The sequence below is a fragment of the Podarcis cretensis genome (assembly GCF_951804945.1).
Source record: "Podarcis cretensis genome assembly, chromosome: 9".
Classification (NCBI taxonomy): domain Eukaryota; kingdom Metazoa; phylum Chordata; class Lepidosauria; order Squamata; family Lacertidae; genus Podarcis; species Podarcis cretensis.
Window position 1 is genome coordinate 54,089,360 of NC_137178.1, and position 72,089 is coordinate 54,161,448.

The 72,089-nt window shown below is 41.8% G+C and overlaps 1 long non-coding RNA gene across 1 annotated transcript; it reads right to left on the reverse strand.

The window, feature by feature from the left end:
* Positions 1 to 254: 254 nt before the first annotated feature.
* LOC307223774 lies at positions 255 to 54,950 on the reverse strand. Its single transcript, XR_013842267.1, has 3 exons — positions 54,383 to 54,950; positions 26,043 to 26,214; positions 255 to 425 (listed from the first exon to the last, which is right to left on the reverse strand). It is a non-coding gene; the product is annotated as an uncharacterized lncRNA (long non-coding RNA).
* Positions 54,951 to 72,089: the final 17,139 nt, after the last annotated feature.

Here is a 72,089-nt window from a genome sequence, read left to right on the forward strand (position 1 = left end):
ACAAGCAAAGAGGAGAGATGGACATGACTACAGATGAGAGAGGTTGAAGTTTCTATATGGTTTTGTAATAACAGCCACATTTTTGGCTTCAGGCTTGCGGTATTTATGCATTGTATGATAATACAATCTGACAATAAAACAGTGTTGTAGCCCAGCAGGGATGATAACTCTGGAATTACAGCTACTGTCTCGAAATGGCATAATTCATGGAGGAGGGGGACCACTTTGAAGACATATTTGCAACGGAGGCGTCATTGTTAAAGTAGGTTTATGAGATTTTTATATATATATAAAATACTTCTCTGCCTCTTTCTTTCAGGAGAATCTGCTCTCTTTTTTTCTCTTTCCATAACTGCATTGTCAGAAGAAAGACAGCAATTGTCGCTTCTCCATTTTTCATACCTGGCTGGCTGGCATAATTGTAGCTGAAAAGGAGAATGAAGTTTGAAAAAGAAGAAGAAAAACTAGTATAGTCAAACGATCAGCAGTTTGATATTGTCTTATTTGAAGGGTGCTTGCTTTTCAGTAGAAATAATCTCTTGGCAAACTACCTAAATAAAACTTCAGAAATGTAGCAAAGCGTCTTGTGCTACTTTAAAGACTAAGGACAAATTCAACATAGTGCTAAAGTTATTGCTGCATGAGTGCAAGCATTTCTGTGATAGAACAATCTCCCTTTCCTCATCTGAATGCTCTTCTGGTGTTATCCTCAACACCACCCAAACTGATTTGAGGGGCCCAGGGGCACACAGGAGGAGAAGAGGGGGTGAAAACCCAATTGCACTAGTTGAACCCAGTCCTAACCTATTTATTATGGCATAACCTTCCTTTGAGCACTGTCCTTTTCATCAGATGTATAATGTGTTGTTCTCGTATATATACAAATGGTGTATGTGTGTGTGAGAGAGAGCTCTCAGGTCAGAGGGAAATGAAGTGTAGAAAGTACATACAGTGATATCATCATCATCAATGCTTTTTTCTAAAAAAATGTTTAGGGGTACTCTCATTTTGACTCAAGAAAATCACTATTTTATAGTTCAAATTGGGAAAAATAAATACAGTAAATGGGCAAAAGTAGAAAGATTCACGAAATGTTTAGGGTATGTGTACCCCTGCGTCCCCCCAGAAAAAAAGCACTGATGATGATGATGCTAATGATGATGATGATGATAATGATAATAGTAGTAGTAGTAGTAGTAATAATAATGATAAAGTTATTAATGATAATAATATAGTTATTTATACCCCACCCAGCTGGCTGTACCTCCCCAGCCACTCTGGGCGGCTCCCAACAGAATATTAAAAACACAATTCCAACATATCATTCTAACACTTCTTGCATTAGCACAGATATCCTGCCATTGGTAAGCCAAATAAAAAATACAGTGGTACCTCAGGTTACATACGCTTCAGGTTACAGACTCCGCTACCCCAGAAATAGTACCTTGGGTTAAGAACTTTGCTTCAGGATGAGAACAGAAATCGTGCTCCGGCAGTGTGGTAGCAGCAGGAGGCCCCATTAGCTAAAGTGGTGCTTCAGATTAAGAACAGTTTCAGGTTAAGAATGGACCTCTGGAACAAATTAAGTACTTAACCTGAGGTACCACTGCAATATGTAATGTGCCACCCCAGATTCCTTTGAGAGGAAGGGTGGGATACAAATTTAATGAATTATTCATCGTCATCGTCATCCTGAAACTTTGTTCAGCCCACTAGAGATCCTCTTGATGTATTGTTATTCAATGGATTTATGGTGCATGCAGTTTCCCATTGAATTTCCTAGGTCTGGAAATGTATAGCAAGTCTTCACTTTTATGTAAAGCTGCTTTACCTTACATATCTCCAGTGACCCCCTTGTTTAATGGTACTTTTTTATAGTGTGGCAGAACTCAATTATATGTTGTCATGAGAGAGCAAGCAGGGACTTGCACTCCTAATGACAATGTGGCATCTAATGTCACACAAGTAGAACAGGGTAGTATATCTTTCCTCCAGTAGCTTTTGAAGAAGCCATACAAACAGTTATTCCCAAGCTGTTTGCCAAGTCACACTTGAATGCTGTAAGATGAGTTGAAGTGTGCCCTGGAGAATGAAGTCATATTACTGAACACATACTGTATTACAGGAGGAGCCAATGTGCTGCTCTACAGACATTATTGGGCTACAATTCCCCATCACCCCTGACTATTGGCCATGCAGGCTGGAGCTGATGGGAGTCCAACAATGGTTGAAGGACCCCAAATTGGTTGGCCTTGCTCTATTCTATGACTGCAGTCTCTGAGCTGCACTGAGCTTTATTTTCTTTCCCAGTATATGAACCATGGCATCCTCCTGAGAGGGGATGCTGTAGGATCCCCTGAGCCTGCCAGATACCTGGGAAACTCAGAAGCATCCCTTTGATGAAGTTTGCAAGCTTTGGGTGTCTTGTAGTTAAGACAGAAAAGGCAAGATATAATAAAAGAATGTACAATTACAAAACATGCAGTCAAAAAGTAGGGTGGCAAAATTCCACAGTGGTGTACAAATCAATAAAAGCATGCAATATATAAGCAGCAGAAAATTCAAATTCAAAACCTGCTTGATAAAAAGAAAAGAAAAGTATTAGGGTGATCCTGATCCATGTATATAAGGTTCACATTGGTGTGGATGTGCATTGATGCATATGTAGGTTCCCTTCTCATGCTCCTCAAACATACAGCAAGGTCAGTGCCTGCATTGACAATGAGGTGATGTGGAAGTTTCAGCAGCTCTGTGGTGCTATATCAGAAAGTGACCCATTCACACATGCAAACCATTACTTTGCATTATAATTACTGAATAGTGAGCCTTTACAAACCATCCCCAGGAATACAGTAAATCAGCTGTCAAAACATTTAGGGATGTATGTGTTTGTGTGAACCAGTCCCCTAGTCCCCTTCTAAAGGCGTAAGGCAGAGTCAAGTTAGGAATGACTGTTTGTTCAATATATATTGTGGCCAAAAACAAATAGCCATTAGCAAATGGGACAGTTTTTGACTTGTAGCCATGAAAACACCTTTGGCTATCACCGAAAATTTCATTCCTCACGCAGATTACTATCTAGAAAGAGCAGGGGATGAAGTACAATAACGATAACATTGTACCAATTTATAATGTTTATCAAATAAGTATTGAGTTTTCCTTCCAAATGCTGGGATTGATTTTTAACCTCCTCCCCTTTCCACTTTTACAGCTAGGGCAACTATAAATAAGTTGCAGGAAAATTACTTCTCCACTGTTTCACAATGCTTTTCTTATCTAACAGGCACAGCTGTCACAAACCTAAATGCTTTTATTTACAATATCTATTGCTGAAAAATGGTAGAGACGGTGTCCTTTAATCAAGGGAGTTAGCATTATCAAAAGTACTTTATGAATTTTAACTAACTTGCCAATTTGGAACTTATTACAGTGCCCTGTGCCTGTTTATCTTATCCAACTCAAAATATTTCATCTTTCCCCCCTTTCTTGGCATAGTAGTTTTCTGGTGGCTGTATCAGGACTAAGCAACTGAAGTGTTAAGTCTCTCATTTCTGTCTATATTAAAGGTCAACTTCTATCTCTGGTTCTTCACCTTTAACAAAAACTGGACCAGGGAAAGCCAAAATGAAGTGTAAAGTGGTGCTAAGTAAATATGCTCTGTGAAGCCCACAGCTGTACAGGGTTTGGAAGAACTAAAAAGGAAAAAGTCATTCCGAAAAGAAGCAGCAAAAATTACCTTTCGCAATTTGTCTTCCTTATTGATATTTGCATTGAATCCAGATAAAGCCTGACACCAGTGAAGTTCATTCAGTTTATGATTATTATAAGTAAATTTGCTCTGCAATGTCTGGTTCACGCATAGTGTGATCTAGAACAAGGGAAATGCTTTTTAAGTCCCATTGATTTCAGTGTGAGAGATGTTTCTTTCAAGTTTAGTTTCAGTGCTAGGAAGGGCTCTATGGGCACCAGGAAAGGGAATGTGACAACTCCTGGTGACATGCAATTATTCTGCGGTATAAAAATGGCAACCACAAAAAGGCTCTTCAAGTACACTGACCGCAATGCAGCACAGAGTTCAGAATGACTAAATCTATTGAAATAAATAGGTCTGCACATGCCTAACTTTGTGTTGATTGATTCCACTGCTTTTTTGCAGTTGAATATTAAATGTATCCAAAAGAGCAAGTGAGCGCACACACACACACACACAAAATGGCTATCCCATCCCATTGATTGCTATAGGTTTCATTCTATTGTAGCCAATGGAATAGGTGTGGGTGGGTGTGGGAGAGAGAGAGAGAGAGAGAGAGAGAGAGAGAGAGAGAGAGAAAGAGAGAGAAAGAAAGAAAGAGAAAGAGGTCCACGAGTTTCTTCTCTTTACAAAAATGCCCATGAGCCAAAAAGAGATTGGCAAACCCAGATTTGTGTATCTAGTACCCAGGCCTACATAATCCTTTATAACAAAGTTCACTACATGGATAGAACTAGTGTGTCTGTCAGAAAGACCGAGGATAAATGCAAGTTCTGTCATGCTGGCTCTGTGATGGCTCCAATTCCAACATCTCTGAACCTTCAGGTTCCTTTAATGGTAATGTTTTCAAATGCTCTGTGAACATCATTATTCTATCTCTTGTTATAGTTCAGTACCAGGGCAATATTTTCTAGTGTCCAGGCCATCAGATTTCCTCCCCCCATGTTCTTGCGAATTCATGAGAGTGGCCACACCTTACAAATTGGATGGGGTACTATTCTCTGATGGCTATGCCATCAAATTCCATTATCTGTCCAAATCCATTACCCTGCTTCCTGTATGTGGAGGGAGACAGTTGAATGGCACTGTGACAAAAAGCCTGAAAGGCAGGATTTTAAAAAGGGATTTCCTGATTCATAGTCCTTGATTCTATCCTACACAAAATAATCACTTGTATATGGTACCCATGGGCATATCAGCTTAAACAAAACAGATGACATACTATAGGTAGATTCCATCAGTAGTCTTTACAAATGAGATTTTAAAAGCAAGTAAAAAAATACAGGGTTGTATCCAATGGTGTCCATGCACAGGACCCTCTAGAGCAGATTTGGGTCCACAAAAGCGGGTCTTCCTGTTAATAACGGGGGGGGGGGGGAACCGGCTGTGTATATTTATTCTCATACCTATCCTGCCTTCTCTCGCATCATAGAACTCAGGTTTCGTGTACACATGTCTCCAAAGTGATATCCCATCCAGGCAGTTAACCAGACTCAGACCTGCTTAGATTCAGCAAGGTGATGGCCCCATGTGCCTTCAGGCCACTCACTGGTGTGAAAGTTAGATTATCCATCTGTAGATGTGAAAATGTATTAGCTACTGGTAATAGAAAGGGATTTGGAATGGTAAAAGAATCGCCAGCTAAAAACAAAAAATTCTTGCTACATTTGGGAAGCATACATGGTGCAAATGCTCTGACAGAAGCACTGATGTTTCAGCATGCTAACCTGCACACTACCTCACCCCTCTGCTTCCCAGTATTCAACAGTGACCCACCTGCCAGGAAGCTAGAATAATGGCTTTCCCCAACCCAACAAGCCACTTCTGATGAGGCTAATTTTAGGAGGAAAAAATATAATCCCTGTGACCCACACATGTGGGGTAAAAAAACAAAAGAATTGGCTGGGTACCTGGGTTCAAACTATGGGGCTAAGCTCACTCTCCAGCAGGAGAGAGCCACCAGTAACAGAGTTTAAACTCAAAAAAGTCAAGCAGCAGTATAGTGTTAGGTATATAAGTTGTTGGAACCCTTTATCCCATTTAGTCCACTTGCAAACAGTACTCCTCTTTCTACCTCTCTTGCAATGATCTGACCTCCCACTGTTAAGTAAGTTTAAAATGCTTTACTTACAAAATGTTACAAAGGTCAAATAGATGCATTTATCCAAGCAGTAGCAAGGAGAACACAGGCATTTTCATAGAAAATACAGAAAGATAGCTTCAAACATGTGCTCTAAGTTTTGAGTTTTCTTAGGCACACCTTCCTTGGTCAGTTATATGTCACAAAGAGAGTGAGAAAGAGAATGCTTCACTTCCTCCCCCATCAGAGAAGAAGGAGCACAACCAAGGTAAGTCTAGGGATGTAACTCTGTGGTTTTAACCCCTCATGCACTAACTAGGAATCTCACACAGTTATGTTTGACTACTTTTCCCCACAAGTACAACAAACAGTAGACCCATGTCGCATTTCTCATTCTCTATGGCTATGTGAGTTCACCTTTCCCCCTGACCTGATGCCATTACTGCGCATGTTTTTGTGTCCTGCTCATAGTATTGGTTGCTGCTTACAGGGGTGGGGGTGTACTCAATTTAATGTCACCAGGATCTGAGGTACAGTGAACTCACAGCTACAGAGAGGAAGGGGGAAATCAATATGAGGCTGCTTTTCTGCAGCACCAGGCAAATAGTTTTGTAATGTCTTGCTCTGCTCTCAGCTTTTGAAAGAATGAGATTATACATTTTTAAAAGAATGAGTTTATTTGACCAATTAAAGTTTTATGAATTATCATAAGAATTTGTGATCCTTCTCAATGTTCCATTTATTGCTCCCTTAACATGAAAGAAGCATGTGTGTGTTTGTGTGTGTGTGAGAGAGAGAGAGAATGCAAGTGCTACAGACTCCTATCATAATTCATACTGCAGATCAAGCATTCAGAACTCACCTGAAAAAAACATGAAATAGAAAATGGCACATCGTTAAACCGTTCTCATAACAAAATCTCTCAAGAGCTTGCAGGAAACATCACATTAAAAAAGGAATGCTCCTACACTCTCATTTAACCCGCCTCCTAGTAATTCAATACCACAACATGTTGGGCAGAAATGATCACAGGACTTTATTTACAATACCTAATGCATAGCCAGGGTGGTGGTAAGCAATAATTCTGCAGAATGCACTTGACTTGCAGGAAAACCACCATAGCAATTATAGGAAAGCGGCCTTTTCATAAAGGAGGATTGCATCTCACTGAAAAGCTGGGCCTCCTACACAGTGCACAATGGATACATTTCATTTCATCCATATTGTAACACGACAGTTCCGCAGATGTAATGGAGATAAAAACATACACAAATCCATCATTTAACCTACTTATGCTAGAGATTTCCAAAGGCCTGATTTCCAAAGTCAGTGCAATTGTCACCTGAGCAAAAAAGAATTAAATATAAAATCTTCTCAGCCAGTGTAATTCTCAGTTGGAATTGCCATACCATTGTTACTGGACCATTAAGCAGCTCCAGTGCAGTGTGGTGTGCTACCCAGGCCCAAAGGAGTTGGTAGAACTGATGCTTTCTGCAACTTTTTTGCAAAGCATTCGGAGGATAATATTGCTTGCATCTGCTGAGACCTTGACTCCACTGTTACAGCAGATGAATTTTGAGAGGTGTCCAGAACACTGTGTAAAACTGTTGTGCTGGATGAATTTCAGTAAGCAGGGCCTCAGTATATGGACAAGATGCTTGGATTGGCCCATGCACCTGCCTGTGTCCTTGCTCTCTGGCTGGGCCAGGGAGGTAATTGATGCCTCCTTGTAAGAAGGCGTGGTTCCTGCCTGCTTGAAGGAGGCAGTGGAAAAACTACTCCTCAAGAAAAGCTTACTGGAGAGTTGTCAATCTCCCCTTCTTGGGAAAAGTTCTGGAGTGAATGGTTACAGACCAAATCCAGGCGTTCTTGGAGGAAACTGATTTTCTCAATTCAAATCAGGGTTTAGGCCTGGTTTTAGCACAGAAACTGCTTTGTTGGGAGGGAAACAGGAGAAATGTGTCCCTGTTAATCAGTGCTTTTGTTGGAGGGGACATAGGGGTACGCATACCCCTAAATATCTTGTGAATCTAAGTTTGGCCTCACTGAGGGGCAGTATCTCAATATGAGTAGGAAAATGAGAGTATCCCTAAACTTTTTTTTTTTTTTTGAAAAAATGTTTTGACCTCTCATTGGCTTTTAATACCATGGTATCCTGTTGTCTGAGTTAGGGATGGGTGGCCCTGCTTTGCGGTGGTTCTGCTTAAACTGGGATGGTTGTTTTCAGAGGCTGATGGTTGGAGGGTGTTCTTCATCCCCATGCAGCCTTCAGTGTGCACTTCCTCAGAGTTAAATTTTACTCCCCATGCTGTTTAACATCTACATGAAATTGCTGAGTAGGGTCATCCAGAGTTTTGGAGCACATTGTCAGTAATATGCTGGTGCCACATAGCTCTAGTTCTCCTTTACATCTGCAGGTGTGGCAGTGGATGTGCTGGACCAAAGTACTGCTTCAGTAATGACTGGATGAGAGCCAATAAATTGAAGCTCAAGCCAGATAAGACTGAAGCACTATCCCTACACCAGATGAATGGGAGGTGGCCTATCTGGACAGGGGTAGCATAACTTCTGTTGTCTGTACTCTGGTAACCTCTAGGTTAGATTACAGCAATACATTAAATGTGGTGCTATTTCTGAAGATGGTTTGGAAACTTCAGCTGGTGCAAAATTCAGTGGCCAGGTTGCCACTGGGGCAGGACAGTTTGAGCATATAATGCCAATGCTGGCCCCACTGCACTGGCTGCCAAATAAAAGTGCTGGTTTTGACCTATAAAGACATAAAGGCTCAGGACTACAATACCTCAAGGAAGGACCACCTCTCCCCTTATGAAGTGCTCCAAGCCCTGCAATCATAATCAGAGGTACAAGAGGTCCGGAGGGCGCCAACATGGGAACAGACCTTTTCTGTGGTGGCTCCCCATTTGTGGAATGCTTTCCCTAGGGAGACTTGCTTCGCACCATCATTATCTATCTTGAGATGCCAAGCCTTTAACTATCTGTGGCCTTTTAGAAGTTGATGAGGTGTTTTTAATGTATTTCTTTCCCCCCTTCTTTTTAATGTATCTCTGTGTGGGTTTTTTTTGCCTGTTCTGTCTTATATTTGTTATTTATATGCCACCCTTCTGACTGGGTTGCCCCAGCCACTATGGGCAGCTTCCAACAAAATATTAAGAACACAATAAAACACCAAACATAAAAAACTTCCCTATACAGGGCTTCCTTCAGATGTCTTCTTACAGTCAAATAGTTGTTTATTTCCTTGATATCTAATGGGATGTCTGCTTGTTTGTAACAACAACAACAACAACAAAAATTTTATTTTTTGTACTCTGCCCATCTGACTGGTTTGTCTGGACAGCGTTGGGTCACTTTAGGTTGCCCTGGGCAAGATGAAGCAACTAACAAGTTTAATCAACAACAACAACTTATTCACCCTATGGACACAAGCACTTCAGTCTACTCCATTTAAAGCACAGTGAGAGGGTGGCAATAGATGGTCATAGTAGATACTGGACATTTTCTAATGAGCAGGAATAATTTTATGAGCCATCCCTCAGTTGGGGAATCATGTTCTCTGCTATCAAATTGGATGGGCTGGCTTCCATTCCAGAAACAGCAGTAAATGTTGTTCATTAATGTGCTGTAATGCATTTTCATTCAATTAGTCAGTGTTAATTGATATTTTGTTGGTAAGCATTGTTGTCTTTACAAGGTACTGGGAGAGTTCCACCAGCGTATTTGTCATGGTGGAGGTGTACCTGCTGTTACGCTGGCATAGCTTGCTTCTGTCAGATCCTAAATCCCTCAAGTCATTGCAGGAAGGGTGCCTAATGGACACATTCCCTTCCAGGGGCAACATGCCAATAGTGGGCGAGACCAGAGGCAAACATAGGCAGGGCAACAAATATAAATATTACCTTTGTACAGTAGGCTAGCTTCTTCATACTCATACTTCCACCTCTGTGCACCATCCAGAGAAGCAAGAGGCATTATCAGATTTGAAGGACACATTTCAGTAATGCAAAAGCACATGAGGATGTTGTGCAGTTCTGGAGAGGGGTGTGGCCTGGGGAGAGTCCCAAGGGCCAGATAGAAAGGCCTAGGGGCCACATTTGTCCACTGTGCTTCAGGTTCCCCATTATAGAATAGCACCTTAAACTAGAATACCATATTTCAAAAAGTAAAAACTAAAACTGGGACACCCCAAAAATTGTCGAGCTTTTTTTAAAAAAACAAAAAATCGTGACAAAGTGCCACCTTTTGGAATTTCCCCCCAGACGTCAGTTCCGCCTTTGAAATTCTGGTAATGTCCAGGGAAATCTGGATGTATGGAAGCCCTACCTTAAACGATCAGACTGCTAGTCACACAACCAGAAGCCGCTGCATTCCTCTCCAGCCCTCAGCCTCTATCAATTAAAAGCATATCAATTAAACTGAATCAAATGTGTCTTTTTCTCTCTTTGCATTTAAATTCTCACCTTTTGCTCCCAGCATTGCTTCTTTATCTGTTGTTATGGCTTCTTTTTCCATTTGTTTAAAATAACATAGGGCTCATTGCAACATGATAAAGAAAACAGAAAGGAAAGAATCCATTCAACAGCTGAAAGCAATCTCTAAAAATTCAAAACAGGTAGCTGCCAAAATGCAAAGCTGTGACTCTCTAAAGATGCAAGTTTAGTCTGTCTTCTTTGTTCATCTTGCTGATGTTGTATGTTGGGAAGATTTGTCTGTGATTAGCCCAACTAGGAGGCTCTTGTGGGGCTTTTCTTTTCTTTTTCTTTCTTTTTTTAAATCTACTACATACACACCAAAGCAGAAGGATGGGCATATGTACTACAGATGTGTGCAGTATCTATGTCAGGATTGAGAAATCCATGGCCCTCCAGATTTCTTACTATTGACTATGCTGGCTGGGGCTGACAAGAGTTGCAGTTCAACAACCTCTGGAAAGGCAGTGGTTTGGGGCCAAGGAGAGATAAAGATGTATCTCATCTCCATAAATAAACTTTAACTCCCTCTTGCTATTCTGAATGAGGAGAATTCAAAGCCAATGTTTTGCGCCAAAATAGGCCCTTGGTGCAGCACAACAGGCCCATTAGAATGTTTGAGGCACACAAATATTTTTACAGATTCAAACCTCTTTGTCACTGTTGTATGAAGAAAAGTGCTATGTAAGCTTGGTGGCTAATGAATATAAATGTCTGTGTGAGCCAATCAGATAACAACAACACCAGACATGTATGAGTTGTTGTTCTTGTTGTTATATTTACATCCCACCTTTCCTCCAAAGATCTCATCTTCCCCTCTTGGCAGTATCCTTGCAAGAACCCTGTGAGGTGGGTTAGGCTGAAAGTTCGTGACTTACACAATATCACCCAGGGAGCCTCATAGCTGAATGGAGACTGGAACTCTGGTCTCTCAGATCCCTAGTCTGTTTTGATGTGCAAAACTCTATGGAAAGCTGAGCCAAGCTGTCAGCTGTGGAATGGAAATAGGATCTGAAGATACTAAAATCTCAAAAGGAGCCTCCATCTATCCCCATTCTTCACATAGAGGATGGCACCAGACTCTAGCACTGGATTTATTGCTGATTTCATTTATTGCTTCAGGAACAATCTTTATATCATATCTAAATTTATTTCATATTTATGTATTTAATTTTGTTTTATTATTATTTCTTACAAAAGTCCATGTTCTGTGTACAAGGCTTCCATAAAACTCACGATGCGTTTAAAGTATAGATTCAATCAAAGAAGTATTAAGAGTTTTCTTAAGCTTTCAAATCAGCCTGCCCCACTGGCACCTGAATGTGCAAGGAAGTTTTCTACATAACATGTTTATTAGCCATGCCAAGAGACTGCTGGCATTTGGCCAAAGCCAAAGAAAAGGTGGGCAGGTGTCATAAATGCCAAGAATAACCAGCAAACAGCATTAGGAGACACTGACGAACCTCAGTTTTAGGGCAGAACAATAGCAGAAAGTCACTTTGTTTCAATATAAAGCAAAGCGGATGGAAACAAGACCTTGAAGCACTAAAGATCCATATTCAGGAACTTTGTAAGATATTTCCACATGCCTTAATATTTGAAACAATACATTTCAGAATTCTCTCTAATGCTCCTCTTAAGCCAGGCCCTACTCAGGATACAGATGGCACATCATTACAGCCAACTGCTAACAAGATTTCTATATTTTATAGCTCTCAGTTTTATATTTTCTCTGTTTACAGCCCCATCTGTGAACTACTCCACTGGCACGGAAGCATTTAAGATAGGATGCGACCATCACTGACGCACCACAGCCTGGTATCCTCAGACAATGGAGGGAATAAAATTCACACAGAAGTGCAAATTAGTAGCAATAGCAGCACAACATTGTGGTGGCATCGAAAACTGGGTGTGGAGGGTGGGACTAGGAATTTGGAATCAGGACTGGAGATGGAACTAGGGATGACTGAAAGTCCATCTTACATACCACCAAGACAGCTGTCGTGGAACAACTCCTATTCACCTCATTCAGGAGTGGGGAACCTCAAGCCCAGGGTCAGATGCATCCCTCCAAGCATGTCTGTCTACCTGACCAACATTTTGGCCGGAATGTGTCCTTGTACTGTAATAAAACCCATTGCTTGTCTGGATAAAGAATGGACAGAAGAGTGTGTGTTTGTGGAACTCACTGTCTTGTGTGGATGGAATGTACTCTACAGTAGAAAGGTAAATGCTGCATTCATGTTCTGGAAACCCTCTGTCAGGCTTCAGGAAATCCAGTCGCTCCCACTGTGGCAGCCAAGAAGCAGATAAACAAGAAGAGTTCTTACCAAGTCTTTTATTCAATATTCACAGAGAGGCGTAGAAATGCCATCACTCTTGAATAATGGCGTTGCTCAGAGTAAAGTCCCACCCCCCCGTCTCTCCTATTATACGGCATTCCTGCATCAGCTGATCTGTGCTTTCTGCCTCTGAGCTGTCTGTTCTACTACTCTCAATGCACACTGGGTCCTGGGAAAAGGGGGGGGGTGAGGAATGCTTTCTGAAGACACTGAGTCTGTCAGCTGTCTCCCACCCCCCGTGCTTATTCTTCCTGCTGCTCCTCTCCCAATATTTCCCAGCTTCTCCCCTCTGCAGCCTCTGTACTATGACCTTCTGCAAACCACTGTTGTAAATCTATACTGTCCTCCTCTTCTTGGGAAGGTTCAGGAGTGGGGATGGTCCCCACCATTCCTCCTCAGTCCAGTCCCTGACACCCTCCCTCCTTGCTCCACCCAACAATGGAAAGTAGCACCAAGAAGGCTATCCTTGAGGGAAAGATTTTCACTTGGCATCACAAGGACAAATAGGGCACCAGGCAAAACCATTGTTTAATAAGCAAACTTAATTGCCAAGGATGAGAGATAATAATTTATTATTATTATTATTATTATTATTATCATCATCATCATCATCATCATTATTATTATTATTATTACCCTGCCCATCTGGCTGGGTTTCCCCAGCCACTCTAGGTGGCTCCCAATAGAATATTAAAAACACGATAAAACACTAGAAACTTCCCAAAACAGGGCTGCCTTCAGATGTTTTCTAAACGTCAGGTAGTTGTTTATTTCCTTGACATTTGATGGGAGGGCGTTCCACAGGGCGGTTGCCACTAATGTCTTTCTGAGACCCATTTGCATGTGTGTTGTGGCTGCTGAGGTTGGTGGCAGAATGCCAGGCCCTGCAACTGCTTCCCACCCGGGAAAGGTGCAAGCAACCATTTCTGGCTCAAAACTCACACACTCCAGCTCCTTGTTCCTCTACAAGAAAGTATTGTGTGTATAGTTTTATAACATGGCTTACGATTGTTAGGGAATTAGGCAAATATTCCACATCATTTTATGAAAACAAATGGAAGAATTTGATTTTATATCCTTGTGTCAGGCACCTAGCCCTCACAATAAGTCTGAGCAGAAATAAAATAGAAGCTTAGCCATTTTCCTGCTGTTGTCAATATGTCAGACACTTAAATGGGTGATTTACCCATTATTTCTATTCGTTCTATTTCCACATACACTATTCTTATCTTGCAATGGAAAGATAGAATGGAAAGATAGGGTTATTGCTGCTAAATCGACATGAAAGAACTAATTTAAGCTATGTATGGGAAGAAAAATGTCTTTAGCATATCTTGAAAAGCACCTTAAAGGTACTAAAAATATGACAATATGCACACTGGAATGTTCTGGATGGTCCAAATATATTGTTAAGATTCTAAATCATAGCACATAATATAAATTACAATCTTAACTCAATAATAGTGTGCCAATGGAACAGCTAGAATTCTTTTTCACCTTTGTAACAGTTATACTGTGTTACTGACTGAATATTTTCAGTGACGTTTTTCAATGGCAATTGTAAAAAAAAAGGCCACTTTGGCAGTTCAGCTTGTGTGGTTGTCTAATAAGTACTCAGTTTTTCATTGGGATGACCAGAAATTAGGTTCTGGTCCAGCTAAAAATAAAAGATGGGTTAAAAATTTAAGCTCCTTTTTATCTATAGATAGGGCAGTCACAAAACTGCATCATAATGAGCAGTCTAGGCAGCCAGTAGCAAGATGCATGTAGGGACCATAGTTTCTCAAATCCTGACACACAAGCTTCCAAACAGACCTTTCAACACAAACCAGAGCTTTTCAAACTGATGTTTTAATGTGTTTTTAATCTCCTGTTGGAAGCCGCCCAGAGTGGCTGGGGAAATCAGATGGGCAGGGTATAAGTAATAAATTATTATTATTATTATTATTATTATTAGTCTCGCGACACGTTAGTGTGTCGGCTGCATTGTGTAGGTGTGTCACACAAATGCTCCCCACGATCCTCCTGGGGCTGGAAAGGGGTTAGTTGAACCTCAGAGTGGCTGAGCAGACTCAGCTAGATGGACGAGGTATAAATAATAAATAATAAATAATAAATATTATTATTATTATTATTATTATTATTATTATTATTATTATTTTAGTAATTACTGTGTCTCGAAGTGATGCATGTCTAAAAAGTGTGTCACCACAATATAGACTTAAACCTCTGGGAGAAACTTTGGAAAAATGATTTGAATTTTACTGCATGCTACACATTGAAAGAGAATTATATGAAAAGGATTCACATGTGGCATTTAACTTTGAGTAGGTTGGCTAAGATGTATAGAGCAGAATCAGATATGTGTTGGAAATGTAAAGAAATGGAGTAAACATTTTTTTCATATGTGGTGGATGTGTGACAAGGTAAAAGAATATTGGGAAATGAACTACAATGAGTTGGAAAAATGTTTAAAATAACCTTCCCCAAAAGACTGGAGTCCTTCCTGTTGGGAATATTTCAGACAGAAATTCCTAGGTGTCAGAAAAAATTATTTATGTATGCAACAACGGCGGTTCGAGTTTTCTTAGCCGCCAAATAGAAAGTAATGGAGGTCCCAGGCAGGGAAGATTGGCAGCTTAAGATGTTTGAATATACAGAACTAGCAGGTTTAACACATAGAATAAGAGAGAAGAAGAACATGTATTCAAAGAAGAGTGGAAAATATTTATTAAGTATATGGAGAATAATTGTATACAGTTGAAAATGCTGGCAGCATTAAGATAAATTCAACAGTGTAGTTAATATTTGAGTAATGTAAAAGTGGAGAATCATTAAAATGGTTAAAGTAAAATATGCAGGAATGATAGAAAAGCAAAAAGGAACCATGGAAGGAGAAGAAGGGAAGTCATTGGATATATAATATTATGTAAAATATTTTATTTGAGATGCTAAATTGAAAATTCATACATATATATACAGAGAGAGAGCGCATGCATGTCACCAACATGAAAATTTAAGAAAGCCCTGACACAAACACTGAACATGTGGAGGAGAGGAGCAGGATCACACCTCTTTCTGCTCCACAGATTCATCTGAAGGTGTAAATTATAGATTTATTCAGATGAATACATAACAACTGGGGGAATTATATGAGGTCTTGCTCCTCTACACCCGCATTCAGGGATTTCTGTGTGAACAGTTTATTCAGAAGAAAAATGTAGTGCTTTGCGAGGTGGAGTCACTGTAGAAGCTGGGAGGACCTCATAATCCTGGATACTTTTTCATCTGCAGTCCTAAGTAATTCACCACAAGAGGGACTAAAGCACAGAGCTAGATAGTCCTGGTTCCTGTTTTCCCAGATGCGATCTACTGTCATAGTCTCTCCAACAGGTCAGTTAGTAGAGCATGAGACTCTTAATCTCAATGTTGTGGGACTGAACCTGATGTTGGGCAAAAGATTCCTTCATTTCGGAAGGTTAGACTAGATGACTCTTGTGGGCCTTTACAATTCTGTGATTCTAAGGCATTGCCTTAACTCATAAGGATATTTACTAAAGCAGTTGACTAAGCCAATCAGTTTGCTAAATCAATTAGTAAATGTCTGGTAGCATTTATAGGAATCTGAGCATGACAAGGCCGAAAGCTTTGCAAGTTTGTCTGCTTTCAGCTTCGATACCTCTCCTTTCGAGCAAATATTCAAGGCAGCTTACAAAACAATGATAAAAATGGGGAACTTATTAGTAAAACAACAGAACAATCTAAATAAGGCTAATGAGGGAAGGGAGGGGTCCTAAAAGGCAGTAGCAGCATAAATGAAAACTTTAAGATAGTACTTTGCAAAAGTTAACTTTCATAGTCATACTGGGGAGAAAGCTTAAAATTGAACATACTTTGGGTTGATCAAACTATTTTGTACATACACAAGTAAAAACACATAATGTTAAACTATCTCAACATGGTATTAATTACTAACCTATTTATATAAGGTGTCCCACCCCTGAAACCTGAATTCTGCTGCCATTGGAACATCTATTTTCTAATTTTGCTTTCTATGGGGAAGAAAAGAAGCTTGTAGTATGTCACTCTAATTACCCTAATTTAGCAACATAACTGTAACATAAATTTAACAGAAGGAAGAGGGAGGGAGAATGTTTTCTATGATCCAACTTGGCTGTCACCTCATAAGCAAACAATCTTGGCACTGGAAGCTGCAATATAAAATATGTGTGTTCATTGATGTAGGGGGACAACTTGTGGCTGCTTTTTTTGAAGATCTGCTAGATGTGTTTTATGTTTGAGATATTAACTGGTTTTTGCAAGCCTTCCTAGTATGTTGCTTCTGGGTCAAAATTCACAAAAAGTGAATTAATTATCAATATACTTCACACAATTCCCCCCTCCCTCTCATTGTTCATCAATTTACAGGGGAAATTACAAAAAAGGTTTTATGGATGCATAATCAGGACCAGCATTGAATAGAAAATCTTCCAGCTTTATCTTCTGTCTTGGAATGAAAAGGCAGTCAGAGTGGAAATGTGTGCTTGGGAAAGTGGTGCAGATCATGGGTGCTGGTCCTGTCATAACTTCAAATCATTGGTTATAATTTCTGCACAGGGGGACTACATACATTCTCCCCAAGATCTGAAGCCTTTGAATGCATGAGCTGTACTTTCCATTGTTGCAGGGTACTGATCACACAGGCCAAGCCTACACAACTACCCTACACAACCAAAAGACAATTACTGCCATTCACAGGGGTCAGTGTTATACATCCTTATATAGTTATACCTCGGGTTACAGACACTTCAGGTTGCGGTTTTTTTGGGTTGCAGACTGCCGAAACCCGAAAGTACCGGAACGAGTTACTTCCGGGTTTTGGTGGTCATGCATGTGCAGAAGCGCCGAATCGCAATCCGCACATGCACAGACGCAGGTTCCAAACACTGCGGGTTGTGAACGTGCATCCCACATGGATCATGTTTGCAACCTGAGTGTCCATTGTACCTTGGGACTTACACGAAAGTCTTGGGCCACTTCTTGGTATCCAGTTGTAAGGATCCTGTTCAGGCCCCCTAGACACCTTGCTTTCTCTGTGCTTTAAGTGTGTTTTCTTGTAACATGTAAGGTTAATAAATACGCATTGCCATAGACATTCTGAAGCAGGGCTGAGGGACCTTGGACCTGGGGGATAAATGAGTCATTCAAGGCCTCTCTGTCTCTCTAAAACATTATCCTTTCCAGGCTTCAGGCCTCACCAACCCTGATTAATACCTTCTGTGAGTGATTCTGCCTATCTGGAAAGTTTCCTTCAACTGTAGTTATGCCTCACATTTGCCTGGATAGAGGATGAAAGTGTGTGTGTGTGTGTGTGTTGAAACATCTGACTTTTTCTTCTGACAGACCACTGTCATGTGGACTCTGGAAGTCTGCCCATGAAAGGGTGTGGCCCTTGAATTGAAAAAGATACACTACACATCTATGAAGAATCAGTGCCACATTTGCCACTGCAATGCAAAAAAGTAAATCTATTACAGCCCTCTGTTTTGACCCTGTGGTGACCAAAACGCCAGGCTGTTGTGAGAAAATGAAATCAGTGTGGAAGTGCTTAATGTAAGCTCTGCTGAACTTTTCAACTAACACAATTATATTTCTTCTGACCCATTTTACTCTATACTTACTCTCATATTGCTTTGTGACCTTTATTGTCATGCCAATTCATTGAAAATGGCAGCATGAAATGTGTTGGGCTGCTGCAGAAACTTCAGACCAAGCACATAACAGATTTCATCATTTTGTTCTTGTTTTCCTTTTTTTTTTTTAATAAAATTTTTTATTGGGTTTTTACATTTTATAAAGACACACACACATAAAAAGACAAAGACAACACATATACATTTTCATACCCTTACTTTCTTTACCCTCTTTCCCGGACTTCCCCCCACCCCCTCTTCATACATCCCAATTCCAATAATTAGTTCAGCAAGTTCTTGTCTATCATCTTAAACATACTGTTATTATTTTTAAAACTTAGCTCTTTTTAGTTGTCCACATTTAACTTATCCAATTCTCTTATAAACATTAAATCCTTTTTCTAAGGTCGACCTAACTTCCCTTCCATGAATTTCTCCCATTCTTATACTAATTATAGATCACAATAGCCAAATACAAAAATCATAAAATTTTGAAATTCAATTCTCCCCTCCCTCCCTACCCCGGTCTCCGTCCCTTCCCAAGCAAATGTCCACAAAAACAGTTCCTAGCCCGGACTCCTCACATCCGAGGCCCTCAACTCTCTGTTAGTCTCTCTCTGCCGATTTTGTTGGTAATCCTTTTTGCTGGTCCTCAGGTCTCGAAGGAGTTCTGTCACAGTCACAACAAATTTTCTTCCATCCGAAATATTTAGATGCAGTTGCTGCAAAAGGTCAGCTGCTCTCCCATACTCAAAAAGGAAGTCCCAATCATGTTTCTTTATTCTTTTAAATTCCAGTGTTCCAAGTACTCCAGGGACTTGTTTTCCAAAACAAATCTATATGGCATTGCTGTCATCCCAGTGCAATGAAAATGAAATCAGAGCTCGAGTGTTCAAAAGCTATAGAAATATAAGAAATAAGACAAGCATACCAGTGCATGAAAGGAAATGAGAGTGTTATGATTTATTATCCATATAAATTATAAATAAACAAAAGCAGCATTTGTAGTTTTTGTGATCAATGGTGCTCATGGCTGTCTTAGGTTCTGGGATATTATCCCAGTGTGGAAAAAGCTTCAATGTGCATATTGATGTATGTATGTAGAGCTACTCCATGCAAGGATTAAACCAAGTCCCCTCCTAGTATGGAGGATCTCTATGTGCTTTCAGCACTGTGTGCATGGAACCATTTCTCACACTATCTGCATGCATGGGCAATGGGGCAGCATTTCTGCTGTGGGTGTTGGGGACATGACCATAGCATGCACTGACTGCAGGTGGAAGGTTAGTATTCATGACCCCATGACCCCAACCTCTTTCCTTGTGTTAGAGATGGGGGTCATGTGAACCTCTGCCAATATCACTGATGATGTCATGACAATAGTATTGTTTCCATCAATGGTGATAGGAGTTGTCCAAAATAACTGATGAGCACATTGTTCGGGAAGGCTGATCTAGTCCACTCTGTTACAAGCAGCAGCAGCAGCAGCAGCAATAATAACAACAATTTTATTATTTATACACCACCCACCAGGCTAGGTTGCCCCAACTACTCACAATGGCCAGCAAGACACTGTTGGAAGCTTGCCATAAGGACAATGAAGGTATTGACCATCCCTTGCTGTTCAGCCCAGGGTTCTGGTGCTTGAAAGCATTACTCTTATTTCTTATTTTAATTAATCAATTTTGTTGTGCATTCTCTTGATTCAGCAAGTCCTAGGGCAGTGTTGGCCATCTTGGCCCTCCAGCTGTTTTGGGACTACAATCCCCATCATCCCTGGCCACTGGTCCTGTTAACTAGGAATGATGGGAGTTGTAGTCACAAAACAGCTGGAGGGACGAGTTTGGCCACCACTGTCCCAGGGCAATACATATTAAGCATGGATTGGAGCCTTGCAGCAATTCTAGAGAATTCTGCCACCATTGTTACATACCATGGGCTAGTAGTCTAGTAATCCATCTATAGTCCAGGGTCTAGAATCCTTTTCTAGACAATCAAATACTCTGTGTTGTTTTTGGAGTAGCTATTTGTGCCAATTTCTATAAAGAGATGTGGGAGATGACCGGAGGTGAATGCCTTGGTAATGAGAGTCAATCATAATAATGAAGTGAGGCAATCGGTGCAGGTTTGTGGTTTTGAGAGAGGCAAGTAGCTACAGCATCCTTGAACCACATTACTTGCGCCCATCACCAAATGACTTGCTCCTACCCAGAGGGTAAAGCGCCTTTTACATCAGGATGCGTGTTAAATGGAGCAAGAGGAAATCCAAATCTTTGAATTTGGCAAATTAAGCTAAACTGATGCTGTATTAAAAACTCATTTAAGTAATTTGTTATTTGAGAACAGAAAAAGTAGCTATTAGATAATCCTTATACTTTCTTTTCTCAGTCTGCAATTCACAGTGGACTAATTAATAAGCACAAAGATGTGAATTGCTCAGATTTAATAAAAGTCGGAACATTCTCATTGTTTCCAGAATAATGATTTGTGTGTGCCTTTGATGACTTGTTGTAACCTGGTTACCACATTCTTCAGAAAAATCTTCTGAACTTTGTGGATACTAATCCATATAATGACATTACTATTGGGAGACTTGTGACTGAAGATAATTTGCAGGGTTTTTTTCTGAGTAATTTGCTAATCACACATATTTTAAAATAGCTTTCCAGAACAGAATGACATGCTTCTTCTTCTTTCCTTTTAAGATGTTCTGTGATTTAAAATAATGGTTTAGGTTGGATTTTAATTTCCACACAATAGCAAATTGTCTAGTTAATAATATTCTTATGATCAGGGCTTTTTTTCTTTTAAAAAAAGTTTAGGGGTACTCTCATTCCATCTGAGCCTCAGGAAACATTGTGACAGGAAATGAGGCCGCCATCAGCGGTAGCAACAGAACTAACAGTTCACCATGCTAGAGAATAAATTATCTTTTTTAAAAAAATTCTCAGTTTCTTCTCCCGTTAGGTTCACAAAATGTTTAGGAGTATGTGTACCCCTTCATCCCCCCCCAGAAAAAAGCACTACTTATGATGCAGAAGAATGAGAGCCACAAAGCTACTTTGGATACAGGAGAGGCCATGTCTCAGTGTCAGTGACCATGCTCTGAATACTGTATAGAAGATTCAGTCTCTGGCATCTCCTTGTGGGGTGAGAAATACCCCTGTCTGAGACCCTAGACAAACACTGTTAATCACTGTAGAAAAAACTAAGCCAGTGGGGACCACATGAGGCAACTTCTTATGTACATTCAGTCTTCTATAATCTGGGGCTCTGCAGGTGCATTCGGACATGCATGTCCATCTCTGAATGATTGCTCAAATCTTGCACATGCATTAAGCCCTCAAATCCCAGATTCAATTGCATGCGTACACCCTGGGGGCTGCTTTGAATGCACAGTCCTGGCCAGATAATCAGTGATAGAAGTAACAACACTGCACACACAAAAGGCCAAAGAAATGAAAGTTTTGATTATTCAAGTTAATTGTCCCTGCCCCCGGTACTGTTCTAATTAGGTATCATTATACATATACTAAAGGAGACTTCCACACATGCAATCCTAGCTGGATGCAATGTTGTGCACATAATTCCCCTGACCAGTCTAATAGCTCTACCACCCCATAATGGCGTTCCACATGCTTAGCCCTATAAAGATATGTGATATCCTTCCAATCAGTTACTTGGGAGGTGTGTCATGACTAGATTCAGTCTCCTCATCACTTCCTTTCCCCACCAACATCTCCGTGGTATGGTTCTGTCTTCCCCTAAAGCAGGCATGGCCAAACTTGGCCCTCCAGCTGTTTTGGGACTACAATTCCCATCATCCCTGACCACTGGTCCTGTTAGCTAGGGATGATGGGAGTTGTAGTCCCAAAACAGCTGAAGGGCGAAGTTTGGCTATGCCTGCCCTAAAGTGTTGCCCACACATAGCCTAGCCGCTACAGTCACATGTTCTTGGACCACAACTTTGCATCATTATAGGGTTACCACCTTTGGTTGGGCAAAATATGGGACCGGTCAGGGAGGAATTGGGGGGCTAAAAATTACTTTACCTGGTGCAGAAATGTGTATTTAAAAACATTGCCACATTGGAAAAGAAACTATTGCGCCCCACATAAATCTCATTTTCTAAAATAGATGTCATAAATACAATCAGAGAGCTCTCCTCCTTCCATCAGGCCTACCCTCTGCCCGCACAGTTTTGAGGAGGAAGAAAAGGATGAGCTTGAATATGTGAAAAAGGGCATCTGTTTGAAGTCCAAACAGAAAAGGGAACATTTTTCTCCAAAAAAAAGAATGGTCACGTGGCAACCCTAATACATTGAACCCATGCTGTTGAGCACTGCAGTCACCATAGTTTGTCCACATAATGCCCTGAAAAGTGTATGGACAACATCGGATGACATGAGCTTTGTGTTCTAAATTTGTCTCTTATTTGCACTCTACAATTGTTCCAGAGTGTTGCAATTAAGCAAATGGTTTGAGCAACAATTAAGCAAATGGTTTGATATACCCAGCACCACATGGCTATGCTGACACTTAACAGTCTAGCTAAGCTGGTGAGGAGGTTTAGTCCATCAAAATCATCACGGCAGTTGTGCATTTTGAAGGCCTGTTTCCAGGCATCTGTTTGTTTGGCCTTAGAATCTCTGGCCAAAGCCATGCAAGCCCATGCGTGTAGCTAATGTGCCACATTGTATCATGTTTCTTTTAGATCTCTTTCCCCTGAACCCCATGTCTCAAGAGCACATCATATTTAATAGCTCAAATGCATGCAGGAGAGTAATACCAGATGACTTTCTTTTTATTTAAAGTTGAGGTTGCTGGGCAATTAGAGTGTTTTGCCTTCCCCTCCTTGCTCAGTTTTGATGGAGCCTGGTGACCCTGTGCTTGGCAATGTGTCGGATGGAGTGAACAGCCTATAACAAATTGAGAGGCACTCTCCCATCTGCTAGGCTCATAAACAAGCAGATAGAAAAGAATTCTTTCCACGCCTCCTCTGAGGAACCAGCTTGACCGTGACAGGAAGATGGGCAGTAACCAGAGCTATGAAATGCCAGTGGGGAGGTGGGATGAGAATTGACCATTTTCTACACACAACCATTGATTAAATGGCTGTGGCTGAAATGCTAAGAGTCCCAGGATGGCCAGCTGGACAGCTGTCATGTCTATGGGAGTATGGGAGGAATATTTTTTTCCATCATTGTTCTTAACAGCTATAGAATGGGAATGTGCCCAAGACATCATTTCCTAGCTTACATATCGGCCTGCTTCTGTGGGAGGCAGCATTCACTCATTATTATTTTTAGTAGTTCTGGATGCTCTGAGGATTAAAATGGTCCAAAAGCTCTGGGACTAAAGATAATTGAAGATAACTGAAGAAACGGAGTAATTTTCAGGCAGGGATGGGAGAAGATTGTGAAGTAATAAGTAGGATTTGGATGCTAAATCAGGTGGATATTTATCATTTGAAGTATGGGGGGGGGGGGAATCCAATTCATTGAATATATGGGCCTTCCTTATCCAAGCAATTGCCTGCTTGCAAATCCTCTCATTAGAATATGCCTTTTTATCAATTGGAGTCAACAGAGGTGGTGTTTGTCATTGTGTTCTATTTTCGTTTTTGGTTGTTGTTTTTTGCTACTACATGCATTTTTCTTATATATTTCTTTTCTCTTATTTTGGTACCACAAACAAATGTGGCTTTAGAAAGATTTCTCTAGGACAGGTATTAATCATGGCTTGGAAATGGCAGTGAGAAGCTGCTTGGCTGTTTCCCCGAGGAGAATTGAAGACAGAGATCATGTGTTGGCCAAATGACTATTTGACATCAACCACTGACTCACTTTGGAAAACAGTTGGGAAAATGCCAAAGGCTTTGGCTGCACTTGCCTGTTTCCAGTATGGGCTAAGATGATGCAAAGCAAATGTGGATGTCCTTTGAAAAATAAAGAGGTTTTTTTTTTGAGTGACTCATTTTGCAGCAAAGCTGAATAGATAGATGCTTGTGGCCTATTTTAATAATTTATTTGGAACTATTTTTGGGCTTGTAGCCTTTTTTTTTTTTTTTACTCCACAGATACGCCCACTGGAATGCAAGTTAAAGGTAATTAACATCATGACCCATTAAAAATGTACGTTGGTGCTAAATTAACTAAAGCACCGTGGTCACTTTGGCCTTCTCCTCCATCTTTGTGAATTACATGGGTCTTACTCCTGAGAGGACAGCTGGTGCTTTCAGTCTTCAGTTAACCATGGCAAATAATCAAGGCTTGAGGATCACTCTAGATCAAACAAACCCACAGTTTTCCCTCAGTATAAAGAGGTAATGAGAGGTCTAGGGAGCCTGGGAGGTTGCCTAGAACAAACCATACCATAGCCTCCAACTTTGAATTTAAACTACTGGTTGTCTCCTCCCATCAATCAGTTCTGAAGGAGAATTTAGGCAGATCAGCCATTCCAATTTGCCACAGAGTAATGTCTTCTCAGTAGTTTGACTCTGTGAGCCTCCTTTCATCTGTTCATGACTAGCCCACAACCAAAGGAGGCAAATGATCTCTGGGTGTTGTGAGAGGAAAAGCATTTGAGTTTTGGAAAGGGAAGAATGTTTGTTTTCCTAGAGTTCAACGGTTCCTTCCAACTCCACAACTCTATGATTTCTCTCAAAGAACAACTGTGCACCCCCCACTCAACAATTCTCTCTCTCTCTTTCACCTGACCTTTACACTGAGATGTTTGCCTAGCGGTAATGGAGTAAAAGAAAAGAGCATAGGAACTTGGACGACGTCAGGTGAAGGAGTGACAAGGGACAAATGGGCTGATTCCTAAAATATCTCCTCAGGAGACAAATTGGCAGCAGCCACTTTGCTTTCTTACGGCGCACCCAAGATAGCAATTCAATAAACTTATATGAAACCCACTTCAAGACTCATAGGTTGATATCCAGCTAAATCGTAAACAGACCCATTAAAGTAAATGCAACTAAGTTACTTAACTCCTTTGATTCTGATGAGTCCACCCTGAGTATGGTTTACATTGGATATCACACATTGTTTCCTATACTTATAAGTTAAATAGTATTTTTTTAAAAAAAACCCTCACATCTTGCTTAAAATGTGGTAGTGGTCACATGAAACCAGATAATATTGTTTTGAGGGCCAGATCTAACTTGAAGTCAGTTAGCTGTCCATTGTTATCCCATAAACATGGAGCATTTAGATTCTTTCACCTGCTTTTCAGCAGTCTTCTTTTCTGAATGTAGATATGGGAGTGGGCTGGAGTCATGGTCAAGAATGCCTCAGGTGGACGTTGTTGTTGTTTTTTACACTTTCCACTAATTACTAATTGCTAACATTACTACTACTACTAGTAGTAGTAGTAGTCCACCCTTCACCAAATGTAACCCAGGGTGGGTTCCAAAAATATCACAATTAAAAACAACATCTATCCTCATTAAAATTGTAAAGTTGAAACCATGAAACCAACAAACTTGGCAGAACAGCCATACAGAGCAACAGCATAGGTCTTGCGAAGCATTTTTGCCAGAAAATATGCAAGGTTTGCCTGTATGTTTTCCTCTGTGTGGCTAATAACAACTGGTGGTGGTAAGGATTTGAATTATGAAGTCACAGCACAGATTAGGTGACCACTTGTCTTTGTTAAAGGGGAAAAAAGAGGAAAAGGAGATACCTTTTCACCTCAGCTGTCATGTTGCCACCATTGGATCTGGAAGAAGACCGATGGTCAATGGCTCTCCTCTAACGTCATTCCTGTCAGGAGATCAGATAGTGGATGTCCTGTTACACTTGTAGTTGTATTTCATTGCTGCATCCTCGCATCTCATCCTCACAGTTTGTATTAACTATTTAAAGGTAAAGGTAAAGGTACCCCTGCCCGTACGGGCCAGTCTTGACAGACTCTGGGGTTGTGCGCCCATCTCACTTAAGAGGCCAGGGGCCAGCGCTGTCCGGAGACACTTCTGGGTCACGTGGCCAGCGTGACATCGCTGCTCTGGCCAGAGCCAGAGCCAGAGCCAGAGCCGCACACGGAAACGCCGTTTACCTTCCCGCTGGTAAGCGGTCCCTATTTATCTACTTGCACCCGGAGGTGCTTTCGAACTGCTAGGTTGGCAGGCGCTGGGACCGAGCAGCGGGAGCGCACCCCGCCGCAGGGATTCGAACCGCCGACCTTTCGATCAGCAAGCCCTAGGCGCTGAGGCTTTAACCCACAGCGCCACCTGCGACCCATTAACTATTTACAGAATAATAATTAAAAAAATGAAGTCATAGGAAGAAACCCCAAACCAGCCAAGTCATGCACAGTAGGGCTGCCTCCTTTAATATTTCATCCAAAAATATCTGGATGTTTTCATCAAAAAGTATAAATATCTCTAAGAAATGTAACACACTTGAACTTCCCTTAAAAAAGAAGGCATTTTGAACACTTTAATCCTATTCATCACATTGAAAGATGAACTACCTATGGAGGAGGAAAAGCAAAGCATGTTTCTTTCAAATGAAATACTTTTTAAATGGAATACTTCACATGCATCTATTTGCATTTTTAAATATATATATATATATAGCACTTTCAAAGATAATCTTTACAAAACATGCTGCACTTTGCTTATCATCAAAATGTTGGTTTCTGCTTCCTTCACTGTGCAGTGAAAGTGCTTGTCACAAGACAATGTTTACATTCCAGTCAGAGTTGCTGTTGGAGTTTCTCACGGGAAAGGAGACTGGATGTGACGTACACTGGTTTCCTGTTGTTGTTTTTTCACTGTTCACGCAGTGTTCTCTCCGTGCTTTAGAGGAGAGAGGATGCTTTCTCTGCTCCGGCAGAGGCAAGATGTTTTTCTGTAATCTACCAGCTTTGAAGTGTAAATAAAGTAATATAGAGTATGTGGCACGTACTCCTCATCATTCCGCTGTGCTTGGGACACTGCAATTTCAACATTCTTGGTTATGGGGCCCAGAAGAAAACGCAGTCATCTTGAGAATGGAATTTAGAATTCGAATCAGAATGCCTGCAAAAGGATCGGAATGCAGAGGGACGGATCGGACGGTATCTGCTCTGCGCGTCAAGATGATTGATGAGGTATGTGCTCATGCTCCGGGCAGCCTGCCAGCTTCTAATTAATGGCTTTATGGCTGGACTCTGAACTTTTATGGCCATTTTGCCGGGCACAGGCAAAGGCTCAAAGGAACAAGCTCCTATGCTGGGAGAAACCGAAAGTAACTTTTCAAAGTGCTTTTGGAATAAAGCAGCTGCAGAAAACAGTGACGCAGCTTGATTTAAGGCAGCAGAGAGAAAGCACTTTTGAATTTGCCTTTGGAATGAGGTTTTGAAGCAGCACAGACGCAGCTTGTATAAAGCAGCTTGATTTGAAGCAGCAGAGACACAGCTTATTTGATGCTGCAGAAGGCTAATACCAGAGTCATGATGGCTAGCTGCAGAAGGCTGGCTGATGCTTGTGGCACTCAGATTGCCAATCAGCCAAATGCTCAGCTCAGAGTAGCCTGTGATACTGCTGTGATTCAGAATGAAGCAGACCGCCAGGGTGATAGCTGCATGGGTAAGGGGGAGTCTTCACAGACGTCATCCCAGAGTGCAGTGGAACCACCAGATGGCGCCAAAGCTTTGAAGGCAGTGAAATGCTACTCGTGTGGACGTCTAGGCCATATGAAGAGGGAATGCAAATATCCCAGGGCCAAGACAGAGCAGCGCAGCGGAAGCTCATTGCGTGGAAAAGGCCAAAGCAAAGGCGAAGGTCCGGTGTCCAGGACAACGCAGCACAAGGCAATGGTCTCACGCTTCACTCCAGAGGTTGCAAAGGTCCAGAAGACGTCTAGATCTTTCTTCATTGTTGATTCGGCTGCAACGCACCACATGTGCAACGATAAGCGACTGTTCGTGTCTTTTACACCGCAGGAAGGTGCAATTCACCAGGCGGATGACCACACAATCCCCAGTAAAGGCTACGGAACTGTTGTTCTTCACAGTTTGGACTTATTGATACAGGATGTGCTTTATGTACCAGATGCCAAACATAATCTGCTCAGCGTTGGACAGCTGAATGAGCGGAAAATTGACGTTTCCTTTAAGAACAAAAAGTGCATCATCACAAAGAAAAATGATTATGTATTGCATGCTGAATATGTTGATCGTTTGTATGTTTTGTATTATGATGATGTTGTGCAGGATGACACTTGTTGCATTGCAGGTTCTAACAAAAGTTTGCATGCAGAATGTATTCATGATTTTCATCGAAAATTTGCTCATTTGAATTTTGAGGCAGTATCTAAAATGCCTGCCTTGGTTGAAGGTATGACTATTAAACCCTGCAGGTACCACATGAAGTGCAAGGCATGCGCAGCAAACAAGGTGAAAATGGCTGCGAAAGGTAAGGTGTCTAGTAGGCAAGCTACAGAACCATACCAAATTGTTCATGCTGATTTGGTTGGACCACTAGCGCCCTCTTTGGGTGGAAACAGGTACTTCATGGTTCTCATTGATGCATTTTCCAGGTATATTTATCTGTACAATCTCAAGCAGAAATCAGAGGCTTTTCCAAGGTTCAAGGAATTCTGTGCTTGGTTGGAAAATGTGCATGGTAAGAAGATAAAAGTTCTTTTCACTGATCGTGGGGGGGGAATTCACTTCTCAGCAGTTTGAAGCTTTTCTGTCTGAGAAAGGAATTCAACACGATTTGTCTAGTCCTCGCTCGCCATGGCAGAATGGACTTTGCGAGAGGGTAAATCAAACATTGCTTCAAGGGTTAAAAACCTTGCTGCATGATGCAAATTTTCCAGAGAGTTATTGGGCTGAATCTCTCTCGTGTTTTACTTACAGTTATAATCGCAGGTTATCTTCAGCGATTGGTTGTACCCCCTATGAGAAGATGTTTGGCAAAAAGCCATACATCAAACACATGAAAATTTTTGGTTCTGACATGTGGGTTCACTCACCACAAACCTCCAAGTTAGACAAGCGTGGATTGCATGGTATCTTTCTAGGTTATCAGAAAGGGTCTTACAGAATAATGATGACTGACTCTAAGACAATTAAGCTCACAAGAAGTGTTGAGTACAATGCCAAGTGGGGGGAGAATGTGGGAATTTTCCAATGTTATCCTGATGACAGTGATGAGACTGAGGATAGTCAAAAGCAACCGCAACAACCCACACCCACTGATGAAGGTTCTGATTCTGAGTCTGAAGCTGAATCGGGTGATTCAGAGGATTTCAAGAGTGCGAAAGCCTCTATGCGACCCTCTGAAAGCTCTGATCAAGAATTGGAAGAACCATTGTTCACAATAGGTCACTTTTCTCCCAAAAAGGAAGAGGAGAGTGTTGAAGACTTAAGGCTAATTCGCAGGTCACAGAGCAACAAAAGGCAGACCTCCAAAGAGATTTGCTGATGAGTTTGCTAAGATAGCAGTGACAGCTGTTAAAAGCTCCAAGAAGGTATTTGAACCTTCAAGTTTCCAAGAAATCCAGGATTTGGATTCAAAGGAAGCTGAGCCATGGTTAAATGCCATGAAGGCTGAGCTTGATTCCTTAGAAAGGAACAAAACATGGGACCTTGTTCCAGTAGTTCCAGGAATGAAACTGCTTGGAAGCAAATGGGTCTTCAAAGCGAAGACTGATCAAAATGGCAAGATAGTCAGACACAAAGCCAGATTGGTAGCCAGAGGTTTTGCACAGGTACCAGGTGAAGACTATCACGAGACCTACTCACCCACAGTGAGGTATGAGAGCATTAGGCTTATGCTCAAGCTAGCTGCAGAGGAGAGTCTACACATTAGTCACCATGATGTGAATACAGCTTTTCTGTACGGATCTCTAGGTGAATCTCTTTATATGCTTCCACCTGATGGCGTACAGGTAAAACAGGGATTTGTTTGTGCTCTGAAAAAGTCCCTTTATGGTCTCAAACAAAGTGCACGGTGTTGGCACACAAAACTCACTGAAGTATTGTTTTCTCTAGGTTTTAAGCAAAGGAAAGCTGATCCATGTGTATTTGTCAAAGAGGAGGGGCAAAAGAAATTGTATTGTTTGTTTTATGTTGATGATATTTTATTCTTTTGGGAAGATGTCACAATGTACAATAACGCCCTAGCTCAACTGAAAGAGCACTTTGACATGAAAGATCTTGGTGAGGTAAACAACTACCTATCTCTGGAAATAGAGAGAGATCAAGATGGTAACATTCTAGTACACCAGTCACGGAAAATTGCTGATGTGTTAAGCAAACTAAACCTGATGGATGCTAACCCTGTAGACACACCGATGACAACAGGTTATCAGGTAGATGACACTGAAGAAGCATTTTCTGACACTACACTGTACAGAAGTGTGCTAGGCAAGCTAAACTTCATTGCCAGATGTTCAAGACCAGACATTGCTGTTAGCTGTAATTTGCTAAGCAGACAAGTCAACAATCCTACTGTTAAGGATTGGAAAGCTCTGAAACGCATAGCGCGGTATTTGAAAGGCACTATGCATTACAGACTGAGATTTAACAATCAGAAGTCTGGTGGTCTTGAGATATTTGCAGATGCAAGTTTTGGAAGTGACACTACAGACAGGAAAAGCACGACTGGAGTTTGCTACATGTACAATCAGGGTCTATTTGATTGGTCATGCAAGAAGCAAACAACAGTTAGCTTAAGTGCTTGTGAAGCTGAACTGAATGCACTGTCTTATTCACTCAAAGATTGTGAATGGTTGTTACAATTGTGCAAAGACATGAAAATTCCTGTCAAATGTCCAATCCAGGTTTACCAGGACAACAAAGCATGTTTGGCTTTGCTGAATTCTGAAGGTTGTAAGCAAAGCACGAAGCACTTGCAATTGAAGTTGCAACATGCTAGGGAACGTATTCAGAAGGGACTCGTAACGGTGTCCTATATGCCAGGTAATGAAATTCCTGCTGATGTATTGTCCAAGATTGTATCAAGGGATCAACACTGTACCTATGTGCAGAAGTTGGGTTTGTACTGATATTGTACGAACACGCTGCCCAGTGATGTTCACAGAAAGGGGGAGGATGTTGGTTTCTGCTTCCTTCACTGTGCAGCGAAAGTGCTTGTCACAAGACAATGTTTACATTCCAGTCAGAGTTGCTGTTGGAGTTTCTCACGGGAAAGGAGACTGGATGTGACGTACACTGGTTTCCTGTTTTTTTTTTCCTTCACTGTTCACGCAGTGTTCTCTCCGTGCTTTAGAGGAGAGAGGATGCTTTCTCTGCTCTGGCAGAGGCAAGATGTTTTTCTGTAATCTACCAGCTTTGAAGTGTAAATAAAGTATATAGAGTATGTGGCACATACTCCTCATCATTCCGCTGTGCTTGGGACACTGCAATTTCAACACAAAAGACATCCCGGTTATAAAAAAAGGACTGCTTTTTCTTTTTCTTTAACCCACACATTTGTCATTATAGCAGGCACTAAGTGGTTATGTAGGATACAAATCACCCACCAATATTGCTTCTTTTTTAGAAACTGTCCTTCTTAGTGCTTTGCCTTCAAAGCTTAGGTGGACTCCAATATTTGAACCCTAATTTAAAGAGACACTATAGCCAAGTGATTTATAACTTACCCCATTTTATAGGGAATTTTACCCACATGACAGATAATTCTGTTATAATAATTCTACTGATATGCAATTATGTACACTTGGCTTTGCGACACCTTTGTCTTCGAATCTGGAAGTAAACAGTGGAAAACAATTGGATAAGCACAGGCTCTATAGCATGAAGTGAACAGTCTCAATTTTGTGCAATCACATGGTATTTTAGAAGGAATAATACTAATACTAATAATACTAATACTAATAATTTATTATTTATACCCCACCCATCTGGCTGGGTTTCCCCAGCCTCTCTGGGATACATTGTAAGGATGGGGGTGCAGTGGGTGTGGCTCGCCCCAGGTGTCACCACTGGGGTGTGTGTGACAAAATGCCGGGCAGCACTCACCTCGTGGCCTGCAGTGCGCCCGAGCCACACATCTCTCCTGGGAGGCTCTGCATTGCCCCAAATGGTCCGCCTGCTGCCTCCCCCCTAGCTGTAGGGTGGCTGAGTGGAAGGAGGCAGGCAGACTCCAGAGGCCCCGCCCCATGGGTGGCTTGCCCCACCCACCATGCCCCTATGGGCAGCTCGCCCCACCTCTGGATGCATCGCCCTAGGTGCCCGAGCGGCTTCCTCCACCACTGATTGTAAGCCATATAATTTGTTACTCGTACCCAAATTGCTCTCCTTCATGTGGTGGAAAGAGAGATCCTTTCCCACGTACTATGATGTCACTGTGACCTAAAGGCTTACTGTTGTGGCAGATCCTCATGGAGTATCTAGAGCACAATCTAATCGATCCAAACAAGACTGAGACACTCTCATTCCTCTGTCCTGATGAGTAGGACAGTAGGATGAGTAGGACCCTGTTTTAGATGGGGTCACATTCTCCCTGAAGGAGCAGGTCTGAAGCATGGGGGTTAAGTTATGCCCATAGACTAAACCAGACCTCCCCAACCTGGTGCCCTCTGTAAGCTTTGGACAACAATCCAATTCACCTCAACCAGCATGGGCAAGTGATAAGTGATTGTGGGAGTTACAGTTCAAAACATCTAGATAGCACCAGGTTAGGAAAGAATGGACTAAACCCAGTCATAAGTAGTGCTACCACTACAATGTCCTGGTTTGAAAACATATCTTGTTATTCATAATATAATGATCACATTCAATCCAAGGCACACATGCACTTCTATGAGTTCTTCTTTAGCTCAGTTTGTGATTAAAGTCAGGGGGTAGAACTTGTTTCTGTTTCTCTCTCTGTCTCTCCCTGTCTGGCTCTATTTTAATTTACTTGTCCTGAATATCCTCCCTTTCTGGTGCCTGCTACAGCATGTCCCAAACTCTAATGGACTGAGGTAATGCAGACCCTAGGAAATGTAATTTTCTCAGGTCACCAGAATTCCTTATATGGACACCAGACATCATGGGAAATAATATTTCCCAGGACTCCAGGTGCATGGAGAACTGACACGGCAACATTCCAGTAGCTGTCTGTTGCTGCTAGCTTGCTAGGCAAGTTGAAAGGTGGATAGGGCAGGCTACATAAGCTTTGTGGATACAAGTTGAGAACTCTTCCCTTGGTCACATTTGGTGGGGACGTGGGAGAGGGATGTCAGGATTCACAGAATGCTGTGTAAGTAAGTCTGCAGGCTTGAGTTTGCTAGTTGATGCAACAGGCTGATGCAATACTTTTTATGGAGGTGCTGGGTCAGAATGACTCAGCAGTAATGTGCTGACAGTGGATTGGCTGTTTAAAGGGAAGCCTGTCCAGCAGTAAAGGTGGTGGTGTGGAGGAGTGTGGTCAGAGAGAGTGAGTCTTCCTATTTGCCATAAGGTGCAGCCAGGTATACTCTGTCTGACTGTATGAACTGCTTCTGTAGATATTTGTGTATACAGTGGTACCTCGGGTTAAGTACTTAATTCGTTCTGGAGGTCTGTACTTAACCTGAAACTGTTCTTAACCTGAAGCACCTCTTTAGCTAATGGGGTCTCCTGCCGCAGCCACGCCGCCGGAGCCCGATTTCTGTTCTCATTCTGAAGCAAAGTTCTTAACCTGAAGCACTATTTCTGGGTTAGCGGAGTCTGTAACCTGAAGCGTATGTAACCTGAAGCATATGTAACCCGAAGTACCACTGTATATAGCTCACAATAAATAATACTGCACTGAAAACCTGGGACTCTGAGCATTTCTGCTAAAGCACCGCAAGGAATTCGCGACAAGAGAGAGGGCTCAATCAAGATGTGACAAGTTTTTCCATTTCTAGTCACGATGAGTCAATACTTAAATTATAATAAAATATATGGTAGACTATATAAAGCCTCACTATTACAAAAAGAGGACACATATTTTTAAAGCAGGAAAAAGGAGTTACTATATAGTGGGCTTTTTTAAGGGGATGATTTTTGAAGAGGACAATTCAGTGTTAAGCAATGTATAAATTGTTAAATTAAATACTGTAGTTTACCAGGGTTGCCTTACCTATCCATCTGTCCACCTACTCATCTTTTATATTTTAACACCATCACACAGGAGCCTTAACTGCTGTGTGTTGGTTTTGCAGAAGGAGATTTTGTAGGTTAGAAGAATGATTTCATATACTCTTGGTGGCCAAATATCAGAACTCCACTTCCGTGAGAACAGCTGCTAAAGTGACTGTATCCTTTACCCCTAGCCAGTGAGGTTTGGCTGAGGAAACAACTTCCTGGTAGGTATTGCAGCTCTCTGCTTCTTCAACCACCCCTTAGGTATTTTGGCTAGAGATCACACAGCGCAGGTTTATTGCTAACAATGGGTGTGGAGTCATTTCTGCATTTTTCATATCCTGTTGCCACTCAGTAGAACACAATCCACTTCCACTATATTTTTTACTCCTGTCTGCCTCGAGGGATGGAAATGGAGAAGCACTGACCTATAAATATTGGAATTCCCCTCTGCAGTCGGTGTATTTTCCACAGAATACAATACTGTGTGCAGGGCTACTAGCAATCATAGTTTCAGGGGTTTTTTTCCACATGTGTAGCTTAAATTGGTGAACCGATTTATAACAAGCCAATTTAAAACTGGCATTGGCTGGAATGGACACAGTGGTGCTATTGTGTTCAGATCACATGATTCCTCTTAGGAGCACATATATTTATGACCAACCCACTAGATGAAATTTGGCTGAAGCTTCATTGGTCGCCCTGGGAGATAACATGTGCAGGGAAAGGAACAGGGAGACTGCAAGCTTGTTGGTTCTTCTGAATCTCTCAGCAGTATTTGATGCTATCAAGTTCCAGATTACATGTCCAGCATAGGATTTATGGACCACTGCTCATTGATGACTCAACTTCCATGCCACAAGCAGATTCCAGATAGTGCTGGGGGAATTATGGTCAAGCACCATGACACTTGTATTATAACGTTCCCCAAAGATTTTCTTTTATCCTCCTTATTGTTTAATATCTACATTAAACCTTTAAAGCACAGATGGGAAACCTGTGGACCTCCAGAAGTTGTTGGACCAACTGCTATAAGCCCCAGCTAGCACTACCAGTGGCCAGGAATAGTGAGGGTTGTGCTCGAACAAAATCCATACAAAGTACCTGAGTACCGAAGGAAGGCATCTCCAAACTCTGCCCTCCAGCTGTTTTGGGACTACAACTCCCATCATCCCTAGCTAACAAGACAGTGGTCAGGGATGATGGGAAGTGTAGTCCCAAAACAGTTGGAGGGCCGAGTTTGGGGATGCCTGACCTAAGGGCTGGTATCCTCCCATATGAATCTGCTCAAAATTTAAGCTTTGTCTCAGAGAATATTCTCTAACTGCTTTTGCTAAATAAGATTAGATAGGTCACCCAACCAAGGAGAGGGTCTTCTCAGTGGTTCCACTCAGGTATGCTCTTCTTCAAAAATAAGGGAGGCACCAACTCTTTTACCATTAAAGAAACAAATCAAAACTGTTTTGCTCGCCAAGTGAGGAAAAGCTACCAAGCCCCTGGTAGCTTTTAAAATTCCTCTGCTGCCGTTTTTTAATTTTTAATTTAATTCTTGTTCTTTCTTTTTAATTTTTCTTTACTCTTTCTGTTCAGAAGGTCTTAATTATTAAATTTCCTTATTGCTTATTCATTTTTACAAAGGGGGAGAAGCAAGGAACATAGCAAGGAGTGGTTAATATGTACACATCCAGCGACATGCTTTTAGATTTGTTTCGGATAAAGATGGGAATTTACGGCTTAAACCAAAGGTGTCATTGGCAGAGATGAAGTTGAAGAGACTTGATAAAAGATGGAGACGGGGTGCTCTAATTACAGTACATGTTCTAGGTCAGAATTCCAGCAAGGGAGAAAGAAGATTCCACAGGTGTAGGAGACTTTTGACCAGGCAGAGGGCAGAATTTAACTGCTCCCCTCTCACTCCTTTTATTGGCCATCACATGCAACCCTTCATAGAAGTGACTGCTTGAAACACTGCTCAGCTAATGATTCTGGTTGCCTTTGCTGCTAGGCTGAATACCTGCCACTATGCTTGCTTCACAGGTTATTTACATAAGAGATACATTTGTGTAATTCCGTAAGGCTAAGGTGAAGTCCTCCACTGCTGATCTAAAATGATTTAATTGAGCACTCGTCTATCAGGCATTCTAAATTAGCTGTCACTTGTAGAACGGGCTTCCAGAAGGTCACTCGGCTCTTTCAAACATGGCTTCTGACTTGAAAACACCAACTATGATAAATTGCTTGATTTATGTTTTTCTGTTTCTTTGTGCACTTAGTTACCTTGAACATAATCAGGGTAGCCTGTGACTGCCAAGCTCATTTGAGTCTCAGCTAATCCCTTTATCTATTAAACCCACCAGCTTTCTGCATATGATCTTTTCCTCCTTTAAAGGATCTCTCACAGGCAGCACAGAATGGGCATTGATGATGAAATGCAACAAACTTTTCCTAGAGTTTCTGTAACATGCTTTCTAAGGCTAGGTCCCTACAAATAATACAGATTTGTGCAAATACTCAAGGTTAGTCCAAGGATTGTCACTGTTTATCTATTACTATGTTAATATCCTTCTAGAAGCATTGTTCTACAGTGCGGTTTCACCTAGGGATAGGAGCAGAATTCAATTCAATTTACATTTAAAGGCAAGCCTACCTCTTTCTCACTTTCCAAAACAATATGTCAACTCAAACACAACCATCCTCTGAAATCCATGCTTCTCCGAATTTTGTAAGGCAGTTCTCCAGTCAAGTAATGTTTACAAAGAATGCATATACTAGGAGAAGGTGTGCACAAAAACACATATATTAGTGAATATCGTATTGACAATGCATTATAACAGGGGGAAATGGCCTGCAAGAATTCGCAGGCTAGGCAAAATTGCATAGGAAAATGTGTATATTAGGAGAAATTAATACCAAAATACTGATTTTCACAGGGATCAATGCAGAAATGTGGCAAACTGGAAAAAAATGGGAATCCAAACTGAACGATTAGTTGGACAGTTCCCTCTCCAAAATAAAAAAGTAAAATTAAAGGAGATACAGAGAAACACTTTCCATAAATGTGCAGAGGTGAATGCAGGGCTGAAGAGGCTAGCCCCACCTGTCACCATCATTGTGTATCATTGTCATGCTCCCCTGATTATGTCTGATGTTCATCGGAAATAGTTCAGTTGTGTTTTGCATGTCTAGACCTTGACAGTCCTCTCCAGTTCTTTGATGTCCATCTTACCTGCTTAGCTCCAGCTCCCACACTAGTGGCTGGTGATGCTCAGTGTATCTTCCAACTGAGGAAAGGCTACAGATCCTGGAACACTTTTTTTTTAGTTAAGAAAAGAGATGGTCAAAATTTCAGGGGAGAGGATAGAAGTGTTTATATGATGATGAATGGTGCAGCCACAAGAAACATTTTCGCTCTTTCTCATGATGCTGATCCTTGAGGTCACCCAATAAACTTGATTTGCAATAGATCCAGAACCGACAAACAAAAGTACGTCAAATAGTGCAATAACTAGCACAAGATGTGCTGATGTCAGTAGCTTAGATAGGTTTCAGAATCCTAGTGCTATTTTGGAGGTGTTTATGAATCAGCTTAGTTCTCACTTTCTCTCAAAAATTGATAAGTACAAGTCTCAGTTAATCAACACATCGTATTTTTTCTGATTTTTTTTAAAGAAGAGAATTTACCCTTTACAAAAATAAAAAGAAGGATTTTTTCCAGCTATCATATTTATAACTCACTTTATTAAATTTGTGAGAAAGGAATCATCCTCTCTCTTCTTTCTCTTTCTCACATACCCAAACACCTACACACCTATCCTATCTTTCAAGAAAGAGTGAGAGACACCTTTGGAAAGGAGCATAATATTTTTCTTCCTGCGTCATTAAGAAAATGTACAACGTGCACATTTATAATTCCATTAGAGCTGGTCCACAGGTGAACTTCAATAAGAAAAGAGTGCATAGTTTTCTCTCATCTTTTCATAAGATACAGAGCTAAAAACAAAAAGTAGCAAAAAGTAGTGTACTATCTTACAGATTAGCAAGCTTATTATGACATGAAAATTTATGCAAAAGAATCCACGTGTTAACTTACTCGGTAAGTAGGTGGGTATAGAAAGGGGGAAGTAGAATGTAGACTCAAATGCCAATGAAATGAAGAAGAAAAAATACAGTCCACAACAATTCAATCAGTGCTGAAATGTATGAAAAATAACCACAGTGACCATTTGCTATAGCAACAAGGTGATAACACAACCATTGTTTTTGTTGCAACAGACTAAAATGGCTACCCCTCTGGCAGGGTGCAGGGTGTACAATCTCTTAGTTATACTTAGTGAGATTCAACTAATGCATCACACTGGTGCAAGGATTCCTGCTCATACAGCACAGTTCCTTCCTCCCCATCCCTTGTGCTCTCCCCAAATCTCCCCCAGAGGGTGGAGAAAACACCAGAATGAGATATAGAGGGCACTTTGTTTTCAGTAGCATGCCACAGCAAAAGAAATGGCTTTGAGCCTCTTTTCTGTACCTTGCTTGCTTGGTCTGGGGCAGACTTCGGTCTTCCAAATTTCAACGGCACCCTGTGTGAGGCCAAAACTCAGCATCCTCCCATCTCTTGCCTTCTGTTCTGCTCAGTTCACTATGTCATAGTTGCAAGCCCCTAGGCTTGGAGCCCAGTGCATCAAAAATGGTTGTGCTGTCCTAAATCTGCCTCTGGCTTGGTTTTAGACACAACTTGGCAGTATTTTATTTTGCCAATTAACTACAAAAATTAAACCTTTTGTTTGAACTTTGGTCGCGTTAATTAATAAAATAACAGAGTCCTGTGTGAGGGCTATGGCTTCTCATTTATAGCCAGCATGTGAACAACATTTATAATTGCATTCTTGATATTGTCCTAATGCACGTAGATGAGCAAATCTTTATGCAGAGGACAAATGGATTTTGTTCCCTTAATATGTTCTCAGTGAAGCTGCATTTTAATTATAATCAGTTGCTGCTATCTTTTGAACTGCCCTTGTATATGTTGACACTGCTTGATTTATTTTACAGCTGATAGTATTCTTGCCATTGCCAGCACTCAACATGTGTCAGTCGGCCTGGCATATCATTGCTCTCTGACGATGTACTGATCCAAAAATAAAAAAAAATTCTCCCTCCGTCTAATAGTTATGGTGTGATACTGGCAGTAGGGTCAGGTATATTACATTCTCTCCTTTAGTCATAACATGCCGCTGCTGGATTTGCAATTAATCATTTTGTGGATTCATGTGAGTGCCAGTTTGAACAAAGAGCACATTTCCCCGAAGTAAATTAATGCACATAATTATAAGTGTGAATTCTTCTTGATATTGGATTTTGACTATGACTGTTCAGAGAACTGGGAACAAAAAACACATTCACTTTACTGGAGGGTGGGGGAGAGAGATGAACACGTGCATGATGTTCTGACTGCTTTTCAGAAATTTCTACAAATATCCTGAACTAAAATAAGCAGTCACTGAAAACTGTATTTGTAAGACAAGGCTCTAATCCAATGTTTGTTTAAGACATCATTGTTGATACTTTGTTTTTTTAAAGGCATTAATCCATGAATATTATTTTTTATTACTACTACTACTACTACTACTACTACAAATAGCTCCAGCTTTTGGTGGGCTCAGTTCAAGAGAACTTCAGTGTCCCACTCCCTCAATGAATCTAACCCCTGACTGCTATTGTAGCTGCTCCTCTGCCTTACCACTGCTTCCCAGTCAGAGCCAATGAGCAAGCAAGTAGTGCGCCTCCTTCTCCTTCTGACCACTGCTGTCATTTGCTTAGTCATTCCTTCTTAGCCAGATGGAGAAGGAAGTGAACAAACAGTTTACTGTGTTAAATACAATGAGCAGGTCCAGGGAGCTTTTGCGGGTGAGTAACCTGCTGGAGTGTGGGCCCTTAGCAGGTGCCAGATCATAACAACCCCTTGACACTTGTCCAGGTTGATGACTTACCATAGCATGTAATATTGGAAGCAGCCATTTTAAAAAGTTTTGAACTAGCAAAATGGTCTCCATTATGACAGTCGCCCGATTGCATTCAGACAGTACTATATACCCTTTCTCCAGTGTTTCCTTCCCTGGTGTCAGGAACGTGACTCACCAGAATGCAGGGCAAGAGTCAGACTCAGAATTGAGCTAAGTGAAAGAGGGACTGACTCTTCAAATGAGGACTGGCTGACAGAGTCTAGAGAGGGCAGTTCAACCCCCCCCCCTTCTCGAGGAAGACACTGTTGGCTCTCAAGAAGAGGAAGAGTTGGAAGGCAGCCAGAGCATTGCTAGGCAATCAGCAGTTAAGCAGAGGTCTGAGACTATGTCAAGTGAAAGTGGGGAGGGTGGAGGCCAGCTTCTCAGTCCCTGTTCTAGGAGACTGGATAAGATCAGAGGGCAACAGAAGGGCAAGAGGGGAAAGGCGGGAGTTGGCGTCCTTCCTGCTGTGGGAGGGGCGAAGATTCAGATTGATCTACTATCATCAATGTGAGCAGGAGAGAAGCCATGCTTTGGATGTGTTTTGGTGTAAATAAACATACGTAAAACTGCCAGAGAGTCATTACTTCTTAGTGGGGCTTGCTTGCCTGCCAGAGATCATTACACCTGATAAAATCAAATGGGTGCCAAGGAGAGTGGCCTGGAAGTGAAAACTGCCACTGTCAGGTTTGCCCCCAAAGCTCTATCTCCCAGGGCCCAGCCCGATTGGCTGAATTCAAATTGCGGGTTTGGCAGGAACACCATAGTGCCTTGTGGACAGCCTAGTGATTTTCAATGGTCAACTGCACAACAGAGTTTGCTGGGGGGGGGATTGCGCGGCCTGACACAATGGTCTGTAACCGCTGCCCACCTCAAACCTGGTAAACATCCATTCTTGTCATAGAGCTGTAATTCTCAAGATTGATTTAACAGTCAATGCTTCTTCCCAGGGAGCTCTGAGAGTTAAAGCTCTGTAAAAGGAATAGTAAAGCTAAAGGGACCCCTGACCATTAGGTCCAGTCGTGACCGACTCTGGGGTTGCGGGGCTCATCTCACTTTGCTGGCCGAGGGAGCCGGCATACAGCTTCCGGGTCATGCAGCTAGCATGACTAAGCCAATTCTGGCAAACCAGAGCAGCGCACGGAAACACCGTTTACCTTCCCATCAGAGCGGTACCTATTTATCTACTTGCACTTTGACGTGCTTTCGAACTGCTAGGTTGGCAGGAGCAGGGACCGAGCAATGGGAGCTCACCCCGTCATGGGGATTCGAACCACTGTCCTAATAACTCTCAGCACCCTTAACAAACTACAGTTCCAATGATTCTTTGTGAGAAGCCATAACTGTATGATGCCACTTTAAATGTGCAGTGCAGCTGGGGTTGATAAGTGATAAGAAGCTGCCTTATGCCCCCTCAGACTATTGCCTAGCTAATTCAGTGGCTGTCAGCAGCAATACACAGTCTCCAGATAGAGATGCTAGTAACTGAAGCAGGGATTCCCAGCACACAAAGCAAGTCCTCTGCTAATGATATCTGATCCCCCACCCCCCACAAAAAAGAAAAAAAGAAATCTGTGCTGAATATCAGCTGAAGATTGGAGGTGGTCTTCTGTGTGGGCACTTCTTTTTCCCCTTCAAAGAACCTCAAAGCTACACAAGACCCATGTAACACTGTTCCTCAATTATGCATTGCTGTGATCTACTTTGTTGGGTTGAGGGCAAAGAAGAATGGCATCAAATAGCCCACCTATCTTTGGGGGATTGCCATTAAACAGTTATTTTCTTGACAGAAATAATGTTATACCCTGCACAATGTCATTGGACTACAAAGGAGATGGCTTTACTTCGCACTTATACTCAGGGTTTAACAAGGGCGCTGCTGAAACCATCTTTGGTAGTAAACAATCTGTATTGATCTGTATCTCGCTCAAATTCTCTATGATCGTTGTTCCACAGCAATCAGCCTCTTCTAAACATTGAAAGAACAACCAAAGAAAATGGTGCCTTGAAATAATTTTTCTCCCTACTTTTGGAAAAGGAAGAGTGCATGTGCTCACATATAACACACTTAAATGTAGCCTCCCTTTGATAGGCTTATTTTAACTTCCCTTTATGGTATCTATTTTTGTGCCTCTTCACATTGTTTGGAATGGTAGCTAAAAGAGTTTGCACGCTCTCTGATTAAGAATAGGAGCAAATAAGCAGTCTGCTCATGTAGTCTGCTTTCTTTTTCTAGGTCTTACAATTTCAGACTATGAGGTGGAAAAGACATACTAGATTTCCCATTTTACCTAAGTGGCAATCTATAAGCAATTATTTGGTTTTAGTGGATTAATTCTTTTTATGCTGTTTTTTATGCTGCTATATTCTATGATGAAGTTGTATATGGTGGATATTTTTTGCAGTTCTATGTTGCTAGTAGGTTTCCTTTGTATAGTAAGCCACTTCGATTATTGGTATAAAAAGTGAGGTATAATTAATCTAAACAAATAAATGCATCAATCTCCTCTGCATTAAGAAATAACACCATAACACCCACCCACCCCTATACTAACAAAATAAATATGATAGGGAAGATAGATTACAACTCTTTTCGGTATACAGTTTCTCTTTCTAGGTATATATGTACCAGGAGGTCTTTTTATTATTATTTTAAAATGAAAGCATTCAAATATGTAACCCCTGGCTTGCCATCTGAAATGGTACAGCCCATCAGTAGATACTTTGAGTGAGTGCTATTATTGTTTGAGCTGCTCCTAGACTATGCACATTTATGATCACATAAAATACTGCCCAGATCTATAGTATCTATATCCTGCATTGCAGGGTGTTAGACTAGATGACAATTTGGACCCTTCCAACTTACAATTCTATTAATTATTTAAGAGGCCACACAATGTTCTGTCACAGTCTAGTTGTACAGTCTGTTGAAGTATGAGATCACTGCTTTCAGGGTCCATACATATGTTGGTAAATTAGCAGGGTTATATACAGATCCTTGGTGGGACTCTGATCACAGACCTGCAGCAGAGTTTCGCCTAACAGAAGTGGTGAAGAGAAAAGGGAAGTCTAGGAACTAGACTGTATTGTGCATGGTTAATTCGCTGGATACTGACTAAGACAGTGAACAAGAAACTCAGCCCAGGAACGTGACTGTGAAGATAGGAATAAATTTTATCGCCAGTGGCTATGAAAGTCATCAAGCATAGCTCTTACCTTAATAAATGGGATGCAGGTGGTGCTGTGGTCTAAACCACTGAGCCTCTTGGGCTTGCCGATCAGAAGGTTACCGGTTCGAATCCTCATGATTGGGTGAGCTCCCGTTGCTCTGTCCCAGCTTCTGTCAACCTAGCAGTTTGAAAGCATGCCAGTGCAAGTAGATAAATAGGTACCGCTGTGGTGGGAAGGTTAACCTCAGCAGAGACAATGCAGGAGAAGGCTAAGCTGTTTTATGCATGGTTCCCCCTGAATGCTATATATGAGCAGAACTCTGACGTTGCTTCAGCAAAAGTATACCTGAGACCTTGCATAGGAGCAGCAGTTCTGCCCTGATTGCTAGCTCTGTTTTCATGCAAGGAGCCTCTGTCTCTCTGCAGTTCTGTCTAAAATTGAATTTCTCCACCCAATCTAACCCATATCCACCCACTCCACAGAGAGGTGTGGAAACGGTTCTTGTATCAGTAGCTCAGACAGCTGTAAGTAGGAAGAAATGTAAAAGCTGTGCTTCATGTGAAGCATGGGGAAGAGCACCTATAATTGTGCTTCCTCCTGTGTCCCATAATGTGAAAGACATTTGTTGAAACTTCTGCAGGTAGACGTTAGTGCTTGGCATTTTGTATATTTCCCAAGAAACTTTGGAGGGGGTGGACTCTCAACAGAACCCCTGCTGTTTCTTCTTGAAGTTTCCCACCCATGAAATAAACATTGGGGAAAGGGGTTAACAACTTACCAAATTGAAGAGCGTTTGCCATCATTGTCAGCTTTGTAATCATTAAGAGAAAATACTGTAGTGGTTCGCCGTGACAAGAAGATAAATGATGTGGAGAAATTCATTAAATCTAGCTTAATTCGTTGACAAAAGAGCACTGTAATAGAAGGTGTTTTTCTTCTCAATTTTTGTGCGCAAGTGACTGGATGCTAAGGGCCAGACATTATGCATTACCTATACAGAAAGCACTTCTGGAGCATGAAGGATGGAACACATAGTCATGAAAATTGCATTTCTGTCTATTTCAGTACAACCAATGCACTCTAGGCGGGGCCACAATTTGTGTCTGGTCTGGAAACTCCAGCTTGTGCAAAAAGCTGTGGCTAGGCTGTTAATGGGGACAGACTGCCACCAGCACAAAACGCTGGTGCTTAAAGTGTGTTACCTGCTGCCCATATGCTGCTGGGCCAGATTAAAAGTTATTGTATTAATTTAAAAGCCCCTTAACAACTTGCGTTCTGGATTTCTTAAGGACTGCCTGATTCTTTATATCACTGTCTGATCAATAGGGATGGAAGGATCTGTCAATTTCAGTTTTCACAGTTTCTCATTTTCACAATCTTAAATTCAGTTCTCCACATTTCTGCAGCAATTTGCAAATTTCTTCTAAAAAACACATTTTTGTATGCAGTTTTGAGTGACGTATACATTTCTGCAATTTATCCTAGGTAAAGGTAAAGGTAAAGGTACCCCTGCCCGTACGGGCCAGTCTTGACAGACTCTGGGGTTGTGCGCCCATCTCACTTAAGAGGCCAGGGGCCAGCGCTGTCCGGAGACACTTCCGGGTCACGTGGCCAGCGTGACATCGCTGCTCTGGCGAGCCAGAGCCGCACACGGAAACGCCGTTTACCTTCCCGCTGGTAAGCGGTCCCTATTTATCTACTTGCACCCGGAGGTGCTTTCGAACTGCTAGGTTGGCAGGCGCTGGGACCGAGCAGCGGGAGCGCACCCCGCCGCAGGGATTCGAACCGCCGACCTTTCAATCGGCAAGCCCTAGGCGCTGAGGCTTTAACCCACAGCGCCACCTGCGTCCCACAATTTATCCTAACATTAGGATAAATTTTTGTATGGGATTTTCATCGATATGCACAATTTCCCCATATAGAGTCATCTTTGTAAACACTGGCAGGTAGGAGAGCTGCATCACAAAATTCAGATAAGTGCAAATTGCAAAGGCAATTTGGTTCTCCTATAGTTTCAGAACCTGTTTCAGGTTCTCCTATAGTTTCAGAATCTGATGGATCTAGCTTTAAATGTGAGCTGAATTTACTTCTCCCCCTCTACCTACTGATCACCCAGGTCTTTGCAGAAGTCTCTTTTGGTGCCTGTCCCCCTTAATTAAGATGCACAGCTCCTAACTGTTACAAACCATGCATTCACTATTCTGTGCCCAAGCTTGTGGAAATTCTCCTGAATGAGATTAGACAGGCTCCTTCCTTGCTGAACTTCAAACATCTGACCAATACTTACTTTTTTAAATTTCAGCAAGTATTTTAAGGTAGTATTTGGCTTTATGAATACTTTTCATTGTTCTGTTCTCTGTATGGTTCATTTTTATGTACACCACTTAGAAATGCTACTGATTAAGAGGTATATAAAAGCCTTCAAAAAAAAAAAAATTAATGTGGCAAATAAGAACTTCAGCATGCATACTGACACACAGAGAAAATACGTGTGTGTGGTTGTTAAGCATGGTGATTTATAGCCATGTAATATTTGAATATCCCCTCTGCTCAAATCATGGCCTTTCACACAGGTATTTAGCATGTACTTGCACTGTGAGGGAATCAAATGTATTTTCATATCATGTACATTGGGTGCTGTCAGGGAACTGACATCAAAGGGAGAAACGGAGGCAGGGCACCAGAGCGATGCCAGGGAGGGAACCAGCAGAGGGGAAGGATTTCAGCGTGACACCAATGGAGAGGAGAGGGAGATGGAGGAGGCGGTGTCAGGGCTCCAAGACCCTTCAAGCGAAACTAGCGGAGAGGGTGCTGGCATGCCCCTGCCTTCCCCTTACTTGCGCAGATGCGTTCCGCACAGAGAACATAGGAGGAGACTTGGGGTCAAACAGCTTTTATGCTGGAAGAGATTCAAGAAACGCCCATTGACAGATTCTGCAAGTGACTAACAGGTCACGGAGGGTGAGCTCTAACCCTAAACCAAGTCGAGCAAACGATCTAATTGAACTGAAGGCAATTTACGCACAAGTAACCCCTTACAACCATTACAGGTGCATATGTGGCAGCAACCTGCAAATTGTAGCCAATGATTCCTTTGTCATTTGTTCATAAAAAAATACCTCCCGGCATCCCCTTTTTTGTTTTGTTTTGGAACAGTTGTGACACACCTTAAACTCCTTTTTTTACAGAAAGAACATGGGATGGAAACTCAGTTTAAATGAATGACTAAAATACCATTTTCCCAAACATACCAGGACCTGTACAGAAATGATTTTGCCTGGAGGCAAAGCGGAATACAGTGGTGCTTCAGGTTACAGATGCTTCAGGTTACAGACTCCACTAACCCAGAAATAGTACCTCGGGTTAAGAACTTTGCTTCAGCATGAGAACAGAAATTGTGCGCTGGTGGTGCAGCGGCAGCAAGGGGTCCCATTAGCTAAAGTGTTACCTCAGGTTAAGAACAGTTTCAGGTTAAGAACAGACCTCCAGAATGAATTAAGTTCTTAACCCGAGGTACCACTGTACCTGAAAGCTTTGATACTGTGTCTGTGGGTCAACAGGAATGTTTTTAAATTTATCCTGAAAGTGTATAATGAGGGAGAGTATTCCACAAATGGGGAACTCCCACTGAAATGGCCCTGTCATGGGTCAATGCCAAATGAGTAGTCCCAGGTGGCAGTACCGTCACCTGCCGATCCTAGGGTCCAAGATGGTTGATACTGGCGAAGGCAGCTTTTTAGGTACTTGGGTCCTGCCTGAGGATGTCACATACTGTCCTATGACTTGTTTAGGGCTTTATAACCTTGCATTGAGCCCGGAAGCTCACTGGCAGCCAATGGAGTGCTTTCAGGCCTGGTGGGTTCTAATGAGCATTCACTCAGCTGTACTTTCTCCCGTCTTCTAAATGCCAGGTAAAGTGTTGGTTCAGAAACACTAAAGGCACCTCTCTCCCACACACTGTGCAAATTCATAACCATCGAAGAGCTTTTCATGATTCCATTTTCTTCAGACTATGCCCAAAGCCAGAGTAATAAAATCCAGAGTTCTCACAAGAAATGCAGGCACAACCTAAGAAGATATTAATATTCACTCAAGGATTATATTGTTTTTCTAACTCTCTTTGGAGCTTCCAGAGGAACGGCACATTCACCCCGGGACACAGGGAAGCATTTTTAATGTTTTGTTTTGACATGAAGAGCATCGCAAGCTGTTTGCCACAAACCAAAAAAACCTGCACAATCGGAGGCGCATATGCCAAGTTAATGGAGGCAATAATTGAATCTGGGCTTATCTTTTGGAATTTGCTGAATGCAATTTAATATACTCAATATTAAAGGTAATTGGTGTGCAGAGCAAAACAGCACTATGATAATGCTGTCTACTATGATATAATGGTCAGATTCCAAAGAGAATATTTCCCTTTATTTTCTCCTCTGTGCTGCTGCCTCTTCAAACAGCGCTCCCCCCCTTTTATAAAAAGACATTTCCTTCCAGGATGCCTGTGTTAAAATGGGCTGGCTTTTTAAAACATCTGTGGACATAAACCAAGTATTTATTTTACCACTGACTGCTGTACCACTTAGCTGAGCAATACTTTTAGTTCCTGCTATGATATCTCAAGTTATTTATGCATCTGTTTTCATAGAGCTACACCAGTGACTAAATGGAGATGCTATGAGCGCTAATGGGCTAGACTTTCAGACAATTAAAACGTGGCACTGCTAGCAGTGCTGATGTGTCAAGGCTACAAACGCTAGCAGCTGCAGCTGTTGTGGAAAACTTTTAAATATTCCACTTCTCGCATGCATCATTAGTGCAAGTAAGCTAGCTCAGTGAGGAGCACCTCACATTTCAATAGGTCCTATCCACGCTAAAGCAAGGGTAGCCAGCATGGTGTCTTCATGATAGTATTGAGGCAGAACTCCCATCTTTTACCATTGGCCAAGCTGGCTGATGGCAAATAACATATGAACAGCTGCATTTTGGCTTCCCCTTCTCTAGAATAAAAGTTCTCAACTGTGTCTGTTGGTCTTGGCAGTAGCTAGATTGGCACTGACACTTTTTGCATACATCTTCTTTAACCTGGGATGCATAAAGGTAAAGGGACCCCTGACCATTAGGTCCAGTCGTGGCTGCCTCTGGGGTTGCGACACGCATCTTGCTTTATAGGCCGAGGGAGCCGGCATACAGCTTCCAGGTCATGTGGCCAGCATGACTAAGCTGCTTTTGGCGAACCAGAGCAGCACACGGAAACACCGTTTACCTTCCTGCCGGAGCGGTCCCTATTTATTTACTTGCACTTTGACATGCTTTTGAACTGCTAGGTTGGCAGAAGCAGGGACTGAGCAACGGGAGCTAACCCCGTTGCAGGGATTTGAACCACCGACCTTCTGATCAGCAAGTCCTAGGCTCTGTGGTTTAACCCACAGTACCACCTGCGTCCCTTAACCTGGGATGCATAGCACTGGTCAAATCTCTTATTGTTGCAATGTTGGCAGGAATACTGGTCGTACCTGTCTCCTCTTCCCCTCCCCAAGCTACTGGGGAGCTTGCTGGGACAACATTTGAACACTGTAGATTTCCTTATTGGCAGACTGTCCCAATTTGAAATGGGTGGCTCCATCTAAGCAAGCCTGTCCTGTGGGAAGTGGGGAGGTTCAGAACACCTTTCTATTTTCTTGATTATTATTTTTTAAAGGAGCTGGTGTTTATTTATGGTGATCCCTTAGACCTATCCAATTACCGCCCAGTTTCAAATCTTCCATATCTGGGTAAGGTAATTGAGAGAGCGGTTGCTAAACAGCTTGGTAGGTTTCTGGAGGAAACATCGGCTTTAGATCCATTTCAGTCCGGTTTCCGTCCTGGTTTTGGGACCGAGACGGCTCTGGTTGCCCTAACAGATGATCTCCGTAGACAACTGGTCGACATGGTCGATCATGATCTTCTCAACCACCGCCTCGCAGACGTGGGGATACAGGGCATAGCCCATAACTGGCTGTGCTCTTTTATCTCTGGTCGGGGACAGAGGGTGGCACTAGGGAGGGAAATGTCGTCACGCCATTCCTTGGTGTGTGGAGTGCCGCAGGGCGCAATTCTCTCCCCGATGCTTTTTAACATCTTTATGCGCCCCCTTGCCCAGATTATCTGGAGATTTGGGCTGGGCTGTCACCAATATGCTGATGACACTCAGCTCTATCTGCTGATAGATGGCCACACTGACTCGGCCCCGAACACACTGACCAGATGCTTGGAAGCTGTGGCTGGATGGTTTTGTGGGAGCCGATTGAAACTAAATCCTTCGAAGACAGAGGTCCTATGGCTGGGTCCGGATGGCATGGGGATGAGGGACCAACTCCCTTCTCTTGCGGGGGCCCATTTATTGCCATTGCCTTCCATTAAGAGTTTGGGTGTAATCCTTGACGCCTCCCTTTCCATGGAGGCGCAAGTTACAGCAACAGCCAAGGTGACATTTTTCCACCTTCGCCGCATCAAGCAGTTGGTCCCTTACCTTTCCCGCCCCGACCTGGCCACAGTGATCCATGTGACGGTCATCTCCAGGCTTGACTACTGTAATTTGCTCTACGCGGGGCTGCCCTTGAAGCTGACCCAGAAACTCCAGAGGGTGCAGAATGCTGCAGCGAGGCTCCTCACGGGGTCTCTGCCATGGGAGCATATTCACCCAGTGCTTTTCAAACTGCACTGGCTCCCGATAGAGTACAGGGCCTGATTTAAGGTGCTGCTTTTGACCTTTAAAGCCCTTCATGGCCTAGGACCCTCATACCTACGGGACCGCCTCTCCTGGTATGCCCCACGGAGAGCCTCAAGGTCCATAAATAACAACACCCTAGTGGTCTCAGGCCCTAAGGAAGTTAGATTGGCTTCAACCAGAGCCAGGGCCTTTTCAACTCTGGCTCCGGCCTGGTGGTACGCTCTGCCTCATGAGACCAGGGCCCTGCAGGATCTGATTTCTTTCCGCAGGGCCTGTAAGACAGAGTTGTTCCACCTGGCCTTTGGCTTGGAGCCAATTTGATTCCTTCCCTCTCTTTCTTTTTTCCTTTCCTTCTCCTCCTGTGATGAGGCTACATTTTAATATTTAAATGTTTCAATATTTTAATGTTGTATTTTAATTTTGTTTTTAAGTTGTAATCATTCAACTTGTTTTTATTATTGCTTGTAAGCCGCCTTGGCTGGGGAGGGCGGGGTATAAATAAAAAATTATTATTATTATTATTTGGCACAACACATGCTAGTAAGAATGCTTCTTTCCGTACACTGAGTTCATGTTTATTATTTATCATTTGTGATAATGCATTAGGAATTTGTCTCCCATAGTTTATGTACTCAACAGCGGCATTACTTCTTTGGACAAAACAAAGATCACCAGGGTTGAAGCAATGATTCTTCAACATCAACTTCGTTGGACTTGTCATGTTGTTCGGATGCCTGATTATTGTCTTCCAAAGCAACTGCTCTATTCCCAACTTAAGAATGGAAAGCAAAATGTGGCAGACAAGAGGTTTAAAAACACTCTTAAGGCAAATCTTTAAAAATGCAGTATAAGCAAAGATAATTGGGAAACACTGGCCTGCAAGTGCTCCAACTGGAGAATAGCCTCTACCAAAGGCATCACGGACTTTGAAGAAGCACAAACTCAGGACGAAAGAAAGAAACATGGTAAGAGGAAGGCATGTTTGGCAAATCCTCACCATGATCAACTCTCACCTGGAAACCTATGTCCCCTCTGTGGAAGGACATGTGGCTCCAGAATTGGCATCCATAGTAACTTATGGACACACTGTTCAGTGTGTTCAGCTACGAGTGATAGCCAAAAAAGAAGAAGACATCTTTGGGAATCAAACAGTTATAGACTTTTACTTTGTTTTAAAAGTGCAAAAATGTCCTGCACAAAAATCTGTAGATTTATCTAGCTATAAATTGGCTGGATTGAGCCACTCTGAAGGAGTTCATGCACCTGTAAACTTTATCCACTTTGATCTAACAGTTATAGCTGTTTGTACATTTCCACATTATAGTGATTGTGGAACACAGAGCTTAATTTTCTACTGAGTGGCTTGGAACCCAGCATACAGACTGAAGCAGATAGTGCAGAAAGTAATGAAGAAGAGATAGGAAAATTTAAAAATGTACAGATGCAAGGCAAATCTTACAGCCTGTGCATGGCTGTAGTATCTGTAAATCAAATAAGAGCAACAACTAAGGCCGTTATTATACGGGGAGTAATTCAAAACTGGCAATTTTGAATAAATGTTTCTATAAAAGATAAGCATGTCTCTTCTAACTTCTGCTGAAGCCTTCTAGGCAAGTTAGGTGTCTGCATTACAGTATCTAAAGCAGTCAGAAACTAAAATACTGCAGAACCTCTATCTGAAAATCCACATATATAAATATCATCAGAGCCCAATGATATTATTAAACATATTAAAATAGAATATGTTTAAATAAAATAACATTAAAAGAGCATTGTAGTTTGTAAGTAGAACATTGCTATCCATGTGCTCACTGTGCATGCCCCAGGAAATATCAGATTTTCAAACATTAATCCTGTTTTTTGTGAGTTCTCCTCCTGTAGATGAATCATAATTTCAGAGAATTCTTTGTAATCTGGTGCAGAAAGCTGCTGCCCAAAGAAAACCACATCAGATATTCTGCCGGCTGCTCCCAAGCCCCTGAGCACCTCCTAAAATCTACTTACCAGACTGTGGCTTTGAACCACAAAGCACCATCTAACGACAGATGCTGCAGTCCAGGAAGAAGTATCTACAGATGGAAGCAGGTTTTCAAACACACATCCCCTTGCTGGATCTATAAACCCATGTGTAAGGAACGCATCTGCATCTCAGTGCTCATCCAAGTCCCATAGATCTTGATGGATGCATCTCCACCTGGAGCCATTCACTACCATTGGCATGCAGAAGCTGAGCGGAATTACTGCCAGAGATTTCAATATAATGGGGAAATTTAACGAGATGAACTAATGTTACCTAACATGTATGTTTTGCAACCTATTGGCTGTACAAAGTCGTAATCAATATATGATAAATAAAACCTAAGAGGAGCAGGCTGCCATAGCGGTGGAGTCAGTGGTTACCGTATTTTTCTGTGTATACTACGCCTCCATGTATGTCAACCCCTACTTTTTTAAACCCAAAATTAAGAAATTAAGTTGTTTAGCTTTTTGGGGGGGTGGGGGAGGTCACTTCTGCCAATTACTCACTCACCTGCCTGAAACTGCCAATTGCTTGCCACGGCCACTGCCGATTGCACACCTTGCCGCAGCTGCCAATTGTCTGCCCATTTGCCACCACCAACAGCCCACGCTCCCGCCCACTTGCCATTGTCACCAATCACCTGGCAGCCTTGGCACACCTGCCAATCACCTGCCCAATTGCCACAACCATAGCCAATCACCAGCAGGCCTTGCCGCAGCCACCAATCACCCACCCAATTGCAGCTGCCAATCTCATGCTTGCTGATGCCATTAATCGCACATCCCCCCCTCTGAATTCACTATCCGTGTATAAGATGACACCCAATTTCTGCCCTTTTTTTATAGCAAAAATCATTGTCTTATACACTAGAAAATACGGTATGTAGTAATCCCACTGCTGATATCAGTACTTTGTAGCAACCTGGTCATTTGACTTTTTAATTCTTTATTTATATGTAGGCGTTAAGAGCTCATGACACACCATCGCCTCTTTAGCATTTGTGTTCTAAATACTGTTCCTTTAAGAACATGTGCTTGAGATTGCTCCCCCCCCCATTCTTTTTACCTGGTGTGTTACCTGCTTTTAAAATTGCAAGCTTGAAGGTCTTAGCAGCAGACCCCAAGAGTGTCCTGGAAAAACCAGTAACCACATTTACTTATTGCAAGAGAATAGCAGGCATTTGGGTTGCTGTGATCTCATGTAATTTTGCACTGCAATGCCTCCCTCTCAAGTGTTTTTCTTTTTTGGGGAGGGAACTCCAACCAAAATCATGTGAGATCATGGCAACCAAAATGGCCGCAAGTTCTTATGATAAAAAATGAGAAGATAGCGTCTAGGGTTTTGGCTTCAAGGCTTGGAGGGTATATAGTAGTGATATCTGTAAACCACTCTGGTGTTTTTTTTGTTTTTACTGAGGGGTGGGGTTTATTTGCTTTAAGCACACAAACATCACTAGCCTAGTTTGTTCTTAACCAGCTGCCAAATGCAGAACCTCTATACAGTGTATGTCACTAGCTTCAGATGTAAGTAAATGGTAAATCCTTTCCCCATTCAGTCAACTATATACAAGCAAACAGGAATATATTTCTGTTTCTTTGTATATAGTCTATATTCTCTCTCTAGTATATAGAGGATATAACATATTAACATGCATACTTCTCCTTAGAGTGTTCCACTTTCTCCACAGGCTGTAACTTCCCTTTTAATATAGAGGGCATTCCAAACCACACTCTTGTTCTGTCAGGGACTGTCTTCTGAAACTGAGGGAGAATGTTACCTAGGCTTTGACTTTTGCAGAGTACAAGAACAGTGGAGAAGAAATTAGCCTGAAGAAAAGGGCAGAAGAAAATAATCCCTTTGGTATTCATGCTAATTCTCTTTTAAAAATAAATTATGTGCAACAGAACTGACAAAACTACCCAAGGACCAGCTTTAGCAAAAAAAAGAAAAAAAAGAAGCCCTTTTGATATATGCTTTGAGATATGGAAGATGCACACTTCCCTAAGACATTTCCCTGGACAATGCAATGAATTATAATAATAATAATAAAAACATAAACAAGCATATCACTCACTATGAGGTTGTTTCCTTCAAGGTCAGGCTTCAGAAGGTTTAAAGGCCTGGCCTTTGCCAGGGCCTCAAAAGAGGCAAAGAACCCATCATGCCATGATCCCACTCTCTCTTTACAGGGAGAACCCAAGAAGAATAAAGAAAGGGTGAGAGAATGACCTGCTGAGACTCTTTGAGAGTGCCTCACCCAAAGGGCCCCCAAATCCTCAATCCGGCATTGTGTCTTCCTTTGCAAAGAGCAGATAAAGTATCATTTTACTGCACATTCTCCTATTCTGCAAAACACTTCAGCCAAAAAAGTGCCGCTGTTCAATTTAATAGCTTTCCTTGCAACCGAAAAATAAGTGTTTGAGTCTTTAACATGTGGCTCAGAACTGCTATTTAGTTTCTGTCATTTAGTCATGTCAAGCTCTTCACATCTCAACAACAAAGTTAAGGCAGGCAATCATGTGCCTATTTCCCCATAATGTAAAGAAATATACTTCTATTTCCTCCTGAATATAATTCCATTTGCAGCTGAAGAAAATACAAAAATAACAGCGCCCTACTTTAACACCTCAGAGAGCTGGAGAGATCAAATCCAATTCTAAGGAAGTGTGTTTGGAGTATTGGAGGAGGAGGAGGAGGAGGAGGAGGAGATGGAGAAAGGAAGAAGAAGAAGAAGAAAGAGGGGGAGGATGTTGGAATTCCTCATGATTGATTCTAATGAGAGATTATTAGAGAAGAGCTGTTTTTTCAAGGCTGGCATCCACTGGCCTGCCTTCACATTCTAGTATAAAACATTTTGAAACATTTTCCTGGCCAAAAACGTCTTCTGGGTTTGTTTGTTTATTTTTCCTTGTGATAACACTTCATCCCATTCTATTCACCATTTTCTTTAATTGCTGTAAAGTTACCAACTCAAGGTAGTGATTACAGCACTCCATCTGCTAGAAAAAACTATGAGTATTCCAGCCCCCACAAGATACGAGCTGGTAACATTTGAATATTTTTTTTCCAGCAGTGACTGCATGTTCTGCTAGAATATCTGTTTGATATCCAGAGCCAGAATGCACTCGCAACCTAGCAGCTGCACATACAATGCTGAAATACTGTTTCAACCTGAAGCAACCTTTATAAATTCTATAGTTTTTGCATGATACCTCTTGAAGGTGAAAACAGTTGTAAATTATTTTTTCCCACCCATCTCCTTCTTTCAGGCTGCTAGCCCCTAAACTTCTTAAGCCAGCAGAACCACCAATAGGGCCCCCTCCACTGAGGTGGTGGTCTTATTCTGTTGTAACTATATTTGATGCTCTGCGGTAACTTATAATTGGTAGCTCTTAACATTCAAACAGGGAGTGCCAGTGTTTGAATGCAATGCGCTTTGCTGAAGGAGACACACTGCTGTGCTATTATTAGTAGGAATCTAATAGTTCCTGACTTTGTGCACTCTGGCGATATTCTGGAGATGTTAGGAGCAAGTCTGCCCTTTTGACACTTGTGATTTTACACTGCGATTCCCCCCTCCTTTCTCGGGCTGAGCAAGCATTTGATATGGCGGCCATTTTGCCAGCATGTTGCAGCAGCATATCTCGAGTTCCTGTGAAAGATGATTAAGGGTAAATAACATGTTATCCTTTATATTCTGTTGGATTCCAACTCCATCAGCCGCAGGAAGCAAAACCAATGCTTTATGGATGATGGGACTTGTAGTTCAACAGCATCTGGAGGGTACCACATTGCCTTCCTCTAGATTGTTCTGACAGAAAACTGCATTCCATTGTATTAGGGCATTTTTGTTTTATCGTCTCCTATGCCCTTTTACGCAAAACATTCAAACCTTCAGAAGATTAAAATTGATGGCAACTCCAGTTAAGAACCAACTCTGGAGTTTATGTATTAAATGGATTTTCAGATTAATGGAAATGGTGCGCAACTGAACATTTATGGGCTTATTCATTAAACTTCATTATGCCCTTTATAAATCCTTTATGCTTGCGGGAAACAAATGAAAACAACAGTGGATTTGTGGAACATTTCTAAAGTGAATTAAATTTAGCATTAGTGCAGGATCAGTGCTCTTATAATCAGAGCCCTTCAAACTATTTCAGCACAATTCCCCAAAGCAGAAGTACATTGCAGAAAACCAATACTGACATCTTAACCATGCTTTGCAGCACACACTGAATGAAATGCACTTCTTCACACCAAAAGCAGATCGACATAGTTGTGTGCTATCAGTTTCACACAGGAAAGAAATACTTTTAGGAAAAGCTTTATATTTTTGTGTTTTGGGCATGCTTCTCCAGGTAAAATTTAATTCAGAGAAACAGTGCCACAGAATGATCCTATCATTTAAAGTGAAAACAAACAGTTGATTGTGTCTAAGTTCAGGTGATATCAAGTTTTGTGAATGTCACCAATCCCAGATAAATTTGGTGACTGTCCATATTTCCTAATAAAAAGAACTATGTTGAATTATGCCTAATGAGAAAATGTGTCTGGATCTTTTAGAACAAGGCTGAGAATGAGCGAGTTAAAAAAGGAGCTGTCTGGCTTCTCCTGGGATATTAAGAGGATGAAAAATAAGCCATGGTACATAATTATTTCCAAATAGGTACCTCTGTTAGTCTGTTGCAGCAAAAACAACAAAGCATCTAGTGGGACCCTAAAGACTTACAAATTTATGATGCCATAAGTTTTTTCTGACAAAGTGGATTCTAGTCCACAGAAGCTTATGCCCAAATATACCTTAGTGATGTGAAAGACAACTTTCTGTTTAATCACAGAACTGTCTGCAAAATGGGCTGCTTTTTCATCAGACCTTCAAATTGCAAAGCTTTTGCAGTTCAGAATCAAGAATCTGAAACTTAAAGGTTACAAGGACAATGTGTCTACTAATGATGTATTTAAAAACTAACTTGAAAGTTTCAAGAATAAGGGTATATCAGGGGTCAGCAACCTAAGGTCCATGGGCCGGAAGTGGCCCATGAAGGTCATTTGACCAGCCCCCAAGCCGCCCCCGAAAATCACGGGCACCCACGCGATCCGGCCCACGGAGGGATCTCTGCAGGACCAATCCGGCCCAGGCAAGATAAACCTTGCTGACCCCTGGGGTGTATGATCCAGCTATAAAAAATTTTAAGTCCCATATAGCACATTGGGTACCAGTTCAATGCTTGCTTGACTCTTCTGTAGGGATGGAGGAGAAATCCAGTTCAGTTCACATTTAATGGCAAATCTACCGAATCTACCGAATCTGCACTTTATGAACAATATGCAAACTGAAAGTCTTTAGAAATTCACTCTTCTCTAAATTTTCCTGTGCAACTCCAACCAAGGGATGTATGCCTACTGGGGCAAAAAATAAATGCATATATACATGAATATAACATACAAAAATAAATTATATTAAGAAAATTTCTTTGCAAACATGTTTCTCTTAGGCAAAATTGCATTAAAAGGTGTATATTAGGATAAATTTGGACTGATGCTGATGAACTTTCACGAAGACCTTAAAAAATAAACAGATATGGAAACGTGGAGAATTGAATTTAGGGCTGAAAAAAATGAGAAACTGAGAAAATCCATCCCTTCCATCCCTACACTGCTGTCTATCTCAATGGCTTAGATCTTGAGAAGCACTCAGGGAAGATGGTTGTCAGAATGTGATTCCACACATTCTCCCCTCTGCAACCCCATGCCCTCAAGACCACTCCTTAGGGAGAGAGGACCAGCTGATTGGAATGGCTTTCAGCATGGGAGAGTGAGTTGATGGGCCATCACTCAAAAGCAAGTGGAGTCACCTTCTGTAAGCAGAAGTCCGTAATTTCAGGGAACCTGCCATTGGGTGATTGCAAGGGGAGCTGGTTTCAGTTTTGACTCCATTCAACATGTTCCAAAGCTTTAAAGCCACAGCCCCTTGCCTCATGTTCAGGCAGCAGCTGTTATAAAATGTTGGCTATAGAAACTCTTGCAGACTCTTCAGGTCCAGTGGGAGAAGATCACAGGTAATAAGGAACAGTGGGAAGCAGTTCGGGAGTATTAAGGTCTAACTGTACATTTTCTTGGCTACTTTTGCTTAGTTATAGCTTCCTTTCTGCTCCTACGCAACTCCCCCTAGAGGATGTTCTACTGCCATATAGCAATGTATGAAGTTTTGTGTTCCATGGAAAATAATAGATTTCTCCCATTTTCCAGGTAGTTCTAAACTTAGTAACAACCCATATGATTTCCAGTAACGCTGTTGTTACAGTTAGTCATGAAAAAAGAGGAAAACCAGTATAAATAAATTAGCTGCATTCTGAAATGCATCGTGAAGAGACCAGAATTTCATTTTGCCACCATTTTCAAACTGTATCTTGTTTATTTTGCAGAATTGCATGTTGTTTTAGATGTGCTTTAAAACACAGCAGCTACTGTAAGTTCCACTTCTTCCAATTTGCCAGTATGTTAAGGGAAGTTTTCTAACATTTCTCATTAATATTATTTTTCACTTTCAGCAGACCCCCAAACTTAACCTGTTTATTAAATGAGACAACTCACTGGGAGATATGTGATTGGAACTCCTATGGGCTGACTTGTTTTGTTTTGAGTTCAAAGCAGCTGTAAAGGTAAAGGTAAAGGGACCCCTGACCATTAGGTCCAGTCGTAACTGACTCTGGGGTTGTGGCGCTCATCTCGCTTTATTGGCCGAGGGAGCCAACGTACAGCTTCCGGGCCATCTGGCCAGTATGACTAAGCCGCTTCTGGCGAACCAGAGTAGCGCACGGAAACACCGTTTACCTTCTCGCCTATTTATCTACTTGTATTTTGACATGCTTTCCAACTGCTAGGTTGGCAGGAACAGGGACCAAGCAACGGGAGCTTACCCTGTCATGGGGATTCGAACTGCCGACCTTCTGATCGGCAAGTCCTAGACTCTGTGGTTTAACCCACAGTGCCACCCGCGTCCCTTCAAAGCAGCTGTAGAGGAGCCTAAATTGGATCTAAATATCTCCCAAGCTACTAGTTCTCACTTAGAGAGAAACATATTGGTATCTATATGGTATGTCCCGCAGGATAAATAACATCTGCAAGGAAGGAGATTTAGAATGGGGAAATGGCACGGGTTCAACCCCTCACCCAACTGCCCACCTCTGATCCAGTTCTTCCCAAAGCATTTCTGAACTTGAAGAAAACAGCCACTGGGAGATCATGGATCTCCTGTCTTCCTACCTAGTTTGATCCTGATACAAGAATAAATAGTGGGATTCCTTGAGAAAAATATTTTTGTAGCCATTATTTGCTACCATCTTGAATAATAATCTGTAATGGTATTTTCCCATTACCAAAATGTTATATTTCACCGCTATTTGTCTAGTCCTGATGAAGATCACAGCTGGCATCATCCTTAAACATCAGCTGCCAAGGACTGGAAGGGACCAGTCCTAGCCACTGTTTCCTTCTCTCTATTACTGGTTGCTAGAGGTGGGTGGATGAATGGAGATGGTGGCAAGGAGCAACAGCTGATGATCTCATGTTCTCTATTTTAACATTGCATTTGTATCACACATTCCCCACAAGGAATGAGGGCAAGCACATGTGTTTGCGGCAATTTACAATGATATAATGCAAATAACTCTCCTGCCACATGGTTCATGTCCTCCAAGTGGGGTCTAAACCACTGAGTTCCTTGGGCTTGCCAGCCAGAAGGTTGGTGGTTTGAATCCCTGAAATGAGGTGAGCTCCCGTTGCTCTGTCCCAGCTTCTTCCAACCTAGCAGTTCGAAAGCATACCAGTTCAAGTAGATAAATAGGTACTGCTGTGGCTGGAAGGTTAACAGCATTTCTGTGTGCTCTGAACCTAGCCCCTTTAGAGGGAATCACTCAATTTTCTTGTCATGCAATTAATTTATGCATATGTTCTTAGACTTTTATTAAAATGTAGCTCTTTTTGTTTACATCCCATTTTGAGAGCATTTAAGTCACAAATGGGGGGCAGTTTATTAAAAAAACAACTTTATTTTTCATGGGGGATGCTTTTAACATTTGAAGAGAAATTTTAATTGCTTTTTTACCATAAATAATATCTTCCCTGAGTCTGTATTATGAAGCTTGATTGATTCATTATTTTAAGTCTCTGGGTACCACATGAATGATTTTATAATAAAACTACATTAATATTAGAAGTTATGTCAATTATGTTTTTAAATTGAGCACTAATGAAAAAAGGTCTCCTGCACAAATGTATAATTAATATCTTCCTCACCAAATACTTATACTGATAACTAGTAATAGCTCTGTCTTATTTAAAAATCCTGTCTGTAATGTCCATAAAGGGGGGGAAAGAGGATACTTTGTTTTAAAATAAAATGTGGAAATCCATTTTGTTTTCCCAAACTGAAGGGTTTTTTTTTGTTTTTAAAGCAGCCCTCATCTTTACACAACATGTTCTTAAACCACATTGGGGTTCCTGTTAGCAACTAGTCTTTGTACTGTCAGAAGCCACATTCATATTATATATTTAAAGCCCGTTGCTTCCACCAAATAATTCTGGAAACTGTAGTTAAGTCTTCACAGAGCTACAATTCCCAGCACTCTCAACAAGCTACAGTTCCCATGATTCTTTGGGTTAAGCCATGGGCTTTAACTGGACAGTGTAGGTGTGGCCAGAGAATAACTACAGAAGAAGAATGGTGGACCAAGATTCCAAATGCCACTCTCAAAGTGGGCCACTGAGGGCCAAACTACACATTAATTTAAATCCAAAGATCTGCACTTGAGTGCAGGTGCTTCTCACATATACATAGATTCTTGATGTGAGGACCCCAGCATGGATAAGAATACAGTGGAACCTTGGTTCTCGAACACCTTGGTACTTGAACATTTCGGTTCCCAAACGCCAAAAACCTGGAAGTAAGTGTTCTGGTTTCCGAACGTTTTTCAGAAGCCGAACGTCCGATGCAGCTGTTGGCTATTGTTTTCGGGGTGCCTGCGCCAATCAGAAGCCACACCTTGGTTTTCAAATGTTTTGGAAGACAAATGGACTTCCGTAATGGATTATGTTCGAGAACCAAGGTACCACTGTACTAGAATGAGAAGTGGGATATTTTATGCCCTTTCCTCATGCCGTGATCTCAGTCTGGATATTCCCTTTCTTCACAACTGCAACTTGTATTGCCAATAAATAAATAAATAAATGACAACAACCCAGTTATTTCAATGGGACCTCCTTTTTTGCAATTTGATTTGAAGTCCAGCCCATCTTCTGATCCAGATTGGGACCACAGTGGGAGGGAAAGTATTTAAGTTCCAAGAGTCTAAGTTTCCAATCTGGAACCTCTGCTGTCATAACCATGAAGATATGATCACTTGTAGTCCCCCACCCCTGAGGTCCTTAATGATATAGGCACCCTGCTCACTTTATAAGTCTGAGTTGGAAACTAGAAGATGGATTGGCATCCCACTTGGTATCAGATTAGTCTCAGGAGGCTCCCGTTGCTGAAGCATTATTTTTTTAGACATAACAGCTTTCCATCCACACTCGTGGTCTGGAGGCTGTTGAGCTAAACTGGAAAGAGGAAAGAGAGGCCAAGTTCTAGATCTTTTAATATTGATGGGAAATGTGAATATGTGAATTTCCGTGTAATGTCCTTGCATTACAAGATGCTAAAGGTTAATGAAGTTTCAGCCATTGCTCAACGTTTATGGCTCTATTAATTTTATGTTAGAAATGAAACTAAATGCAATTTTAATGCACTCACACATGCATCTAGCCACAAAGTATATTGATCACCTATCAGGCTATAAAATAAATTCTAAAAGTAAGTAGATAATAGTGTGTGTGTGTGTGTGTGTGTAATTGCATCATAAAAGACATTGGCCAGTCTCTTACAGTAACATTACTAAAAAGAGTATACATCTTCTTCTTTTTATGTTATTTTAAGCAGAAGCTTTTTTAATGCAAGAAGCCATTACTCACTCTAGAGCTTAAAGCTATCGCCAAGAGTCAAAATGGAAATACCAATGCCATGACAACATAGATGAATCTTTGGCTTTCCAGACAGCGGATTTATTTTTAAATGGTGTGAATCCAATCTGCACTGGGAAGCCAACTTTGAAACACAAAGGAGGGATTGGCAATGGGAGGTTTTCTCTGGCTCAGCTGAAGTGAGGCTCTCCATTGCATTTTCATCCTAGCAGAGCGCGTAACTGTGAAAATCGTTCAAATTGTAATTCTCATCGGCTTGCCAAAAGGGGATTATGAATTAAAGTCAGTGTTGCAGGAAATGTCACCTGCCCTTCTGGAAAGTCTAACAATAAATCAAAAAAAGGTCCTTTTGTTCATCCTTTTTAAAAGGAAATAAATAAATAAAAACCCTCTTTGCTCTTTATCATTAACACGGAAGGTCAACAGCCCACCAACCGCTTCTTATCAGTGTTCATTTTCAAAGCTTTTTTTCCAAAGTTTTTTATTTTTTTATTTTTTAGAAACCTAATTTGCTTTTGAACAAAAAGGAATATAATGAGTGAGTTCAATGAAACACTTTTTTTTGGGGGGGGAGGCAGGTAGCCCACAAAGAAAGTTGCATAGAGGAAGACAAAGGTGAACTGAGCAATGCTGGATGGGTTTGTAGCGCAGCTTAACTCTTACAAGGTGTTTATAAAGAGGCAAGAAGATGGGGACTATGGTTTGTTTCTGCCATCAGCTGAGCCAAACAAAAGAACAGCATTCTACAGAGAGAAAGAATGTGATCAATAGTTCTTTTGGAGATAACCAGAGTAATATATTTAATTGGGGCACGCATATGAAACGTGGCGAACCAGGGTATAGATCCACAATCTTTTTTCTTTTTTTTTTTATCTAATATCTCCTGAGACTTCAACAGAAACGGGGATGTTGCCTATGAAAATTGTTTTTATCCCACACCTGGGGTGGCAGGAATTACCTGCTGTCAAGTGATACTTCCTTGCATTCATTAAAAAATGAGAATGGACACAGAAGGGGTTGCTGATAGAGCCACTTCTATCTCAAACAAAACCTGCCATTGATATGTTAAGGTTTCCTGCTATTCCGAATATATGGGGAAGCAATTGCACTGAAAGAGAAACATCCAGGAAATAATTCTTCTCTGCCAGGACTACCAGGGCATACTAACAAGGGCATGAAATGTACTAAAAACTTACAGCCACAGGAAAATATGAACGTTTTGAGGGGATGACTTCAGGTCCTGTGGGGACTGCCAACTGGGCCTACATGTGGCAATGCGGAAACATCATAATTGGGCATACATCACTTTTGCATCCTTCTGTTGAAGAAGGAAACAGAACACCTCACGTGAACAATGGCAGGTGAAGGACAGAAGCCTCAGAAAATAATATTAATAAACCCCAAACCCTGCATAGTTCAAAACCTGAAAGCTTGATGGCCAACAAGCACAGAACCAGGATGGTGAATGTTAGGAACTCCAAGCCTCTCTATGTGGCCCTCAGGACTCGCACCACACCCATCCCCACCTGTACCTCTTCTCACAAGGCCATTCCCCCTTACTAATCCTCCTTTGCACCCTTCTTTAATATTTTTGTCTATCTGGCATGTGGCCTTAAATTCTGATAATGCCTCATGTTTGGAAGGAGGACAAAATGGGATGGATTGGTTAGTAGAAACTAACCTACTGTACCGCCAAAGAATCGATGCTTTTGAATTATGGTGCTGGAGGAAACTCTTGAGAGTCCCATGGACTGCAAGAAGATCAAACCTAACCATTGTGAAGGAAATCAGCCCTGAGTGCTCACTGGAAGGACACATCCTGAAGCTGAGGCTCCAGTGCTTTGGCCACCTCATGAGAAGAGAAGACTCCCTGGAAAAGACCCTGATGTTGGGAAAGATGGAGGGCACAAGGAGAAGGGGACGACAGAGGACGAGATGGTTGGACAGTGTTCTCGAAGCTACCAGCATGAATTTGACCAAACTGCGGGAGGCAGTGGAAGACAGGAGTGCCTGGTGGGCTCTGGTTCATGGGGTCACGAAGAGTCGGACACGACTAAATGACTAAACAACAACAACAAACCTACTCTACAAAGGTAATTTACATTTGTTGCTCCACCTGTTTTTTTGCCTCTGGTCCCACCTGCCATGTGGTCATCGAAAGGTTGCACAGAAGGTAATATGTTCCTGGGGCTGAAACATTTGTCCATAGAAACTATGGGTATAGATGGGTCCCAAAACCCATGAGAACTGAAGTCCCAGAGCGCTGTACGTTGATGGGCATTGCCATTCAAATGGTGTGCATCTGCTGTGTCATGTGATCGATTATGCAGGGGCGGGGCTTACCCGCCCCTCCATATTTTATTCAAGTTGGTACCCCTGACAACTAGTTTCCAGGATTCTTCTGGAGGGGTGTGTACTTTAAATGAGTTTTAATTGTATGATGTGCATGCAGCCTTACTCTACCCATGACAACACACAACTTATGTTGTGAACCATTCTTTTTGGCTGAAGGGTGGTATACAAATTGAATAAGTAATAATAATAGCTTCTCAGGGATTTTATTTGAAAGAAGTCTAGCAAATAGTAGAGTGCTTCTATGTCCCCAGAACCTTATGCAAAAATAACCAGTGACATTCATATTTCACCTTAACTCCAAAGAATTCAAGATGACATATGTGATTCGCTCACTTCATTTCCCCCCCACTCCACCCTGTGAGGTAGATTAGCTATGTGGGCTCCAGTTCACCTATGGTTGAGCAGGGATTTGACTAAACTGGTGGTCCTTTAAAAATGAAGCAACTGAACAGTCTGACCAACACTATACAAAAGTTGTGGTATAATATGTATCCTTACAACTTTCTGAGTTAAAAGCAACAAACAAAATGATATATTTCCAAGGATGCAGAAGGCTCGTGTATCAGTGGAAGGTTTTCAAATTGGGCCTTTTTGTAGCGATACATTCAATTTGTTTCTCTCTCTTTGCTTTCTAGAGTTAATATTGTTACTTTGAAATGCTCCTAGCATCCTGTAAGTAGGAAGAGAACAGTTATTTTCAGCGATTGGTTTCAGTTTTGTCCCCTGCATGCTCGCTTCGATATGAGGTGTAACGAAATGTTACAGCTTGCATTCAGTTGCATAAATGACGCATGTCCTTGCAAACACAAGCTGCAGATTTCCATAACAATATGCTATATTGGGCTTGTTTGCATTGCCCATCTTCCTGTTCTCACTCTTCACACTTTAAAAGTCAGCTTTATGTGAGGGAGAATTAAGGAGAAAAGGGGGAAATGAATTTTGGATGAGATTATGAGCTGACCTCAAAAATGTCCATTGCACAACTCGAAGCTAAAGCGTTGCCATGAAAAATCACATTTATAAGTTATGTGCTAACTTACAGACATCACAATGACATTTTGAATTATGACACCAAATGCTGAAGCTTGATTTAATCTAAAAGCCACAATTTTGTCCAGATTTTAGTTATGGAAAATTGTTTGGATTTTTTTTTTTTTTTTAAAGAGGATTGTGTCTGAAAACAAAAGACTTGTTTAACCGTTCGTAGCTTTTTCAGTCTCTCGTGTTGCGACAGTATGGAAGCATGTAATTTTCATTTAGCAATTGAAACAGATTGAGGAAACAAAGAGTTTTCTATCTTATCTGTAAACAACGACTGCACTGAGCTCAAGACAGTCATCTTCATTGTTACTCAGACTAAAGAAGTGGATTGCAATGCTCTGATATATCAGCAACATACAAGGAAGATCAGTAAAACAGCAGACACCTCAAGTGTCCCGATTTAATAGGGACACCCCAAATTTACAGAAGCTGCCCCGGCTTCTGAACTTAATCCAGGATGCCCCAATTTTCCCAGAAGCTGCTCAAGGCCATGCCCCATCTACTGATGGGGCATAGACTGGAGTGACCTTCCTGGGACCACATTAGACTTCATACTGACTCTAGCAGCCGCCAGGTATGGTGTGGTCTTGTGGGGGCCTCTCTAGGCCTCACACCATTTCTGGTGGCTGCCAGGCCTGGCACAGCCTTCCCAGGGCCACTCTAGGCCTGGCATCATCTTGTCTTGTGAGAAGGCCGAATACAGCAAAGGTAAGAGAAGGGAGGGGTGTGGGGGGTGAGCAGGCAGGCAAGGAAGGGGTCAGCGGCCAGGAGGGGGTGAGCGATGGAGATGCTGGATGGTGGGGGGTGTCCTGAATTTTTCTAACAAAGTGTTGGAGGATACGAAATGGGCTAGACCTTCTAAATATTGCTGGACTACAACTCCCATCATCCATGACACTTGACTATGATGGCTGGTGATGATGGAAACTGGAATTCAGTCATAACTGGAAGGTCACAGACTCCCCCCATCCTTGCATTATGAGGGCACAATTCATTTCTTTGCCCTGGTAATGTGTCCCACGATGTTCTCTTGAACTGGTGTAGCAGTAAGAGATTGCTCGTCTGTTCTAGTATCCATTTGTGCACCCTTCACCCCCCCAAAAAAAAATTAATAATTTTTGACCATTCATTGGCTGGGTTGGAACAAAACAAAACTCCTGAAAAGTCATAGGACTAGGGAGAGAAGAGAGATCTCTTTGAAAATTTCAGGAAAGAGTTGTCACTTACCATACTTAACCTTTATGAGGTGGTCAATGATTTTCCATGTTTCATGCTTTTAAAACTATTTTAGTAAGCAGCTTGCAGCAAAAATAAGTCTCTTTCTGCATCTTCTCACAGGCTGGAACATCTTGGGAATGATGCAACATTCACATCATGTTGCTCCCAAGGCATTCTGGGATGTGTAGATGGAAGAGAGCAGTGCTTTTCACTGGTAACACTGCCTGGTGAGACACAGTAAGATGATGGCGATCATCATCATCACCCACCCATCTGACTGGATTGGCCCAGTCACTCTGGGCAGCTTCCAATAAAATATTAAAACCTCCCTGTACAGAACAGCCTTTTTGAACATCTCAAAATAATTCATCTCCAGAAAATCACCACACACTCTCTCATTTTTGCAGTGGGGGCGGGGAGGATATTTTGGGGGAGTGAGAAGCAATTTTTCTTAGAAAGGAACACTTGTTCTTCATCCTTCCTGGTGTACTTGGGACTATTTAAAGGTAAAGGTACTCCTTCCCATACGGGCCAGTCGTGTCCGACTCTAGGATTGCGCGCTCATCTCGCTCAAGAGGCCAGGAGGCAGCGCTGTCCGGAGACACTTCCGGGTCACGTGGCCAGCATGACTAAGTGGCATCTGGCGAGCCAGCACCAGCGCCACACACGGAAACGCCGTTTACCTTCCTGCTATAAAGCGGTACCTATTTATCTACTTGCACTTAGGGGTGCTTTCGAACTGCTAGGTGGGCAGGAGCTGGGACCGAACAACGAGAGCTCACCCCGCCGCGGGGATTCAAACCACCGACCTTGCGATCAGCAAGTCCTAGGCACTGAGGTTTTACCCACAGTGCCACCCGCGTCCCTGTTAGTAGTAGTTAAAAAGGCCATATATGTGGTGAGTCTCTCTTATTTTGCTGGGAAATTGTGATGCTCTGCTTCAAACTATTTTAGGTCAATAAAATAATTATTATGAACTTGAGATTTCAGATTGTCATGGGAGATGATTATTCTCTGGAGCTTAAAGAAGGCAACCAAAGTCTAAGTAGCTGGTGAGTGGTGAAGTGATCGTTTTTCCAGATGAACAGGGAAGATGTTTTATGAGTCTCTCCCTTCCTTCAATGTCTGCCCAGTGGTTGCAAATACAGCTGGCAGATTGAGTCATAGCTAATAAGACTGTTTAATTGATAACCGTGAAGCTTAGGAACCTTTAGAGACAAGAAACAGGAAATGTCTTAAAGCCAGAGCTTACCTCCTGAGTGACTTGAAGCAAGAAAGGTAATCATTCGAAGCTGGAGGCTTCAGCTCAAACTGAAAATGTGTAACAAAGGATTTAAAGCTGTCTTGGATTTTATATACATTTTTTAATTGTATAATTTGGACTTTTTGTCTCTTATAATTTGTTTTAAACTTTAATTGCACGTGAATCTAGGCTTACTCTTATGTTACACCGATCACAACTACAAGCTTCCACTACACATAAAATAACACTTGTTGGTTTGTGCAGCTTAGCTGTTGTGTACACAGGTACAAAGACTGATATTGATTCTGTCTATCATCTATCTATCTATATCTATCTATCATCTCTCTCTCTCTCTCTCATCTATCTATCTACCATCTATCTATCTATCTATCATCTATCTATCATCTATCTATCTATCTATCTATCTATCTATCTATCTATCTATCATCTATCTATCTCCTTTTTAATTAGCTCAAACTGTACACTTGTTATATGAGTGTGCAGCTCAACTATTTCTGTACACAAATTATATACTTGTTGAATGTAATGTATGAACACCCCTACAGAAAACAATTCCCAGCAACTGACACACAGCAGTGTATGGCCTCCAACGCTGGATGCGGTACATAGTCATCATGGCTAGTAGCCATCCAGCTTGGGGTCAGTCTGACCTACATCCTGACTACATCCTGTTTCTCTCAACCCACCAGAACATGCAGTTGTTAGGTGATGCAGAAGGGAATAGGCAAAAAGCTCACCTCCCTTCTCCTCTGTCAGCGGTCATCTTCCACAGGAGCAACAGTGCTAGGAGGTTTAATGAGAATCTGCCCTCAGTTCTCTTTTAGTTGACCAGGCCATTCCCTTAAAACCATCTCTTCCTATGCCTCATTTCACACAGCAATGTAAAGCCACCTTTCCTCAGCCTTTACCACTCTGCCCAAGCATCAATTCAATGCCAGCCTCGTAGTTTCATTTGGTCTTAAAGTAAATTATTCACACAGCATTGTTTGCACCTGGTGATTTTTTCTTTGAAAGCAATTTGTATTTGAATGAGTTCATATTCCAGAATGTGCAATATGGATGTTCAAGGGTATGTTTTTCCATTGTGGAGCATTCATCCATTTCATTGTTTGTTATTATTTTAGCAGGTTTATGGTATTGCAGAGGCAGATAGTTTAAATGAAGTACGGAAATTTCAAATGGTTGAACATCCAAGAGGGGAAATTGCTGAAGTAAAGCAAAGTGACAACAGGAAACTAATTTTTAATCTTCAGAGGATATGACTTAGAACTTTTATTAACTCAAGTGCACAAATTCATGAGATTGATTCCCAAATGTGTAATGTTTTACTTGTTAATCAAACAAATTATCTGAGTCATATTAAGTTTAAAACAGCTTCTGGAGACGTTCTGAGACGTTATCTAGATGCCCAAAGTGATGCCAACCAGATGTTCTGGACTCCAACCCCCACTGGTCCCCATCAGCATGGCTAATTATGTGAGCTGTATTCCACAATATCTAGAGGGCACCATATTGGGTTCTCCTGGTTTAAATTATTGCTGAATTCTGGAGGGTAGTGGAGAACTTGTGTGTTAGAAACAAACAATGCTTTTTTTTCAGAGAGTGGAGCATTGTGAAATAGACATATAACTGCCTGTTGTGTGACAACAAGTTTTACAGGTATTTGCAGTGTTTTTGTTTGTTTGTTTTTTAAATATTGTCCAGAGGCAACAGGTACATCAATAGCAATGATGCCTCTATTGTCCAACTGTTCAAAAAACCCGTAAGTCTCCAATCTAAGAGGATCTAGGCAAACTGTGAAGCAAGTCCAGACACTCGCTTGCAAACTGGTGGCCTATTGCTGGTGTACAGCTGTAAATTAGAGCTAGATAATAAAAGATAATTAACTCTAGGAATAATACTGAAGTACCACAGCCCACCATACAGATGCAAAATCACAAATAAAAGGCATACTTAATGTATAGAAGGGTGCCTGAACATTTTGCTTCATAACTTTCTTTCTAAGAGGGCTAGAGACTTACTGTACAGTTTTTAAGAAGAGAAGCTCAGGCCCCCCACCTTTGCAGGCCTCATGGAGTCCTCAGGTACTGGGTTGGTGAACATCATCCTGAAATATGCAGCCATTTAACAGGTGCCTTATTCACTCTCCAAAGCGCTGTGGCCATATTTCTTCCCACCCCAGCCCCCAGGGTATCTCCAGTGGCCAGGACTGTTGCTCCAATTGAAGTCCTCTCTGCTAGCCATCTCCACTTTAAGGCTACCTGTTTTCTGTTTTCTTTGATGCCTCTGACGTTGTGGAGTCTCCCTCTAAACCCCCACCATTTGCTACTGCTGCTGCTGCATGCCATATCTCATCCATTCCAGTCCATGTTTACACCCAGCTGTACCAGATCTCTTGTGGCAGCTCAGTCCTGACAGCATACGGTAATTCACACTGGCCTGATGGGCCTCATGCCCTGCGTGAGATGCAACAGCATTCTAGATATTTCCAGCTAAGGAAAGCTGGTTAGTGGCAGTAAGGTTGCAATTTGGGTAAATTTGAGCACCATTCCTGCTCCTGAAGCATAGTTTGCTACAAGCAAGTTATTCAGAGCACACTTCGCCCGAAATTATCATTCTAATACAGGAGAACCTGTTCACCTCAAATGTGCTCTTCAGTCATGTTCTGAATTCATGGTTTATTTTCTGCCATTAGTCTGTTTTGCATCCCAATAATTCTGATTTCATATGTTCTAACATATATTCCCTTTCTCGCTCCATGTTTTAAAAACATGTTTATTGAGACTATTAAAAAATATACAACATGCATGAATTAAAGCCCACTAATTAGGAGGGAGGGAGAAGCCCCAAGAAAGGAGAAGAAAAAGAGAGATAATATGCATCACAGAAAAAGATTTGGTGAAGGAACAGAGCACAGTAGTGGGGGCATCTGCTTTTAATACAGAAGTTCCCTGGTTCAGTTCCCAACATCTCCAGGTAGGGCTAGGAGATCTAGATGGACCAATGGTCTTATTCTGCAGCTTTCTATTCTTCCTTTTGTCATCTTTCTAATGAACAAAATGATATAGGCCACAGCACATACTCGATCCCATCAAAACTGAGGAACATTCACCCCAAACTTCACCCTAAAGTTTGATAGGGGGAGGTCCCTAGTTTAATGGAGTTTTTATGTGTGCATTCACCTCCTTTTTTCTTTTTTAGTATATCCAAAAGAACCTTTCACAAAGGTTCCTCAGACAACTTGCCTCTTTCATATGCTGTAACAAGGACATGCACCCTAGATTTGTTTTCTGCAGCATTTTTCTATCTCTTGTATCTTTCTCTTATATCATATATGTGGCTCCCATCAAGGTACTGACCAGATCCAATCCTGGTGGTTTTAGATGCCTGAAAAAACAGACTAAGACCTTTCTAAAAGCAAGCAGATTAGAGCTGCATGTCTCTGCCCCCCTTTTTGGGCAAAAGGTAGTACAGTGGTACCTCGGCTTAAGCACTTTATTCGTTCCGGAGGTCTGTTCTTAACCTGAAACTGTTCATAACCTGAAGCACCACTTTAGCTAATGGGGCCTCCTGCTGCCGCTGCACCGCTGGAGGACAATTTCTGTTCTCATCCTGAAGCAAAGTTCTTAACCTGAGGTACTATTTCTGGGTTAGCGGAGTCTGTAACCTGAAGCGTCTGTAACCTGAAGCGAATGTAACCCGAGGTACCACTGTAGCTGCTTTCTTATACAGATGCAACTAAGCCTAGTTCCAGGGTGGCAGTTAGCAACCCAAAGCTTCTCTATCAGTTTGTGGGGTGGCTCGACCATGCTTATAGCTCAATGTACAATCTGTCTGGCAGGCAATGAGAATTCCTAAATGATGTTTTGCCAACCTTGTT